This window comes from Apodemus sylvaticus, chromosome 17 (genome assembly GCF_947179515.1).
Source record: "Apodemus sylvaticus chromosome 17, mApoSyl1.1, whole genome shotgun sequence".
Lineage (NCBI taxonomy): Eukaryota > Metazoa > Chordata > Mammalia > Rodentia > Muridae > Apodemus > Apodemus sylvaticus.
Window position 1 is genome coordinate 68,173,929 of NC_067488.1, and position 69,644 is coordinate 68,243,572.

Below are 69,644 nucleotides of genomic sequence, written 5' to 3' on the forward strand. Positions count from 1 at the left end.
TGCTGCCTCTGTTTCTCTGTCTTGCACAGTGTCACAGCACCAGTCTCTGTCCTCTCCTTCCCCTCTTCCCAAACTATGATCATAGCCTCAGTCTGATTGGCTCTTTGATGCTGTGAGCCATCATTCACTACTGTGGCTCTGGGCTCCACACCTCTCCTGCTCTGTCCACTTAGGCCACCCCAGCACGGTCCCTCCCACCTGTGAGACTGGCCTTCTTTCCAGCCAAGGACTGACCTTCTGCCATGAGTTCAGATCTCCTGTGCTGCAGGAATGGGGGCTTGCAGGAGGTTGCTTTTTGTCCTGTCCCCCTTTCTGTGGCTCAGCAATACCTAGGGCAGCCAGCCTGCTTCCTGCTATCCTGCCCACCACTGCCTCAGAGCCTTGTCTTGGCTGTGGTATTCCTGGACAGGAACATCCCAGCTGGTGCAGCCCAGCATAGATGCTTGGCAACAGTTTTGAAATGGGTTCTAAGGGCATTTAGAGGAGAGATGGAAGGGCAGAGACCAAGGTTCCCCATGGCAAGGGTAGATTCTATGCCATGCTTACAAGCAATTCAACTCTGCCCCAGCTTGCACACCTTACCAGAAAAACATAGGCTGCACATCTCTCCAGCCCACTCTCCTTGGAAGGAAGCCTGGAGACTCTCTACAGTGTCAAGTGTGTCCTGTGACATCTCCTTGGGCAACACAACCACCTTATCAAGGAAGCCCTTTAGAGCTCTGGGGTGTCCCCGAGGTGCCCTTCGAACACACTGCTCCATCTCCCATGTTCCCATGGTGTCTGGTGGCTCCCGAAGCTTGTTCCCCCAGTAAGGTTGTCTGCTTGGACTTGCTCTGGTCCTGACCTTAGATGGCTCTCTGCTCCTTCCTCCTAAGTCTTGTCAAGTTTTCTTTCTCCTAGAAATCTTTTCTACTGTCCCAAGTCTGAGCTGCGCTCCTGTGCACAGCATATTCTGGTTGCTCTGTTGCAGCTCCTGGTTATACATTTGGTTCTGATGGGGGAGACCCTGTGTCTCTATTAGCCTGGCACCACTTGGCTATTTTCTGTTCCCCTGCATACAGGAAAGGGATCTCACGGGGATTTAAAATGATGTCCCTAGCCCCAGTGGATCCCTGAACCTATCTGAACTTGAGCCTAGAAACGTCTTTCTTCTCTTTCAGAAAGCTCTGAGGGAAGCCATTCATGCGGGAGTCAGGGTTGGGGCTAGGAGGTTCTGGGAGGATTGACTTCTCCATCCACTCTGCATGCTGTGTGGGTCTCTTTAATGTTTCTTTCCTGTTCCTTTCCTGTCTTGGGCCCTGGCGAGAGGCAGCTTGGCCATGCTGCCAGCTCTGTGGCTTGGGCTGAGGGATGTCTTGAAGTTCTGCTGCTGTACCAGGGAGAGGGCTGCAGGATTCCTCATTACTTATCTGGGAAGAAGCCATGCCTGCCTACCTGTGTGCAGGAGACACGGGAGGGAGGTGCTTGGGTCAAAGCACTAACACTCCTGGTGACGTGACTTTGACTCAGTACACACCTCTCCATACTTCAGTGTTCTTATCCATAAGAAGACTCTGAGAGCAACCCAGAGTGGTAGCTGGGTCTATAATCTCATATTTAAGAGGTACAGAAAGGAGGATTGTCATGGGTTCAAGGACAGCCTAGGCTACATGAGTTCCAGAAGCCTGGACTGCAAAGTGTCCTATCTCAGGACAAACAGACAGGCAAACACAACAGCAGCCACTGCTGCAGCAACAGCAACAATCACAACAACCACTACCAGACTGCCTCTCACTGCCTGGCATAACCCCAGAGAGAGTAATTCAACTGAGTTCTAGTGAAGTATACCTTCATTCTCCTTCTCCCTCCCCTCCCCACCCCTCCCCTCCCCCCTTTCCCTCTGCTCCACTCCCTTCCTCTCCTCTCTTCTCCAGGGCAATTTTACCACAAAGGACTCAGCTTTTAACATGTGATTTGGTGAGGGTCTTAGGGAGGGACCCACAGTCTAAATCAGCTGGGGGTGTTTGTTTGGGAGGTGAGTTCCTGAACACCCTCTGAGAAGTATACTTATCATCGAAGCCTGGGAATTTCCTTGAGTGCTGGGGCCTCCATTGTACTTCCAATGGGGGGGGGGAACTTTAAAAAATCTTTAATTAAACAATTAAATTTGAGCCCACAGAGTCTTACACTAAAAAGGCTATCTTGGAGCTGTATAAGCCAGGCTGTTCTCAAACTGATGATCAACCTACATTAGCCTCCCAACACTGTGATTACAGACATGAGGCATCACATCAACCAAATGGAGAGTTTTTTCTAAATTTTATTTTATTATCATTATTCTTACTCTTATTCATTTTGTGTGTGTGTGTGTGTGTGTGTGTGTGTGTGTGTGTGTGTGTTTTCCGAGACCGGGTTTATCTGTGGCTGTCCTGGAACTCACTCTGTAGACCAGGCTGGCCTTGAACTCAGAAATCTGCTTGCCTCTGTCTCCCAAGTGGTGGGATTAAAGGCGTGCGCCGCCACCACCATCACCACCCGGCTTCTTCTTCTTCTTCTTCTTCTTCTTCTTCTTCTTCTTCTTCTTCTTCTTCTTCTTCTTCTTCTTCTTCTTCTTCTTCTTCTTCTTTTCTTCTTCTTCTTCCTCTTCCTCCTCCTCCTCCTTCTTCTTCTTCCTCCTCCCCCTCCTCCTCCTCCTCCTCGTCCTCCTCCTCCTCGTCCTCCTCCTCCTCGTCCTCCTCCTCCTCGTCCTCCTCATCCTCCTTGTCCTCCTCGTCCTCCTCCTCGTCCTCCTCCTCGTCCTCATCCTCCTCGTCCTCATCCTCCTCGTCCTCCTCGTCCTCCTCCTCCTCTTCCTCCTCCTCCTCCTCCTTCTTCTTTCTTCTTCTTCTTCTTCTTCTTCTTCTTCTTCTTCTTCTTCTTCTTCTTCTTCTTCTTCTTCTTCTTCTTCTTCTTCTTCTTCTTCCTTCTTCTTCTTCTTCGTATGTGTGTGTGAGTATGTATGTATGTTAGGCCAGGGGACAATTTCTAGGACTTGATTTTCTCCTTCCCAGGTATGAGGGAAGGGGGTGAAACTTTGATCTCTAGGTTTATGCAGTAAAGTGCTATTATCCACTGAGCCATCTCCCTGTTCCCAGAGGAGGACCTTCTTAATGGCCTTGTCCTGGAGCACATAGTAGGCCCAGTACATGCAGTGAATTGTGCTCAATCCTCACCTCTTTTCACAACCCTGATTCCTTTATGTTTTGAGAGCTGAAATGACCTTATAGGAAGGATTACTTCCTGAGGCTTAACAAGGGCCAGGAGGCCAGGGACTGGAAACAGCAAGAAGCTGGGAAGCAGCCATCAACCACTCTAGTAAATGGGTCAACTGCCTCAGTTTACCTGAGACCAAGGAGGCTTTCAGTGTTAAACTAGGACAGGACAAGGAGGAGCAGGGCATCAGCTGTCCTGCGTAGAGTTGAGGAGACATGAGACTTGGCATGGAGCACAGAGTAGTTTCTCGAATAGTGGGGAGGGACCCCAGGGAGAAGTGTGACACAGGAGGGTATGAGTTAGCAAGATTTGCATTTCTCTTTCTTCTGATCTCCTCTTTGGAAGAAGGAAGTGGGAGGGCAGTGCCCAGCTGTAAGGAAGGTGGGGGTGGCTCTGAGGTAGGATGGAGACAAGGGAGCATAACCAGAGCTGGGGGAAGGCGTGCCAATCCTGCGTGTAAGGTGCTCAGGGCACACTGGGTCACACAGCTGGCTCTCAGAATGTCTTACTAGACTGGAAATTCCTACTTCTCTTGGGAGACACCTTTCCCTGTGTCTTACATGAGTTCAGCATCTAAGCTGTTAGGTGTTAGGGAAACAAGTCGCCATCATCCGCTGTTCTGACCCGTGCTTTGGCGGCAGTAGCATTAATCCCCCATGCTCTTGTCTCCTGCTGGTGGGGAATGCTGGCAGGCAAGAGTCTCCGGAGTTGGAGGCCCTTGGTAGCTGGCAGTTGAAGGAGTGGTCGGCTGTGGTTCTTCCTTTGGAAACTCCCTCCCTGGACCTTCCTCCACAGTGTTTGTGGGAGGCCACAGATCAAGCTTAGGCATTCACTGCCCATGGACCAAACCTTGGCAGGATGCTCACTTCCTTAATTAATGCACAGTAGCCATGAAATTGCCTCTTAACTGCTCTTGTGTTTCTCAGAGCTGCTGTGGCATCCTGGTCTTAGCAGGAGACTTCTGGTTGCTTGATTCATTAATCTTTATATTCTTTGCTGTTGTTCTGTTACAATTATTCCTATAAACTCCACTAGCTACAAAGTTACTAGTCACTAGTTTCCTCTGGAAAGACTCAAAAAGCCAGGTGTGTATGGGTGTCATGGGTGTCACTTCAGTGTTTGAAGTAGGAGGATCAGGAGTTTAATGTTATCTTTGGCTACACAGAGAGTTTAAGGTCAGTTTGATCTACATAAAATCAGGGTATGTGTGTGCTCAGGATAAAGACTTCCAAAGAACGATTGAGTTTGACGTCTAAACACAGCCACAGAGCTATAAGCTACAAAAGACAGAGAAGGCAAAGAGACCTCACAGGACTCCGCCTGAGGTGATCCGTCTGGTGGTAAGGGAAGGCTGTCTGTGAGTAACAACTGTGTCTCTCCCTAGAGTGCGCCTGGGCGCATAGGCACCTGCCACCAGCTCACCAGCTCCCGTGCAAAGCCTGGATCAGAGAGCATGCTCAGGAGATACACACATGAATGGCATGCCTGAATGCTAGCCTTTGAGGTGGGGTATGTTTATATTTACAGCTTGACTCCCACTCCCACCAGCCCAGCCACACAGTGACTCACAGCACTGCCTGACATCATCTTCCTGCCCGGAGGACCACAGAGCAGCCTGGAGGCTAACCCTCACTCACAGCTATCTCTTCTCCCACGCTGCCAGGCGGAGATAAGGGAGCCTGAGAAAGTGCTCTCAGCCTGGGGAAAGGAGACAGAGGTTGGTTAGTGGGAGACGATGGCTCATTCCAAGGGCCTTGTTTTCCCGAAGGACTTCTGTGGTGGGTTATGCTTAGATGAGGTTCAGAGGTGGAGTGTCCCAAAGGCACACAGGTCAGAGAGAACTGGTCTTTCAGCCTGGCTCTCCCAGATACCTGGTGTCCTTCACTCCAAGCAGGGCAGGCAGTCTTGTTGGTGGCATTAAGGGGCTGGCTCTGTGGTTCTTCATGACTGGTAGGAGCTGGGTGCAGCGATTCAAGTGAGTGGGAGACACTTGAATAGCCTAGTGGCCCTAGAGAAAGACTCCCCCCAACTTCCTTTGGAGCCTAGAGGCCAGCATCCTCACCAGGGACTTCTGCATCTCTGCTGGATCCCAGCTCTAGCCTGGCAGAGTCAATGCTGCCCCATCTTTGCCTTAACCCAGTCTCTGCCCTTTCTCTCTCTGCTTGCTGAATGATGGAAAGGTGAGGGGGGCCAGTCTCAAGGTCTGCTCCCACTGTCTGTGATCCCATATCTGAAGTCTCTCAAACTCTTCTTGGGCTGTGCTTGGTTCTAGAAGCCTGACTAGGAAGAGAGTGGAGACTTCCCAGTGTGAAGTGACCGGGAGTGTCCCGGTTACTCTGAACTGAGCAATTGGAGTCCTTGTGGTCAGGGGAGGAGAAGGTTGTAGGGGGTACAGTGTGAGACACTTGGGGATTCTTGGATGCGTGTGTATCTTCAGTTATTTCAAAATGTCTGGGCCCCACTGGGAAGGCTCCACCAAGGAAGAGCCAGGGGGCGAGGGGGACCACAGTTCCTTGCCTCACTCCAGCCCCAGGAAAGGCAGTTGGGGTCCTAAGCCTCAACACCCTGCCTGCAGAGACTGGGCATTTCTTTTCTTTCTTTTTTCTTTTCTTTTTTGGTTTTGAGACAGGGTAGCCTTGAACTTTTGACCCTCCTGCCTGGGATATAGTGTGCACTACCATGCCTGGTTAGAGTTAAAGCGATCCAACCCACATTGTGTGCCCGGCCAGACCTGTGGCTGGGCAGGGTCCCTTCTTTCGTCCTTGGATCCTCTTTGCCCCACACAGGGTTCCCACCCAGCAGACACCTGCCAGTGTAGACAGAAGAGCAGCTGCCCCACCCCTGCTCTGTCACCTGTGCCCCCCACGCTGGACCTGCCAAGAGACAGGAGGCTGTGGGCTGGGAGGGTGGGACTGGAGCAGGCCTGGGCACCCTCTCTACAACCCATTGCCCAATGCACCTTCCATTGCCACCTGCACACACTGGGCCCTGGGGCCTTGGCTTACCACAAGGCCCTGGGACAAACCCCACAAAACAGAGCCCCATTGACAGCAGGCCATTAGGGCTGCGTAGGAGGAGACCAAGCCAGCCACTGGGTGGTGAGGGTAACTGTAGGAGCCCTATCATCCTGTTCCAAGTGAGGAGAGCTTATGGGGTGGGGTGGGGTCTGGTGGGGGTGGGGAGACTGGGGGGTGGGGTGCTTCCCATTTCAAGTAGTCTCTGCTTCAGTCTCAGTGATGGCTGGGTGAGGTCCTCCCACATCCCGGGGGAGAGGGGTTCCCCCCAGGGCCCCTCCCTCTCACCTGTGGTAATCACAGCAGGAGTGTATGGAGCCCAGGGCCAACCCAGTTGGGAAAAGATAAAAAGGCCTTGGGTGGCTCAGCAGCTCACTACGGCTGGCTCTCCGGCTCTCAGCTGCGCTCTCACTGACAATCATGCGGTCCTCTTTGTCCAGGCAGACTTTCTCCACTAAAGGAGGGTTCAGCTCTAACTCAGCCAGCGGAGGTGGTGGGAGTCGGACGCGAACCAGCTACAGCTCAGTGACTATGTCCAGGAGCAGCGGTGGTGGTGGGGCCCGCTCTGGGGCCAGTTCCGGGGGCTTTGGCAGCCGGAGCCTCTACAACTTAGGAGGCAGGAATATCTCCGTCAGCGTGGCTGGTGGGGCCTCCTGTGGCCGGGCCCTAGGAGGCTTTGGCAGTGGAGCTTATGTGGGCCTAGGGGCTGGCAGGCAGACATTTGGGCCAGTCTGTCCTCCCGGGGGGATTCAGGAAGTCACTGTCAACCAGAGCCTGCTGACACCTCTCAATGTGGAGATCGACCCAGAGATCCATCGGGTGCGCACCCAGGAGCACGAGCAGATCAAGACCCTCAACAACAAGTTTGCCTCCTTTATTGATAAGGTGGGTGGGTAGAACCGGGGTGGGGTGGGATGGAAGCTGAACCTTTAAGGTGGGATGGTCTGGGCAAAGGCAGGTTTTACCATGTACTCTAGGTGGGCAGGGTGGGGTGACCGTGGTTTCTGCCTACCTGAGGTTGGGGCTAAAACCTAGTGGCTGGGGTCTCTTCTGTGAACGAGGGACCCCACACACCTGTGTGGGAGTCTTTCCTGTGGTGCTGTTCACACCGTTAAGCAGCAGCCTTACCCCATTATTAAGAGATGAGTGGTCCCCAGTGTTCCCGTTAGGAGGCTGGCCTTTAATGACTTGAGTCATTTTATAGCTGTGGGCAATTGGGCATGGCTCAGGAGTCCTACAAACCATCCAAGGTTGGAGCCTTGGAATTCTGTCTGTCCTCTCCAGCTGAAGAAGCCTCATGGTCAGACACGATGAGAACATGGAGGGCAAGAGGAAGCCCGATGCCCTCCCTTGCCTGGCTCCCTGTTCCAGCCAAGAAGCTCAGTTTGGGGGGACCACGAGGAGGGTGGCCACCACACATTTTGAATATTACACTCTAAGGGTGTTCTGGATCCTGTGTCACCTCCAGGATGACCACCGGGATCACTCTGGTGCCACTTCTGTCATTTCTTGCTCCATTCCTTTAGCTCTGTGTACCTTGGCTCTGAGCCTAGGCTGTGGGATTAGGCTGAGGGATAACTCCATGATTTGAACCTTTAACCCAGAAAGGCCCTATCCCCTTTCTCGAGTGTCACCTTCAGGGTTCCATGGGGAGCTTGGGTAGGTGATGCTTTGCCCATTTTTTCAGTATGAAAACTGAGGCTTGGAGTGGTCCAGAGACTTGCTCAGGATCATACGGCTATGTGAGGCAGGGGCATAACCGTGAAGAGGCTGCAGAGCTCCACAGTCCTGGGCACCAAGGTGTACTTGCTACAGGGCTCCTGGCCAAGTGACTAGGCCTGGGGTGCTGTAGAGGTGGCACCTGGAGGGACCGGGTGGCAGAGGGTAAGGGAAGTTGTGCCACCTGCTTTTTGCCCTTTTCCCCTGGTGACTTTTGGTTCTTTGGTGAGCTTCTGTGTGGGTGCTGGAAATTGAATCTGGATCCCATGGAAGAGCATCTGGTGCTCTTAACTAGTGACCCATCTCCAGCTCTGATTCCCTGATGCTGTTCATTTTATTTATTTATTTTTATTTTATTTGTTTTAGTTTTATTTATGTGTGCATATATGTTTGTGTGATGTTATTGAATCCTCGGGAGCTGGAATTACAAACAGTTGTGAACTGCTATGTGGGAGGTTGGATTTGATATATATATATTGATATATATATATATATACACACATTTATGTGTATGTGTGTATATATACATACATACATATACATGTGTCTATATACACACATATATGTATATATATTTATGATTTTTTTGAAGCAGGGTTTCTCTGTGCTGCCCTGGCTTTCCTGGAACTTGCTCTGTAGGCCAGGCTGTCTTCAGAGACTGACCTGCCTCTGCCTCCTGAGTGCTGGGATCAGAGGCGTATGGTATCACGGCCAGGCCTCTGTGATATTTTAAAAAGTTGACTGATGTGGAATTGGTCTCACAAACACTGGCCTCATCCAGTTTCATCTGGGCCAAGTGGGAAGAAAGTGAGGCAGAGAACAGAATGAGTAGCTCAGGTGACCAGCACACACATTTGTTAACTCTTTAGAGCCCTTTCCGTCTGTCTGAACTGTCCTTTGAGCAGGATCGCTCCCTCCCAGAGAGATGAAGGATGCTACCCCACCTCAGTGACGCTGGCCTGTGTGTGCTGGATGCTGCTCCCAGGTGATGACCACTCATTCTCCCTCCAGGTGCGCTTCCTGGAACAACAGAACAAGGTGCTGGAGACCAAGTGGGCACTGCTGCAGGAGCAGAGCCAGAACACAGGGGTCGCCAGGAGCCTGGAGCCTTTCTTTGAGAATTACTTGAGCACCCTGAGAAGGCAGCTGGATGCCAAGCAGAGCGAGCGGGGGCGGCTGGATATGGAGCTGAGGAACGTGCAGGATAACCTGGAGGACTTCAAGAACAAGTGAGGGGCAGAGTGTGACACCGTGGAAAAGACCACCCCACACGGGCAGAGCTGCCCCTGCTGGGGCTGGGGCAGGGGCATGTTCATGCGTGCATGTGTGTGTGTTTCATGTTTGTTCAGACAGGGTCTCATTCTTGGCGCTCCTCTCCTCTCGCTCAGCCCCAGGGATCACATGTGTGGTAACCTCACTCAGATTAGTAATTTTAAAGTGTCCCTTTTATAAGGTAGGGAGGGTTGTGTACTGAATTCCAAGCTCTTGCCGTCCACACTTGACTCAGCCAATCTCACTTTGTCCCCCGTCTCTTTCTACTGCCTCCCTTCATGTCTCCAAGCAAATCTAGTCACCTGTCGCTTTCTTCCTAAGTTTGTTTACTAGGTGCGCATGAAAGGTTGGCCAGATGGACCCTCCTGAGACGGAGGGACTAGGGACATGGCAGCCAAGCAGAGGCTTGTTTTTAATATCATGGCTTCTCTGATGGCAGTTCAGAGTTAATGGCTCACGGCCCAGTATGCTCAAGGTTTTACAGGGCACAGCAGTGTTATTTTTCTTCAGAAAAACATCTGAGGTACAGGAACAGTATATACCATGACTATTCTCCAGATGCTGAGGAAGGCCACAGGCACTCCTGTGCTCTTTCCCATATGCGCCGGCATTCCAGATTCCCTTCTTGAGAAACATCGACCTGGACATTCTTATGTCTGTGCCACAAATTCCTCAAATCCTCACATAATCTTGATCCAAATCCCAATAGTTATGTAAAAGAACTATTTATATAGTTCATTTGCCTAACTTGACAAAACTTATACAAAATACTACGATCATGTCTAAAATGTTCAGCGCAATAATTCTTCAGCCTCATGGGATACCTAAGGTGGGATTTTCAACTGGTCCATAAATATCATAAATTTAGAAAAATGAGTGTTTGAGTGGAGATTCAAATGACCTACCAACTATATGGTTGACAATACACATATTTATAACATTAAAGTGTAATTTTAAAATAACTTTCCCTGTAACTTGACATTGGCAGTTTGTAAACCTTAGTATTACAGATGCGGTTGGGAAGGAATTGGTTGTTTCAAATGACAGCATGCTATTGAAAGTGGAGACAGAGGTCAGTCTGGCATCCTTGTTTTGTCTGGAAGAGCTTTCAAAGGCTCTCATCCAAAGAGATGGCTTCCTACAGTTTGTGATAGTGTCTGAATTTGGTACCTCACAGAACTGGCCTGAGCTGGCCTGAGCCCTCCTTGTATTACAGGTACGAGGATGAAATCAACAAACGTACTGCCTTGGAGAATGAGTTTGTGTTGCTCAAGAAGGTGCGTGGGGTGGCTAGGCTCGGGGAGGTGGTCCTTCTGCTGCCAGGGTCTGCGTGGATCTGGGTGTGAGCACTTTTCTCGCTCTCCCCTCTCCTCAGGATGTAGATGCCGCATACATGGGCAGAATGGATCTGCATGGCAAAGCAGACACCTTGACACAAGAGATTGACTTCCTGCAACAGCTCTACGAGATGGTAAGGAGACAGAAGGGCAGACACGATCTGCTCACATTTGCCAGAGAGCCACCCCCGGAGGTGTGAAGGCACCAGTGTTACTTAATTGGTAAAAGTTTGGGGCCTACAGGATGGGACAGGGTGTGGTAGCACATGTTTTTAATCCTAACATTTGGAGGTAGAGGCAGGTGGTGTGAATTTGAGGCTAGCCTGGTCTTCATAGATGTTCTAGGCCAGCCAGAGTGAGACACTCTCAAAAAAAAAAAAAAATTGCGACCCCACCCTTTAATGATGAGTACGACCTCTCATATAATAGATGCTTTCAACAGGGCCAGGCCCTGAGCCAACTTTGTGCATATTTCTCTCAAAAGTCCCACAATGTAGGTGCTATTGTGCCCATTTGAGAGCCATTGGTACTGTGTGGTTCAGAGTAACTAGTCCTCCTTGGTCACAGAACTAGTCAGAGGGAGTAGCCCTCTTGGTTGCTCAGTTTGAAATGGGGCAGCAGGGACTGTGCTCCAGGTTGGTAAGGTAGAGTAGTGCGTGGTTCAGGAACTCCAGGATGGGTCTCAGGAGACAGGGAGTCTTGCGGACTGGGACAGTAGGGTCAAGCTTAGTGGGAATTCCCTAGAGAAGCAGATATTCCTGGCATCAGCAGGGACCGCCTAACTCATCTTCCACCCAGGGCAAAACCCCTTCTGTGCCAGCCATCCAGGGGCTCACGCAACCTCTACTTGACCCCCAGGAGCAGGGTGCTTGCTGCCTGTGGGGGCAGCTGTTGTTGCACTGAGGGCTCTGTTCAAGGTGACGTGAACGAATTTTGTGACAATGAAGAAAGGAGACATTGGAAGTCAGGGATAGGACTCGGTATTCAGGAGACAGATGGGTGGGGAAGGCAAGCAGATATTTATTCCTGCCCCTCAGCGGTCCTGTAGTTCGTGTAGTGTTTTTGAGAACACCTTATTATGCTGGCTGCTTAGACAATCTCTGGATATTTTCACATGAATGCTCTCAAGAGTGGTGTGCACATACTTTTCTCCAGTAATTAGGTAGTTGAAAGAAGTGTGTGTGTGTATACCTGCATGCTTGCATATGTGTGTGCATGTGTGCATGCATGTATATGTGTGTGTATGTGGTACCTGCATACTTCCATGTGTGTGTTCGTGTGTGTGTGTGTGTGTGTGTGTGTGTATGTGAGTGGATGTATGTGTGTATGTATGTATGTGTGGGTGTGTGTATATATGTACATACCTGCTTGCATGTGTGTGCGTGCGTGCATGTGTGCATGTATGTATGTGTATATGCATGCTGTGAATGGAACCAAGAAACAGGCAAGTGCTGTATCACTGAGTAGTATCTCCAGCTATTAGTTTTTGAAACAAGGCCTTGCTATATAATCTATCCTGGTCTGGAACTCACTGTACAGTACAGGCTGATCTGAAACTCACAGCAGCTCTCCTGCCTCAGCTTGCTCCCCAAGTGCTGATTATATGCCTGTTCTACCACACCTGGTGATAGTAGGGTTTTTATGCAAAATGAAGGAGTTAGTGTCCCCTTCCTTCTCTGTAATTCTGCTGAGGTGTACACCATCACGCAACACCATGGTGCTCGGGCACTGGACCAGCCTCTCCCATGTGTTGGTGGCACCATGCTCTGTCCTGTTTGTTTGTTTGTTTGTTTGTTTTTGTCCAAATCGGGTAAATGTTCTGTTTAGACTTTTAAATTAAAAATTTTTTATGATTACTAGTTTTTGTGGAGCTCATGTAGCCCAGGCTAGTTTCAAACTTGCTATGTAGCTGAGAGTGACTGAAATTTTGATCTTCCTGGGCTGAGATTACAGGTGCTGGGGATTGGACCTGGGGCTCTGTGCTTGCTAGAAAAGCACTCTATGAACTAAGACAAGGCTAGCCCTTCTTGTTGAAGTGTTTGATGACACTTCCGTGTAAGAGACTGGTTGAAGTGATAAGGGGATCAGGGTTAAGAACAGAGCCCTAAGGGCCTCCATTGATGATTTCCCAACACAGTATTGTTTTCTTCATTCAGATTGTGCGGTTAAAGGGGCCAGGTTACTTCAGCATCCACTTAGACAAGCTAGTGTGGTTCTTGATGCCTGTAATATCAGTACTTGGGCGGCTGAGGCAAGAGGACCCAGCCGGGTTCAAGGCCAGCTTGGAACAATGCATGTGGGGGCCTGTCACCTGACTCCCGATCTATTTAATATGCCATCTTTTGGAGTACATTACCCTGTTGTATTTTTTAAATTAAGGTATATTTATTTGTAATGAGTGTGTGTGTGTGTGTTTCTGTGTGTCTGTGTGTCTGTGTGCTCACACAGAAGTCAAAGGTTGACTTTAGGTATCTTCTTTCAGAATGCTCTACTTTTTTTTTTTTTTTTTGAGGCAAGGTCTCTCTCACTGAGACTGTACCTCACTGTTTTGACAAGACAGGTTGGGGCAATGAGCCTGGCTGGGGACCCATCTGTCTCTCTTCATTCCAATGGTGTTACAAGGCACATTTCAAGATGCCTAGCTTTTGACCTAGTTGCTCAGGACCCTAACTCATGTTTACATAACCAATGTTTACTTCCTGAGTGATCCCCCCAGCACGTCTTGTCATTTTTGGGATTTCTGGGAAGGAGTGGTGGGATAATGCCCATGGTAAGTTTCTGGCCATCCAGCAGTAGACTCATGTGTGAAAAGTGAAACCTATTTGGTTTCTTTCTTTCTTTCTTTCTTTTTTTTTTTTTGGTTTTGGTTTTGGTTTTTTTTCAGACTTAATTCATTTATTTTTCTTGTATAAAAACCCTTATGTGGTAGCCACAGCTGGAGCCTGGGTGCTCTGAACAGAGACTCTGGTGTGGGTTTTCACAAGATGATCAGTGAATTCCTGATAAGGAGACTTGGTGAACAGTCTCTTTCCAGAGGTCGGGGGTCAGGTAGCTGTAGATCTTGACATCAAAGGTGGCCTTGGCAAAGCTGCCCAGGGTGGCAGCGCAACCTCTGCAATGTGCAGCAGGCATCTATACTGGCCGTCATCAGGAGCTTCTTGGGCACAGGGGCAGAGGCAATGCCAGTGCCTCTGGGGGCAGGAACGGGACGCACCAGCACAGAGCTACAGCGGCCTGTTGCCTTGATGGAACAATGTGGGTCTTGCCAAGGTGACTCTTGGTGGCTCCGTGCTTCCTCCCGTGTTTTATAATTCCGTAACTTGCAGGATCCTGATTCCTTTCCTGAGAGGAGCAGGGCTTTGCTGTTGGGCTCTGGACTCCTCATCCTTGTTCCTTTGGGATGGCTCAGTGTTCATCTCCTCAGCCTTCCCTGGGCCTCCTAGGATGGCCCCTCCAGGCTAGACTCTGAGGTTGCTTAGGTAAAGGCCCCCTTTGGGCTTCTGTTTCCTGTATTTCCAGTTTGAGGACTGTTCTCTGTGAAGGATCCGAGGCAGATGACACAGTAGTTGAGTTGTTGGCTTCTTGGTCTTCTGCAGGCTCTAGCCCGGTGTCACTCCTGTCTCCTTGCATTCTCTGCTCTTCTGCTGTCTTCTGTCTGCTTAGTCAGGTGGAGCTCACCCTAAAGGATTCTGGGTGTTTCCCATTTCTCTTTGCTGGGATTTGTGGTGGTCTCTCACGAGTTAGAGAGAGACCTGTCCACCCTCACGTTGTCTGCTCTCATGTTTCATGTTTGGCTCTGCTCTGCCCAAAGCACGGAGCTGGCTTACCCAGCAGCCTCTTCTTTCATTCTACCTGGCTTACTTAACAAGCGTTTATGGGGTTCCTCCCACATAACCAGTAAGTTCCTGCCCTTGGGGTCAAGTTCTTCGGTTAAGAGGGCCCTGTTGCGACAGGCTTAAGGTGCTGAGGCACACCTGGAGGCTGTGGAGGGGGGTTTGGAGGGCAGGAGAGGGGAGGTCCTTTGAGGACATATCTGCAATGGATCTTAAGGAAGAACTGGCATTCAGAAGCGGGCACAGGAAGGGCTCAGCTTGGCAGGGCTTTGCCATCAAAGGGCACAGTGTCTGTGGTGGCAAGAAATTGGCAAGTTGGGAGATTTAGGTGAAGATGTAGAGAGGAAAGGTAACTGTGGACCATGCTGGGGGATCATTTCCTGTCAAAGGGCTTCTTCATCCATCAGGGTCTCCTTTCAGGGCAAGAGAAGGGCCAGGCTGACAGTTCTTTTGCCATTCTCGATGACCAACCTAGGACTCAGGATTCAATTCCATGCTCTGGGTTTGGCCATGACACCTCTGGAGGGTGGCCTCAGAACCCTGTCCCCTGACTTCTGCCCTTCAGTGACACATTTCTTCCCACCCTTGTACTTAGAACATAGCCAGTATCTCAAGCTGTTAGATATGGTTTTGGACTCTCTCTCTCTCTCAACTCTTTTTGGTCTGAGCTATTTCAGGTTCTGAGGTCAGGTACTCAAGGGTTAAAAAGGGCTATTCTTACTGCTTTTTGATTTGGGACAAGTGACTTACTCTCTCTGTGGAACTAGAACAAGAAATGTCCTGAAATCTAACACACCATGCTTACTGAATGGCCAAGCTGGTGCCTAAACCACAGTAACTACCTAGAAAGTGAAGGGTGTTGATCTCTCTCCCTCTCTCTCTCTCTCTCTCTCTCTCTCTCTCTCTCTCTCTCTCTGTCTCTCATATTCTCTTGCACTCTCTGTGTGCATGTGTGTATGCTTGCCTGTGTATTTACGTGTGTATGTGTGTGTGTTTGTGACATGCTAGCATCACAGGGAGAGTATGGGAGGTGGCTTGTCAGCTGGAGTTGAGGGCCATCTGGTAGAAGCACAGGGAGCGAAGGGATGAGAGAGGCAGAGCCCCCTGGGAGCCAATGTTGTAACCCAGTGAACGAATTACAGATCCTCAACTTCCTGTTACCTGTACATCACCTTCCTGGTCACTGATGCATCTTTAAAAAAGGAAGTGGCCATAGAAATGCATGGAGGTCTTGAGAACTCCGTGGTTTAGTGCATCGATTGTCAGAAGCCATCGGGGCTTTGCCAGCGTCTGGTTCCTGTGTATTCCCCTTTCCCTTGTACCTGGTACTCTGGTAGGAATCTCTTTCCTGCCAAGCCTCTCTTCTCCCTTATCATCAAAGTCACAAGAGATGGTGGAACAGGTAGGTTCCTGAACATGCCATCTTCCCTGAGGGCCCAGAAGTAGCCTTCAGGCTAGCTGGGGAGTGCCTGTCTCCAGGGGATGTGACGATCACAGAAACCAGTGAAAGTGTACCCAGAGCCAGGGTGGCACAGGGCAGAGAGGCACTCTCCCCTCGTTCCTCTGATCTCTTAGCAGAAGACCTGAGGATCAACGGGGAGGATGTATGCCCACCTCACATGGGGAGATGGAGGCTCTTCTTTCCAGTGGTAGATTCTTTCTAGGGAGGATACTGAGGAGGCTTAGGATACCCCTCTGAAGCCATGCAAGGGTCCCATTCTGCATCCTTTGCTTCTGCCCAAGGCACAGGGCAGGACTTTGGTGGCAGCTGCTCTTATTTCTACAGGAGCTGAGCCAAGTGCAGACCAATGTGTCTGACACCAACGTGATCCTCTCCATGGACAACAACCGCAGACTGGACCTGGACAGCATCATCGCTGAGGTCAAAGCCCAGTATGAACTGATTGCCCAGAAGAGCCGGGCTGAGGCTGAGTCCTGGTACCAGAGCAAGGTGAGCAGACGGCCAGCTTGGGTGTACAGGCTGCACGTGGACCTCCTCCCCTGGAGAGGGCTGGCCCACTGGGCCCTCAGATCTCTGGGACCCGGCATACTCAGCCTCATGGGACTCCCAGCAGAGGGTAGGTTCTGAGACCAGCAGTTACCAAGCAGGTCAGGGCGCTCAATATTCACTGACACCTTTTTTTTGGCTTCCAGTATGAAGAGCTGCAAGTGACAGCTGGGAAGCACGGGGACAGCCTGAGAGACACTAAAAACGAGATCGCAGAACTCACTCGCACCATTCAGAGACTGCGGGGCGAGGTGGATGCAGCCAAGAAGCAGGTGGGCCATGGGGTTAGCCTGGAACACTCAAAGTCTGGCTCACCAAGATCAACCTTTTCCTTTTGGGTAGGAGCTCCCAAGAGAAGTTACTGGGGTTCAGAGGGGACCCCCCTATTCAGACTTGCTGCAGGTCACACAGCAGTATGGTAGAGCATGTGGTATGACCTCTTTCCAAGGGACAAATCTATGCTATCCTACTCCAGGATGTCAGTGTAGGGGGCAGGCAGAGGGCAGAGGGCAGAGGGCAGAGGGCAGAGGGCAGAGGGCTGAGGGCTGAGGGCTGAGGGCTGAGGGCTGAGGGCTGAGGGCTGAGGGCTGAGGGCTGAGGGCAGAGGATGCTGACTCTGTGTATGTATGACCAAACCGTGTGGCTTCTTCTATAGATAGAATAAGGCTTTTGCCTGGCAGTAAGGCTGTATTGTCCATTTTACTTCTTCCAAAGTCTTGGGCAAATCTGCGGGAAGAATTGAGTTTACATCTTTGTGTTTCCTTACTGCTTCTGTTAAATTCCCTTTCAGTTACATTGTTTCAGTTTTTCCCAGATTGGGTAGGGCGTGGGGCTCCTGGCTTGAGAGCAAAGGGGTGAATGGGATGATCCTGGACAGTATTCCCAATTCCATTTTCCTGTGGGCAGTGCCAGCAGCTGCAGACAGCCATCGCAGAAGCAGAGCAGAATGGGGAGATGGCGCTCAAGGATGCTAAGAAGAAGCTTGGAGATCTAGACACAGCCCTGCACCAGGCCAAGGAGGACCTGGCCCGGATGCTGCGTGAATACCAGGAACTCGTGAGCGTCAAGCTGGCCTTGGACATGGAGATCGCCACCTACCGCAAGCTGCTGGAGAGCGAGGAGAGCCGGTGAGCCCCTCTGCACACCTTTCAGAGACCTTGAGAAAGACAGGAGGCTCTGTCCTTAGGGATACCAGGGTCTGTCAGTGGTCCCACAGGAAGCAGGGAGAGAGGGGAGGCTTTAAAGTCTCCGCAGAATGGCCTTTAGGCTCTGCTGGATGACCTTGAATTCTGGATTGCCCCACACTCCCACTACTTATTACTCGGTCTTGCCCTCAGGCCGTGGCACCGAGCTGTAGAGGCAAGGGAGGGAGGGAAGATTTTCACATGGGGTTTCCAGATCTCTAACTGCTCTGGGCCCTGTTTCCCCTAGGATGTCTGGAGATTGTCCCAGCGCAATCAGCATCTGTAAGTATCCACTGTCCGACACTGCTCCACACCAATCGCTTCTGCCCCGCTCCTTCCATGCCTCCTCCAGGCCCTGCGGGGCCCTTCTATTAGGCTCAGGGTTCAAAGGGCCTGGCAGAGTGAGCTGCCAGTGGTTTGCCACACTACCCTACTCCAGTCCTTCCCGGGTTTCTGGGCTCCCCGCCTGCTCCTTCCTGGCTCTATAGTTCCTCAATTCCTGAGTCTTTACTTTGTTTGCAGCTGTGACCGGCAACTCTACCTCCGTGTGTGCGGGAGGCGCGACTGGCTTCGGGAGCGGCGTCTCTCTGGGCGGGGCTGGCGGGGCCAGCAAGGGCAGCATCGGTGCTAGTGTGAGCTATGGCGCTGCCAAAGGCGGTCAGGTCTCTGGAGGAACCTCCATCCTACGGAAGACCACCACAGTCAAGACCTCTAGCCGGAGATACTAGCAGCAAGGCTTTTCAAGTTGGGCCTTGGTCCTCGCACTGGCCATGGCTTCTCAGGACCACAAAGGCTGAGTAATTGTAGTGCACAATTTACATATAATTTGCATTTGGGAAAGGGCTCAAATTTATTCAGGTTTTTCTCCTTGGTTATGCAGTGGAATGGGAGGGAAGTTAGGGCCACCGGCTGGTTGGTTTGAGGGTGACCTGACCATTTAGAGGGGGCAGGACATCCCGTTCTACTTTTTCACCTCAGCAGATCTGCTCTGAGTTCAGGGCAAGCCAGAGGAGGCAGAAGGGGTTGCCAGAGACCAGCAGCTCCTCATCCTGTCACCAGAACAGCTGTGTCACCTCATGGTCAAGTCCCTGTCTGTGCCTGTGTTGTGTCTCAATAAACAGCAACTTCTGCAAGCTGTGTGTATCTCCAGTCTGTCCCCCGGGGAAACAGGAGTGCCCCAGCTGGGCAGCACTAATGTCTGGGGTGCTGACCTAACGCAGTTGGCAGACTCCTACACTGCCGCCTTCAGAACCAGGCGGACTTTGGGTCGATCTCACCTTTGGCCTCTATTGGCTGTGTGAACTTGGGCAGAGTCCTGACCTTTTCCAAGCCTAGTTCCTTCCTGTGAAGAAGAAACTGTGAGGTGGACACAGAAAGCCAGTGACTTAGGAAGCCTCCCTTCCCTTCCCTTCCCTAGACCTCAGGATTCTCTGCAGACTTCAGGTGCTTTCTCCCTAGCCCTCACATCTAGTCACCAACACAAACATACTTTTAGTCAGATCGTGCGCTTTATAGATACATTGATTTGCTCCAGGGTTCAACAGGGACACAGGGTTCTCCATTTTCCAACTTAGAAAATGGAGACTTTTATGTTAAGAGGTTTAGCATAATCTAATAATATCATAAGGATAGCATACAATTCTGATGTTTAAATTGATGTATACAGACTTTTGGCTGCCTTATTTATTTTATCTGACTTACTGACCTGCCATCCCCATCTTGTTTGCATTAGTATAAAAAGTTGGTACTTCTGGAAAAAGGAAAAAAAGAAAGAAAGAAAATGGAGGCCTCCAGGAGTTAGCTTGCGCATCTGTAGCGACAGATGATGCCTGGTGGCTAGGGCTTTGGCTTCAAGCCCCGTTCCTTTCCTGCTGTAGTGCCCTCCACCCTCTCTGCGTCCTGTCTCCCAGATCACGTCCTTTCCTCAGCTCCCGGCATCTCCTCCCCAGCCTGTGTTCCATTCCTCCCTGGCATGCAAAAGGCTGAGGCCCAGCTGCCCCCCCCCCCATTCCACTTTGCCTGCAGCTCAGCCAGAGCCTCCCCTCCCGCCTGAATGCTGACGAGTATGCTGGGGACACAGGTCATTGACTTAGCAAACGGTACCCCCTAAACCCCCAACATCGCTGAGCATATTCTCCAGGGGCTTTTCAGGATGAGAGCTTGGGTTCTCTGACACGTCTCTTCAACAGTCCATGATTTAAACACTGTTAACCCCATTTGCAGATGGGTATAACAAGGCACAGAGTGGTTAGGTAACCTTTTAGGAACACAGAGCTGCATGTAAAGTCCAAAAAAAATGTTACCCCAAAGTCCAGGCCCATCACTGGGTTACGCTGCCCACAGAGAAAAAGAAGTCAGTAGGCAGTCTAAACTGTTAGTTTGTAGGATCGAAACCAGGCTGCTGGTGGGGGGAGACTGACTGGAGAGAGCAGGCGTTTCCGAAAGCCATAATACGTTAGCAGCAGAGTCAAGACCAGCCCTTTGACGGTAAGATAGGGTCTAGAAGCTGAGCCATGCAGTTTTACCTAGCTTGTCCAAGCTCAGAAGTGACTTTACCGACCTGGAACCTTCCCACAGGGAACTCCCAGTTGAGGGATTCAGGGGGTGCGGGATGGAAGGCCACCTGCAAGGGTGGGGCTGGTGTGCTACAGCCTGTTTCCCATCTCCATTGCCTGGAAGCTTTGGCAGTGGGAAGTGTTGAAAGCCCCTGCTGGCGCACGCCAGGGGCAGGAGAGAGAACAACTGATCCATAGACTTTTCTGGCCTCGCCTTCCTCCCAGCTCCCTGGGTCTCCTGAGCATCTCTGAAGCCTTGGTTGGCTCTGGTTCCCTTAGAGTGACTCAGGCCATGGGGCAATTGGGTTAGGTGACCCAGTGGGGCAAGGACACCCATCTGACCAGGGAGAGCAAGACATTTTCCCACACTGTTCCCCAGGTTAGGGCTGACAGTGACAGAGGCCTCAGCATCCGTAATCCCTAGCTGAATGCGAAGGCTTCGCCTGCTGCACTCAGAAAGCTCCGAGCAAACACACCCTCCCACTCCCGTTCCATGCCTGACAGCACCCGGCTTACTCCTCAGAGCCGGGCTTGGGCAGGTGGCCAAAGGAAGCAGGGTCACCAAGGTCAGAAGCAGAAGCAAGAGTGTGTGTGTACAGGGCTGCAGTGGGAGTGAGAGACTGGCTTTCAGTTGTCACCTCCTGGTGGACAGTTGTTTTGCTTGTGCCCTGTGTAGAAAGGAAACATTTCTTCTTTGCCCCTCTTCCTGCAGGGACTAAAAATGATCTCAACCGGGAAGTTCTTGCTTGTGTCTACCTGCAGTTTCTTATCTCCAGGGTGAGGATTCTGTGATGCACGGGCAATTGTGATTTAATAAACTCATAGGATGTGGCTTGAGACCAGAACATTCTTTGATCTGGGTTTATCATAAGATTTGTGACTATATCAATTTGAAATTAGCTAATTGTAGGGCACAAGACTGGCCGTTGAAGGCCCTGCTGTGACTTATTGAGGACCTGTTAGGACAGGGTCACACACAAATGAAGTCAGCAATCACAGAGGCAGAAGGGAGCTGAGCTGGAGCATGCCGTGCTCCCACCAGACTCTGCTGCTGTTCTGGGGGACCATCAGCTGTGCATGGCTGAGAATTCTGCATGGGGGAGGTAGACGCCTGTATAAAACAGTGTCTACTCAAAGGTTAAGGTCATGAGTTTGAGGTTACGCCTATAGCACTGGCTTCCTAAACCCATTTTTTTTGAGCTGTTGCACCTCGACCTTTCTGAGCCTCAACATCTCTTTGCTAGAATGGCTTAGAAGAATAAAACTGTCCCAAGAAGAGCCATCGTTGTCATCCAGCATACGGCAGGGCAGGCATTCTAAGGGTCACTTCTACCTAGAATGCACCTGGCTTCCCTCTCCCGCCCTTTGTCTGAAGGGACGGGCACATTCTTCACATAACCATCAGGGAGGTCTTCAGTCATGGCTTTGTCGTTTGGATGACCCCAGGCACAAAATGAGGGTGCTGGTGTCATTTCTCTGAAGATGCACACGTCTAGTCCTGGAGTCTTTTTTTGTTCAGTCCTTGGCATGACCATTGACCGTGTCATTTCTCCCAAGTTTGGAGTATCACAGTGTCAGATACAAGACTCAGAGAAATGGCGCGAGTCCTCTAAGGCTTCATCCTGCAAATCCCTGTCAGGGCCTCTACCTGTGGAGGACAGAGATAAGATGGGTGCAGAGGGAAGTGCAGAATGGGGGTGGCTCTCAGAATGCCCCTTCAGGTGGCCCTTGACATCTAAAGCTGTTGTTACCTTCCTGACAAGACATGCCTACTCCCAGACTAGGGTAGACACTCGAAGGCCTGATTGCCAGTGACCCACAGTCCCCTAGTCCTTTGAATCACAGAGATTGGCTGAAAACCAGAGCTCAGCAGACACTGGGGCAGAGGGGCAGCACTTCTGCACTCTGCAGGCTTACCTGCTCCAGCATTTTCTGCATATGTCAAGGGTCTAGGCTCTAGCATCCCCAGTCCTCAAGTAGGTTTACAGCTGGTCAGTGGCAGGACAGAGGTGGAGACCTGGAGGGCTGTTGGTCGGGCTCTTGGCCTGTCTTCTGGCCTTCGCTGTAGCTCCATCCCTAGGTCTTCACCTGTGCTCACCGCACCGAGTTCTCTGTGTATCAAGGAAGCTTTTGGGGGGCTTGGTGTGGTTCAGGCAGGGGGGAATACCCATGGTATTATCTCTTTCTCACATCTGGGTCATTTGCTCAATGATGGATGGAGGAGGGAACACAGATGTATTGGATTCCCTAGTTCCTGGATAGGAAGCGAGCGGATGCCTGTGGGTCTCCTATGGATGAGGCCCCTTGGTTATACTGTCTTATCAATTACGCATGGGCGCATGTCTTGTTTTATATATGAGGTGAGTTGGCAGGTCTCAGAGGGGTCAGATGACACACGCCAGACTGCACAGCTAGCTCGAGATGAGTAGACTCTGTGTAGGCCAGTGGCACTCAGTTAGGAGGGACCCAAGCTCTAGGAGTAAAACTATGATTTTGCATCTCCCACACGGCCCTGAATCACCACCAGTCTGCCAAAGCAGTCCTCAGCATCAAGAATGTTAGAAACCCTAAGGATTTAATGAATTCATTGTTTTTAATAGCCTAGTAGCATTCCATTGTGTAAATGTGCCACATTTTCTGTATCCATTCCTCTGGTGAGGGACATCTGGGTTCTTTCCAACTTCTGGCTATTATAAATAAGACAGCTATGAACATAGTGGAGTGTGTGTCCTTACTACATGTTGGAACATCTTCTGGGTATATGCCCAGGAATGGACCCATGGCTCCAGCTGCATATGTAGTAGAGGATGGCCTTGTCAGTCATCAAAGGGAGGAGAGGTCCTTGGTATTGAGAAGGCTTGATGCCCCAGTGTAGGGGAATGTCAGGCCAGGGAAGTGGGTGGTTAGTGAGCAGCGGGTAGGAGGGATAGGATAGGGGGTTTTTGGAGGGGAAACCAGGAAAGGGGATAACATTTGAAATGTAAATAAAGAAAATATCTAATAAAAAAATAAGGAATGTTAGGAGCTGTTTTCCAGAATTCTGGGGTCACATCAGAAAAAACAGAAATGCTGTGTTCTGGGGAAGCCTTGTAAGCCCCAGGGTGGCTCGGGCCACACGGTGGAGTCCCATCCAGGAGATCCTTTGGGTCTTGGTTGGAAAGGCTACCAGGCTGGAACTGGAAGAGAGGAGCCTTGTTTCGTAGGTGAACTAAGGGCCCAGAACACATGGAGGATAGGAATGAAGGCTACAGGCGTAAGAGTTGATTCTGACAGCTTACCAAGCGCACATCCATGATTACAATCTCTCTTGTCTTGAGAGGAAAGGTAAATATTTGCATTCTTTCCAATTTATGAGTCCCTGGGCAGAGCTCAGGGAACAGCCTGCTCAGGTCAGGGAGTGTACAGCCTGGCAATGGTAGGCTGTGCCCTGGACCCAGGTTCTTACGTTCCAGGGTCTGTGGCAGGAGGGGTGGTCAGACTTGGTGTCTGTAGCAGGAGCCCCATGAGGCTAGGAAGGAAGGAGCAAGGGCAGTGGGGCCTGAAAGGCCTGAGTCAGGTGGGCCGTGATACAGGAGGCCCTGGGGCACTGGCTCAGGGAGGGATGAGACCGTAAGCTGTGCCCTCCCGGTGACTTTTCTAGGTGTGCTTAGTGACATGTTCAGCAGGTGCAAGAGAGATGGACCATTGCCAAAGGCCCAGCCCAGAGATACTTCGGATTTTTTCCTTTATGCCCCTGCAACCAAGCCCTACTGCTCCAGCCCATATAAGCTACCAGGGCTGAGGGTTCTGGCATTCAGGACCTAGCCCTCGCTTCGCTTCTGTTCTACGCCTGTTGCAGCTGCCTCCTCTCTCAGCCATGATCGCCAGACAGTCAAGCGTCCGTGGAGCTTCCAGGGGCTTTAGCAGTGGCTCAGCTATTGCTGGTGGAGCCAAGCGGGTGGCCTTCAGCTCAGCCTCCATGTCTGGGGGTGCAGGGCGCTGCTCCTCTGGGGGCTTTGGCAGCAGGAGTCTTTACAACCTCGGGGGCCACAAGAGTATCTCCATGAGCGTGGCTGGGTCCTGCCAAGGAGGTGGCTATGGGGGTGCCGGAGGCTTCGGTGTTGGAGGATATGGTGCTGGGTTTGGTGCCGGTGGTTTTGGCGGTGGCTTTGGAGGCTCCTTCAATGGTCGTGGCGGTCCTGGCTTCTCCGTCTGTCCTGCTGGAGGTATTCAGGAAGTCACCATCAACCAGAGCCTGCTGACACCTCTTCAGATGGAGATTGACCCAGAGATCCAGAAAATCCGCACGGAGGAACGTGAGCAGATCAAGACCCTCAACAACAAATTTGCTTCCTTCATTGACAAGGCGAGTGAGCCTGACCTTTAAAGGTTTCTAAGCCCTGGGCCCTGGGCCTTAGCCAGGAGGCCACTTCATACCTACCTCTGACTCTGAGTGAAACCCCTTGTCTCTGGGGCTGCTTGAAGAGCACAGGAGATGCTCTTTCCTTTTTCTAGCCCAGCTTCCTTTTTTTTTTTTTCTAAGGCGAGACCGGGAGATCTTTCCCATGTAGCTCAATTGTAGCCATGCATCATAGAGTCTTGTAACTCAGAGATCGATGACTAGGGGCCAATGTGGTGCTCCAGCCCAGGCTGCTCTGGGTTGCTGGGCATCAAGGGTTTGGTTCCTTTAGGTGTCTGAGGCAAGAGTGAACGGCTTAGAGGAGGATGAGGGGGTAAACTGGCTTGAGTGAACCTGTAGTAGCTCGTAGAGGCTTTACCATGCACCCGGGAGTACAGACTTGAGCACCAGACTGAGTTCTGTGCTTCTGTGCTTCCTGGCTTCCTGGCTGCATTTCCTTTCACCTCAGCTTCTGAGTTCAGAAGGTGGGAGTCTTGTTGATTGTATGTAACATGGAGATGCTCTGCCAGACCACTCCTTTGACTGGCCTGGCTAGGTGCATTAGAGAATGAATGCTCCAGGAAGTCCTTGCAGGACGGGTTCCAGCTGAGTCTTAGAACATGTCTGGGCCATTAAGTTAGACTTAATCGTATACAGGTTCAGGAGACAAGGTTTTCCTATGTAGCTCCTATTGGCTTCAAACTTATCACCTTCTTGCCTCAGCCTCCTGAGTGCTGGACCACACATGTGCAGCTTGTTTTGAAAGTCTTTAGGGAATGGTCTGTTCTTCTCCGTGGGTCCGTATCCCTTGAATGCAAGCACCTGCCAACTTTGTTGGTTGTATCTTGTGGTCTTACTTAATTTGATTATTCCACAGATGCTTTGTTCTCTAGCCCTGCATCTGGGCCTTTGGTCTGCTGTGGTTAGAAAGCTGTTGCTGCCACACTGTCAACCCTATACTGTGTTCCCCAAGCTATGTGTCCCATAGACCACTATGGGCCCAGGAACATGCTTGCTATGATGGTGTACCAGGCTTGCTCTGAGGTGGCCCAAGCTGTGTGATTCTTAGGTGGCCTGGCTGACTGTCCCACCTAGGCTGGTGCTGGCCTCAGACACACTCCTGCTGAAGCATCCGGGTCTTACTAGGGGCCTGTGCCTTTTTTCAACACAGGTGAGGTTTTTGGAGCAACAGAACAAGGTCCTGGAGACCAAATGGAACCTCCTCCAGCAGCAGACAACTGTAACATCCCCCAGAAACCTGGACCCTTTCTTTGAGACTTACATCAACGCCTTGAGGAAGAACCTGGACACTCTGAGCAATGACAAAGGTCGCCTACAGTCAGAGCTGAAGATCATGCAGGACAGTGTGGAGGACTTCAAGACCAAGTACGTGGAGAGGGAGGGCTGGCCCATGCCCAGGCTCCTCTCCAGCAACTGGGGACCTCGGGCTCTCAGGAATCCAAAGCTGGGGTAGAAAGCTCCTCTAAGTCGGCTTCCATATTCAAATGGCCACAATTTTATAGGTGGAGGCCAAATAACTACTAGTTGTCTTAATCAGTGATAGTTTTAAGTTCCTGGGGTGGCTGTGTACAAAGAGGCTCAGAAATATAATGGATCAATAGTAGCGTTAGCCTTGTCATAGATTGGAATATAGACTGGTAAATAGCTTGGAAAGAGCCAACCGAATATTATTGTGGCTTTCATAATCTTTAATAGGGGTAGTAGTCTTACCTTATGGTTTGTGAGAATTTAGTGGAATGATAAGTAGATAGGACACACAGGGAACACACAGGGGCACACAATATGCAGTAGCTTTTCTTTTGTCCTCTGTAGGATGAGGCTGAGAAAGTGACCACACTCACACACCAAGAAAAGGGAACAGACCCGGGATTTAAAATCAGGGCATTGAATCTACCACAGCCTGAATGACAGTCTTTCCAATGATGTAATCTGATGAGGTTTCTCCTTACATCTTGTCCCCTCAACACAGTCTTTTCTTATTTTATGTCTCTGAATAAACAGGGCTGAGGCTGTTAGCCTCATGGGTAGTATGTTAGATGAGTATCTATGAGCACTTGAGTGCTGCTCATGATCTGGGCATTTCCAAACTCCCAGAGTTTGAGAAGAAATAGTGGACCTGGGAGAAATATCTCACGGTGGTCTTCTGTCTTCCTATCCCCACCCCAGGTACGAAGAAGAGATCAACAAGCGTACAGCTGCAGAGAATGACTTTGTGGTCCTCAAGAAAGTAAGCCAGGCTCTATTTGGAATCGTGGTATCAAAGGAGGGGGGGGCGAGATCTGAAAGAAAGTAATTGTGTGAAGACAACCCTTCTGGACTGTGCTTTGTCTGTGTAGTCTGATGGCTTCAGAGGCGGAACACAGCAAGTGTGCATAGTGATTTTGCACAGCCTTTTAGAATGTGGAAGGGAACCTAGAGGTGTTGATTGACATTCCTGTCCCCACTGTGATTTCCGGTTCCCTGTTTCTTTTCCTGTGCCCCTTCATCCTCCTCCCGTTTCTCCTCCTCTGCCCCCATAGGATGTGGATGCTGCCTACATGATCAAGGTGGAGTTAGAGGCCAAGATGGAAAGTCTTAAGGATGAGATCAACTTCACCAGAGTCCTCTATGAAGCGGTGAGGCCTCTGTTCTCTGTGTAGAGGGAGATAATCCATATCTGTTAGGCTGTGGGTTGGAAGTCATGGTTCTTAATAGATTCCAACAATTTCAGAGAAGGCAGTGGGTTCTTGGCAAGGTCTTGGCAAGGTCACGGGTAGAAAAGACTAGAGTATAGTGAGAGATTCAGTGGAGAGTTTCTCAGAACTACATGCCCTAGGGGAGAGGTTTGGAGCTGGAGGTTGCATGGGGGAGAACTCATATTGCCCTAAATGTTTCCATTCCATTGCCTTCCACACAACATGTAGTGTACCTGGCTCATTACACATAGAACTTTTATGGTCTTGAAGATCAGTAGACTAGAACCATGCTTTTCTGGTGACAGCAATGCCACCAACCTTTCATTTCTCTCCTTCCCCTCCCCATAAGCACTGAGAACATCACCTCTGCCTCCATCAGACTCAATTCTCAGTCACTTCCATGGTGGTAGGAGGCTGGTGTCAGAGGTCAGGGGAAATGACTCTGCTAGGGTCTGATGTGAGACATGTGCCTTGTAGGAGCTGTCTCAGATGCAGACACATGTCTCAGACACATCTGTGGTGCTGTCCATGGACAACAACCGGAACCTGGACCTGGACGGCATCATCGCGGAGGTCCGAGCTCAGTATGAGGAGATTGCTCGGAAGAGCAAGGCTGAGGTTGAGTCCTGGTACCAGATCAAGGTAGGCGTGCGAGATGAGTCCATCCTCCTGATGCCACTGACCCTCACTTCACCCGGATTTCATGGCTTCTGGTGCTACCCTTTCATCTCTGTTTACCCTCACTGGCTCTGCACTACAACCTTAGAGCCCTGTTCCCTTGGTATCAGGTCCAGCAGCTCCAGATGTCAGCTGACCAACATGGAGATAGCCTGAAGAACACCAAGAATGAGATTTCAGAACTCAACAGGATGATCCAGAGGCTGCGGGCAGAGATTGAGAACATCAAGAAGCAGGTGGGTGTGGGTGCCTTTATGGAGGGATGAGCAGACAAAGCACTGGAAAATTCTAGGCTCAGCTGTCCGGCCTGTGCACATCACGATACCGATCTCACAGCGTGCCTTGTTTAAGGTGGTGTGGCAGCCCAAGCACAGGGCTCCTGGCTAGTCTTTCCTAGCTTGTGCAATCTTTATTGTTGATATGGTGAGGTTATGAGTGGGCTTGGCACTCTTGCAGGGACATGGATATGTTCTGTTTGGAAGGAATGGGACTTCTCCCCCAACCTCCCAGACACAGGGTTTCTCTGTGTAGCCCTGACTATCCTGAAATTCATTGTAGACCAGCCTGGCCTCTCACAGAGATCCACCTCTGCATCCTGAGTGCTGGGATTAAAGGCTTGCACCACCATTAAAGGCAGGCTAGGAATGGGACTCTTGAGTCAGAAAAGATGGGAAGAAGGGCAGACAGGATTCTAACATCTTAACCAAAGGAAGCTGGCTTGGTGTGAAGTTCTCTAAAAAAGGGCACTGATGTTGCCCATTAATGTCCCTGTCTACAGTGCCAGACTCTGCAAGCATCTGTGGCTGATGCAGAGCAGCGTGGAGAGCTGGCCCTCAAAGATGCCTACAGCAAGCGCACTGACCTGGAGGCTGCACTGCAGAAGGCCAAGGAGGACCTGGCCCGGCTGCTGCGGGACTACCAGGAGCTGATGAACGTCAAGCTGGCCCTGGACGTGGAGATCGCCACCTACCGCAAGCTGCTGGAGGGCGAGGAGTGCAGGTGAGGGAGGTTGGGTATTAGGGTCAGGACTCTGCTGGACTTCTCTCTTCAGGCTTCAGTGCTGTGCTGGAACATTCTGACCAGGCCCAGCAGGTTCACAGTTAGCTGTTATGGCATGGCTGGTCAAGGTTGAGATAGTATCACATACTGTCTGTGTGTTGAAAGAGATGGGGTTCTGTTCTGCGTGGCTCATGGCTCTCTCTTCCCCACAGGATGTCTGGAGAATGCAAGAGTGCTGTGAGCATCTGTAAGTACCTTCCCCACCTGCCGTCTGTCTGGCCTCCAGGGTCTGGGTTGGGGACTGCTGGCACTGAGAATAACTGTGGGCTTTGTGTCTCCTTCCAGCGGTAGTTGGTGGCAGCGCCAGCATTGGCGGCAGAGCTGGTATTGGCGGCAGTGTTGGCATCGGTGGCAGTGCTGGCATCGGCCTTGGCCTGGGTAGCAGTTTTGGCTCTGGTTCTGGTTCTGGAAGTGGCTTTGGATTTGGTGGTGGTGTTTATGGCAGTTCTGGTTCCAAGATCACCTCTTCCGCCACCATCACCAAGAAGTCCCCACGATAGGCGAGACAGGATCCCAAGGGCCCTGAGCCCACAGGGTCAGCCGTTGCTAATATCTCCTGTGCGACCTTCACTTCACCTCCAGTCTTCCTTCCTGGTGCTCATCATGTCAGTCCCCCCAGACCCCCACCTTGGTCCCTCAGTTCCAGGATGATGTTCTTGGCCACGGTGTGACCTCTGCCCGCTTGGAGCCTGGTAACTTCTTCTCAACTTGGGCCAAGTGACCCCCCTGCATGGGAGGGGTGTCTGATTTCACCCCAATGGACAGAGGGGATGAAGAGCTGGAACTCCTTCTGCAGACATACAGGGTCACTCTCGGTCACTTTAGTCACACCGGCCTCCACCTGATCCTCATTCTCCATCACTTGGCAGCAACAGGCTCTGCCAGGTTAAGACAAGGACTGCTTGATGTCCCGTGCAACCCCGCTCCTCTCTCTACTCATCCCCAATAAAATGCTTTTGTCATTCATCTCGAGTACTTGGCTTTGTCTCCTGGGAAGAAGGCTCTAGAAATCCATCTACTCAGATAATTTAGGTAAAGGTCTGAGGATCTGTCTGTATGGATCAAAGTCATCTACCCTTTCCTCAGGTTCCTGTTTCCAAGGTGCAGAAAGTATGGCTGCCGGAGAGGCAGGATAGGAACCTAAAGGCTGCCCAGAGGTCAGGGGAATGGATTCACCAAAACCCCAACCATCTAAACGATGCTTGTTGTAGGAGAGCCTGCTGCAGGATGTCTCAATGTTGAACCTGGGATCAGCATGGAGGAAGAGGCTGAGTCTGGACATATGCAGGGCATCGGATAGTCTAGTGCCTTAATGTGTATAGAGCACGAAGCTTATAGAATCTGTAACTGCATGGCCTCAGTGTCTAGTAAGCACTCTTTAGTTCATCTTTGCTGGTGCTTCAAGTCTAACCCAAGGCTCTGCACATGTATGCTCTTTGAGCTATATATCCTGGCCAGAGGCCTTCCTATTTTGTGCAGTTCCATGTTTCTGGATAAATCCCAATGGGTTTCTGAGAGGCTTTCAGAAACCTATCCCGAGAACCAACGAGGTCCTGGGTGCTGGGTCGAGGAGAGCAGCACTCTTTTTCAGGCCTGGGAGGCTTTGCTCGCTTCTCCACCTCCTTGAGCTAACCAGGCTTCAGCTTGCTGCTGTCCCTGAGGAGGAGGAGGAGGAGGAGAAGGAAGAAGGGTGGAGGAGAGGGAAGTGGGAAGCTTCTTGATTTGAGGCGCCCCTGGAGACTCTGCTTGGGGCAGTGCTGCAGGGGAGAGGACAGTTTGAGGAGAGGGCTTTGGTGAAACCTTTGAGACCTCCCTATTTCAGTCCTGGATCTGGAACACCGCTACCTTCTCCTTCCCCAGAACAGATGGGTGACACAGCTCCCATCTGCAGCCTGACCCAACCTCCTTCTGCAGGTGAAGACTTCCTTTGAACTCTGGCTTGATGGTGCCAGTGAGTCCTGCCCAAGCCAGGACTTACCCATGGGGGCCGTAGGTGGACCCTGAGGCCATATGGGGTTTCTCCTCCCCTGGGACAGAACAGAGAGCTTTAATCTGGGGCTATGTTCTTGGGAGAGGTTCCTGGCCCAGAGAGATCTGTCTTTCTGGGGCCCAGCCCTGATCTCTCCATTGTCTGTCCTGGGCTTGTTGCCCTGTGTGTCATGTGTGAGCAGGAAGCAGTTGTAGCCTGCGAGCCTGTCAAGTGGATTGCATTTCTTCTCCCTTTGTACCCTGCCCCTGGGAAAAGGTCTATTCAGCTTTTTTTGAGTTTCTGGGGTGCGGAAGAGGACTTAAGGGTTGAAAGAGAGGGCAAATCTTCTGACTCTCCTACCAGAAGACCAAAGACTGCCCTCGTCCCTTTCCTCATGTTTCTGTTTAAGAGGAGTGTGGAGTAACCAGCCCACGGGACACTAGGGTCTGCCTGGCCTCTGCAGAGGCAGTTAATGATCTCGTCTACCAAGGCAGCTACAGATGAGATGCATGCAGGTGTGTCGTAGAGTCAATGTTCATGAAGAGGCAAGTGGCTGTAGTTTGTTTATATAAGATTCCTGTATTTAGTAAAAGAGGATAGCCAAGCTGGAGTCGTGTGGGACACACTGTAGCCTCTGTGCTGAGGCAGAAGCATTGCTGAAAGTTCCAGGCCTGTCTCGGCTTCATGGAGAGACCTGGTGGCAAAAGCCAACAAACAGACAAACCCAGCACACAAATAAACAAGTAACAACAACAAAAGCAGGAATAAAAGGAAGGAAGAAGAGAAACATTTATTTGACTCTTTCTGAGCAGTCTGGTAGCCTGCCCAGGGAAAGGAGATGCAGAGGGGAAGAAGCCCTCTCAATCTGATTGTAGCCTTTGGCACATTAAGGTTGGGAGTGAACTCTATTTATGAAGGGAAGCATGTGAGAACAGGAGTGTGGCCAAGAAGCCTTGGTGGGGCTAGAAGCCAGGGACCCAGGCTCACTGCTGCCTGATTCAAAGGAGAAGTCAGATAAAGATAGGTACACTAGGCAGAAACTCTCCAAAAAAGGTTTTTCCAAGACAGGGCTTCTCTGTGTACTGGAACTTGATCTGTCACCTGAGTTGACCTTAAACTCAAAGTTCTGCCTGCCTCTGCCTCTTGACTGTTGGGATTAAAGGTGCATACTTAATTGACAACCAACCAAATTACCCATCAATCATCTATCTATCCATGCACCCATCCACCCATTCATTATTTCAACAAAGGCCAAAATTATGAATCCTTTCAGCCCAGAAGCTCTGGCTGGATTCATCCTGATGTTCAGGACTGCATGCTTGCCCTTTGGTGGCGGTTAATAAATGTTGACGGGATGAACCAACGAACTGCCACTGGGTGAATGTCTAGCCTGTGCTAAGCAGGGGTGAATGCCTAACCTGTGCTAAGCAGGGGTGAATGCCTAGCCTGTGCTAAGCAGGGGTGAATGCCTAACCTGTGCTAAGCAGGGGTGAATGCCTAGCCTGTGTTAAGCAATGGGGATCCTAATACAAAAGGAATTAGACTAGTCTTTGGGGAGATTTTGGTATAGATGGCCATGTCTTTTTCTTAGTGACTTGGTAGCCAAATAAATGGATGTTATTGGGAGCTACAATCCAAAGCAATGGTTTCCAGGGAGGTGACGTGACTTCCGGTCTCAGGAGAGGGCTTGGCAATATTAGAAAGCTTCACACAGGAGATGGTATTTAAGGACTTCAGTGTAGGGGGTGGGGTGAGAGCTCCCAGCAGGACTCTGTTCTCTGAGAGGAAGCCTCTTCTTCAGGAAGTCTGTTGGATGAGCTGCACTGTGCTGAACTCCTTCAGGCCTGTTTGGATAGATTTTGAGAGCATTCCTTTCTCTGAGTGGAGCCCTGGCAGGTGACAGCATTTCTCTCCTCTCCTAGCATCCTGCTTCGTTTGAATACAGCGCACATGACCTCCAGGGAGCAGGACTTCCCTTGGATGCTCATTCTCTGTTGGCTCTGTGGGAGGTCACAGGGACATCATGAAGATGGGGCTGACCTGATGGAGGGTATAGCTGACCCTGAGTATGGAGCATGACTTTGGGAATGCTGGGGACGGACATGTTACTCAGTAACTTTTTCTCCTCCAGGTTAAATGATTGCTTCAGGCTCTTTCTCTTTCCCTTCCTTTTTTTTGGGGGGGGGTGTTCAACAACATAGCTAATAAATTCCTAAGGTCTTTCTGGAACTTCTCCATAGGGCAAGGTTGTGGTTTGTGCTGTTGAGAAATTCTCCAGGGGCAAGGTCTGGTGGGATCCCAGGAGTCTCACCAGGGCAGTCTGCAACTCAGGTCCTCACTGCAGAGGCATTGACAGGGGAACCTCCGCTGCTTTCCTGTAGCTCTATTAGCTTATCCCTGCAGGAGGCAGTGGAAGCCAGTTTTGCAAAGATAAGACAAAAGGAAGGAGGGTGGAGTGACTGTAACCTGTTCCCCCTTGATCCCCACAGTCTGTCTTCTCCACAGTAGCTAGAGGGAGTCAACGCCAGCTCATGCCTTACTCATGTCTCTGGTTTGACCTCAGTGGCTCCCCTCTCAGTGAGAGAGGCAGCTTCATGTGGCTCTTGTGACCTATCTCCCAGATACTCTCGTTGGCTCCCCAGATACTCCCCCACAGTTCTACCTCGGGGCACCCATGGACCTCTATGTTTTGGGACCCCTTTCTTCCTAATGCCCACATGCTCTCTCCTCAGTGTTTACTGGACAGGTGCACAACACCACCCCATGAGATAGTTTTCTCTCCATGCTTCTCCTCTTTTCTTTATAGATTTATTTCGTGTATGAATGTTGTGCCTACATGTATATATGGCTACCTTGTGCATGCCTGGTACCCACGAGGATCAGAAGATGGGGGTAGGATCCTCTGAACTGGAGTTATAGATGGTTATGAGCTACTATATGCATCCTGGAAACTGAACTTGGGTCCTCTGCAAGGGCAACAGGTACTCTTTACCATTTCTCCAGCAGCACCCTCTTTTATTGCTACACTTCTTCCATAACTACTTCTTCTTCTTCTTCTTCTTCTTCTTCTTCTTCTTCTTCTTCTTCTTCTTCTTCTTCTTCTTCTTCTTCTTCTTCTTCTTCTTCTTCTTCTTCCTCTTCCTCTTCCTCTTCCTCTTCCTCTTCTTCTTTTCTTCTTCTTCTTCTTCTTCTTCTTCTTCTTCTTCTTCTTCTTCTTCTTCTTCTTCTTCTTCTTCTTCTTCTTCTCCTTCTCCTTCTCCTTCTCCTTCTCCTTCTCCTTCTCCTTCTCCTTCTCCTTCTCCTTCTCCTTCTCCTTCTCCTTCTCCTTCTCCTTCTCCTTCTCCTTCTCCTTCTCCTTCTCCTTCTCCTCCTCCTTCTTCTTCCTCCTCCTCTTTCTCTTCCTCCTCCTCTTCTTCCTCTTCCTCTCTTCCTATTCTTCCTCTTCTTTCTTTCGCTGGTCTTTCTTCTCTTCCCTTCTCACAGTCACCTTTTCCATCTCCTCTTCCTCTTCTTTCTTTCACTGTTCTTCCTTTTTCTCTTTCTCTCTCACAGTCATATTTTCCACCTCTTCTTCTTGCTCTTCTTCCCCCTCCTCTTCCTCTTCTTTCACCAGTCTTCCTTCTTCTCTTTCTCTCTCACAGTCATCTTTTCCGCTTCTTCTTCCTCTTCCCCTTCTTCCCCTTCCCTTCCTCTTCCTCTTCTTTCTTTCACTCACTGATCTTACTTCTCCTCTTTCTCAGTCATCTTTTCCACCTTCCTTCTTTTTTTTTCAGGCAAAATTTTGTTATGTATCCATACTGACATAGAACTCACGATCCTCTTGATTCCGCCTCTCAAGTATGGCTCCACACTCTGCCCTTCCATAACATCTCTACTTCTTGCTGGACGTGTGACATGTATTTCTCTACCGTCTTTCCCCTGCTGGTGTGTAAACTTACACAAGCAGGGTTTTCCTATGTTTTTCCAGAATTTTGTTGTTGAATTGATGTTTCCTGCCGACAGAGGGGAAATAGCAAATGCAGGGAACAAGAAAGGACACCTTGGAGAAACCCCAAGATGATGTATGTAACCACATATGGTTTACATGTATGAAGTATGAAACACAGATGTTTGGAGTGGTAGGTTTTGCTAAGGTCTGATAAATGCAGAAACCTATGAATTTCACATTATCTTGTTTCCAGAAGATGGCCACAAGCCACACGGCCACTGCCTCCTGCAGGCTGAGACGAGGGGGAACCCTAGAGGCATATGGCGCTGGCTCCTGGCTTTGATGTTAGGAAAATGGCAGGGTCACTATTTTGTCTCCAAGTGCAGCACAAATCCAGGAACACTGTGGACACAGGATAATCTTGTTCTGTTAGGAGAAGGCTGTGTCACTATTCATGGACACCACTCTCTGGGGTAGTGAGTGAGCTCTCTCATCTCTCCCACTCAGGAAGCCAGAGCATTCACCCCCTGCCTTTCATTCCAGAGCTGAGCTCTGCTCTGGCAGGGCCCAGGACTACTGGTAGGTAGACAGACCAAAGCCAATTCCCTGGTTGAGGGCCAAATGCTTCCTGTCTCCTGTCTTATTAAACTGAGAGGTATCGTGCATGGGGCGGGGGCACTGCCAGGGTTCCTGCCAGGCAAGTCTGCCATTTGAACGTTTGGCTTATCCTCAAGGTGTGTTTGGGGCCTCGGAACAAAATTACTGCCTTTTGGGGAAGCTCAACCCACAAGCTTTTGGGATTAATGATCTGTTCTTCCCTTGAGCCCTGCAGATTGGTCAAATGCACATGAAGGGAACTTCAATCCTCCGCACACTTCTGCTGACTCTCAGTCCCTGTGTGCTTCACTCAGTTTGTGTCACCAAGCTCTTTGCTGTGAGCAAAGAGCTACAGGACTACAAGACACCTGGTGGTGGAGGCCAAGGCTTCTCTAGCTGGTCAACTGCAGAGTTCAGTAGCACCAGGAAGAACTATTTAGCCCATTCTGGGGGTAGCCAGTGGAAGAGCTTATGGAATCTGGAGTGGAGCACAAGTCTTTGGCAATAGAATCCTCTATAGCCTAGGTAGCAGCAGGCCCATCTCCATCAGGGATGGCTTTTGTGGTAGCAGAGGAATGGGAGGTGGTATTGGGAGAACAGGTGGCTTTGGATTGGCTGGTGTCTTTAATAGGTCTAGAGTCTATGGCCCTGGGGCAACCAGGAAGTGAGCATCAACCAGAATCCTGCATCCCCTTAATGTGGAGACCGACTCTCAGATTGTGAAAAGGAAGGTCAAAGAGTGTGAACAGATTGAGGCCTTCAACAGCAAGCTGCCATGTTCCTTTGATGAGGTAATCAAATGCTGACTCCCATTCCTGCACAAGAGGCTAACTTTGACATTTAGACACTGTTTAAATGTGTTTAAATGAGCCGGACCAAAGGGTGAGGACCTAGGCAGGGCTATGAGGTCTGGGTCTTCAGGGCTGATGTTCTTGCTGCTTTAGTCAGGTAGGATGTACATATGTATGGAAAGACCCACACACCACGTGACATGCTGCTTGACTGAACCTCTGCTCAAGTCTCTCACCTGAAGCCTCCTGTAGGTCTGGGCTTGCAGAAGTAGAGTCCAAGGCTTGGCAGTGAACACTGGCCAGGAATGGGTGTAACCTAGAGCCAGAGCACTGGATTGGAAGCTACCCTGAGGCTCTCATGATGCCTTTTCTCTCTATACTGTCATGCCAGCAAAGCAGGCTGATGTCCAAGAGGATTTAGAGAGTTCTAAGTTGACCCCTAGTCTCAGGGGATTGTGGGAAGTTGCTGCCATTTGTATCTCTACTTAACCTAGTATAGAGGAGGGGGGCCCTTTGTGGCTCGTTCTAGCCTGAGATGGCTTCCTTGGGACTGTTTCTCCTCTAGACTCAAGAGAATGTTGTGCTGACATGCATGCTAACTAGGGGGAATTCTCAGTGACTGAGGGCTGCTGTGGCTGTGGCTAGTGGCCCGGAGGGCTGCTGTGGCTGTGGCTAGTGGCCCGGAGGGCTGCTGTGGCTATGGATTCTGTGATGGAAGCATTGTCGCTGAGTACACTGTGTTTTGGGGGCGTTGGGATCATGTTAAAGTTCTAAGAACACCAAGGAGTCCTTGTTTTAGTCAGGGTTTCTTTTCCTGCACAAAACATCATGACCAAAAAAGCAAGTTGAGGAGGAAAGGGTTTATTCCGCTTACACTTCCACATTGCTGTTTGTTACCAATGGAAGTCAGGACTGGAACTCAAGCAGGTCAGGAAGCAGGAGCTGATGCAGAGGCCATGGAGAGATGTTACTTCCTGGCTTGCTTCCCATGGCTTGCTCAGCTTGCTTTCTTATAGAACCCAGGACTATCAGCCCAGGGATGGCACCACCCACAATGGGCCTGCCCTCCTTGATCACTGATTGGGAAAATGCCTTACAGCTGGATCTCATGGAGGTGTTTCCTCAAGGGAGGCTTCTTTCTCTGTGGTAACTCCAGCCTGTGTCAAGTTGACACACAGAACCAGCCAGTATGGCCCCCTTACAGATCTGTGTCTTGTGTGGGGACACTCTTCTTCCTCTATGACTTTTAAAATTGTGTTTTATCTTCAGTGCTCTGGCTGGCGAACTCCCTGACCATATTTTGTACAGGTACAGGAAGAGTCCCACTTCATACCTGACTTTCTGCTCACCACGAGTGAGTGAGATACCCATACCTACCTGCACTGACTAATGAAGGCCCTCCATGGCTCTGAAACATTGCCTAGTGTTGCTGCCCTGTTGTCCTGTAGGTACGCTTCCTGGAACAACAGGAGGAAGCCCTGGAGACGGTATGGGAGCTGCTTCAGCTGCAGGGTCCCAATTCCATCACTAACACCAACAGCCTTGACTCTTTTTTTTTGAGAGCTTCATCAACTCTCAGCTTGGCAACTTGGATGACATCACTTTAAAGAGAAGCCAACTGGATTCAGAACTGAGGAATGTACAGGGCACAGTGGTGTGTGACAAGCAGGAGTGGGAAGATGTGGTAGTCTACCCCTTCCAGAGTCTTTCTGACCACTGTGCAATGGTGTTGCTTATCCTGTTTCCCTTCCCTTTATTCCATGGGGACAGTTGGAGTCATCAGGTCCCTCTCCCCTTCCTTCTCCAAGCATAGATGCCATCTAGACATAGAGCTTGTTGCAAGAGAAATGGGCTTATTAGAGCGGAGGCACTTCCTCATGAGCCAGATGGAGGAAGATCCTGGGTCTAGGATGTGAAAGACTCTGAGGCAGCTCTTGGGATGGTAACTTGTAGATCTGAAGTTTTTTTCTGGGATGTCGGGTGAGCATTTCCTGGAATGTGGGACTAAAACAGGTACAGTTTTTTCTGGGCAGACTAGGTTCCCTTACTACTACAGAAGCAGTGAAGAGGAGGCAGTCTCCTGAAAGGTTAGGCTGGGTTTTTGACTTAGGGTTATACTGCTGTGAACAGACACCATGACCAAGACATGGTCCATATAAGGACAACATTTAATTGGGGCTAGCTCACAGGTTCAGAGGTTCAGTCCATAATCATCAAAGCAGGAACCTGGTGGCATCCAGGCAGTCAGGGTGCAGGAGGAGCTGAGAGTTTTGCATCTTCATCTGAAGGCTGCTATCAGAATATTGCTTCCAGGCAGCTAGGATGAGGGTCTTAAAGCCCACACCCATAGTAACACACCTACTCCAACAGGGCCATACCTTCCTGGAACAAGCATATACAAACCATCATAGTGGGGTACAGAGAATAAGGTGCTTGTGATTACCTCAGAACTAAGCCAGGGAAAATAGAGTTGACGGCAGGGTGTGGTGATACACACCTTCAAACCCAGCACTTAGGGGGCACAGACAGATGGATCTCTCTCAGCTGAAGGTCAACCTGGGCAATACGGTAAGATCCTATCTCAAAAACAAATGAACAAACAAACAAACAAACATAGAAACAACAGAATTGTTGACATTGGAGGAACCATTTTGTGATTTGAACTGACTTGCTGTGTGGAGTTAACAGCTTACGTCACTAGAATGGCTCATAGTTTACTCACATGCACAGCTGTCATGGTGACTGCTGATCTCCCTAGGCTTGGTGGCTCTTTAGTTATAGTTCAGTGAAGTAGATGCCACGGTGTGACTGCTGTGCTGTCTTTCCCACTGCTTCCTTTGGCCATCATCATCATCATCATCGTCGTTGTCATCATCATCATCATCAGTGCCTTGGCCTTGGTGAGGGATTATGGAAGTAGCTTTGGTGTTGGACGTGGCACAGGAAGTGATGTTTGCCTGACAAGCAGCAGTGACAGTAGATTTGGCAGTGGGTTTGGTGGTGGTGATTTTTAGTGGTGACAGCAGCACCGCCCACGGCTCTGAGGGTGGACATGGAGTCTGTGGTGAATGCCTCAGCTCAGGCAGCAAAGGAGGTGGTAGTAACAGTCTCTACCAGTCCTCCAGAGTCGGCTCCAAATAAAAAGCTTCCAGCATCCCAGCCACTTCAGAGTACCCCTCTTCGTTTGCTCTCCCTGAAAATCTGCATCACCCCCCAGTAGTCTGTGCTCTTCCCAAGAGAGAACTTCCTTGGGGCTGGAAGACTGGCAGCCCTAGCTCTTCCAGTGGATTCCAGGGGAGCCCCATGTGAGGATTAGAAGTCTCTTTCCCTGGTGCCAGCCTGTGCCTGTGAGTGCTCTGGTGTGATGTCAGCTGCCGTGTTTCCCTTACATTGCCCCTCTCTAGGTGGAAGTGTCCTCCCTCAGTGGAAGTGGTGGATGTTTCTACACAGTTCCTGGCCCATCTGTTCTGCTGCCAATAAAGAGCATAGTGGTTGGAGACTCAGTTGTGTCATGTGATGTTTTTCTGGAAACTGTCCTATGAGAGGATGTTTTGCTGAGAACAGACACATGGTTTTTCTAGAGGCAGCCTGGGAAAATGGCATGTGATGTTTTGCTAGAGCGGATGCTTGAGGGAACACATGATATTGGAAAGGGTATAAATATAGCCCAACAGACAGTGGATGACGCTGGGTGGCATTGGTGCACCGTGCCATTCTTTGTTGTTCATCTTCTGTCGTGACTTCACAGCAAAAAGTTTCTGGTGGTGCTCTGGTGGCTTCTCATGCCACTAGTGTGGACTTGGGCAGTTGGCAGAGCCTTGTGTTTTTTTCTGGATTGACTTGTAAATAGTGTTTGTGAGTGGACCAAGTTGCCACTGCTGAACTGAACTGCTGATATCCTGACAACCCAGATTGGATTTGCGCCAAAGGACTATTTCTAAACAGATCCACACCCTCCTTTGCCTTACTAACTTTTCCTTTCCGCTACCTCTGGTGGGCGATGGGGTAGAAGGGCTGTTAAAGCATTTAAGAACCCTTATTAAAGCAGGTTTTGGAAAAAATCTAAGCCAGGCCAGGAGAGATGACTCAGCAGTTACGAGCACTGACTGCTCTTCTAGAGGTCCTGAGTTCAAATCCCAGCAACCACAGGGTGGTTCACAATCATCTGTAATGAGATCTGGTGTGTCTGAAGACAGTGACAGTGTACTTACATATAATAATAAATAATTCTTTGAAAAAATAAAAAAAGAAAAAGAAAAATCTAAGCCAATATCCTTCTCCCCAGGGACCCATCTAGTCCCCTCTTTGGGCTCCCCACTTTTGTCTCTCCTGTCAGGCTCTGTGGTATCAGGCAACTATAGAACGCTAGCTTTGAACCAAGGCGTTGACTCACCATCCACTGAATGCCACGATATGGCCAGGAGCTGGCTAATTTACCCCTGGAGCCCTGCTGGGGAGGGGTTGTGAGATCTCACGTGCTTCTCAGAGGAAAGCTGGGTCACACAGACATCCTGTTTCCACTGCTGCTTTCTTTTCCCGGACCTGAGAAGTTCTTGGAGAAAGCATTTCTTCACAGGATGCTGGTCCTCCTTGCAGCTGACATCCTGAAGGTTTGTCCCGCATAGAGATGCACAGGGGTGGACAGAAAACAGCTAAGTCCCCAGGGCTGCAGATTCCCCTAGCTACAAGCTTCACCGTGAGCATAGGCACGGACACACCCTGGAATAAAGAGTTCCATGCCTGGGAAGGGTTCTCTTGGGAGAACATGTTGGAAGACCAGAAGAGTCTTGTGGCAAAGAAAACCTGCTAGCACTCCTCAGCCCAAATGCCTGCCCCAGAGACACTTCCTGGGACCTTGCTCAGGACGCCCCACAGAGCACCTTTCTGAGTGTGGACTGAGTGGAATCAGGGATTAAGGAGAACACAGCTGTGAGGGTCCTACCATCCAGACCTCTGCCCTGTACCAAGACGCCCTGGTCAAGTTTCACTTGGTCTCTGAATTTCCGTCTGGAAGGTCATGTGCACATTGGGAGGGACTTAGAAGCAAGGATTCCAAAGCCTTCAGTCTTTTAAGCTGACAGGTAGAACAGCTCACGTAGGAGTCCAGGCTCCTGCTTCTACCAGATGATCGGACCAGAGAGCACTGTCCCCGAGATTTCACTGGCTCGATCTGGTCTTGGCCTGCTGCCTGGGCACTCAGAGCACAGAGACTACAGACAGAAATACTTAGTGAAGCTGGTCCAGGGGACTGATACGTCCTCCTTAAGAAGCAGAGAGTATCTCAGGGATGAAAAATGTCAATTAAACGAAGAAAACCTGGAACAGAGAGCTGGAGGGTTCCAGCTTCCGGCTCTACTTCATCCACCTTCTGGAAAGATGGGAGTGCTCACCTCTGGAAAAATAGGGAGATGCTATTTCTCTGCATGATGTTCCTCTGTGGAAGGGGCAGGAGACAAGTGAGATGTCCCAGTGTCTCACGTAGTAAAGGGCTGGCCCTGTGGGCACATGGCAGGCTGGTGATGACAGCAGCTTCAGGGTGACAAGGTTATGACCTGTAAATCCCCTGCTTCCTATGCCTGGTACTTAGGTGTTTACTCTGTCAGGTGCTGGGAGGAATTCTCAAGCTGTGTTGGTGAGCAATGGTCAGATAAAACCTTCTCTAATTTTGGTAGTTCAATAACAAAATGGTAGACAGATACACGAGTGAGATAATCTCAGGTTGTGATAAGGATTCTGAGAAAAGGAACGAGGGCCCAGTGGAAGAAATGACAGGATTGCTAATGGATTGAGTGGGTCAGAGAGCAGTTGATCTGTCAGATGATGATATTTGCTCAGGCAAGTGTGGGAGGGTAGGGTTGGTATGGGGGTGAGTTCCTGCATAGACAGCCTAGAGCTGGTCATGAGATAGAGAGAGGAAGTGTCCAGGTGGTAGTTGGAGATGTGTGTCCTGAGAGAGGTCCACCAGATCAGAGAGACTCATGTGGGTGTCATTGATATTTGAAAGACAAGGGTATTTTGACAGCCACAGGGACTGATGGGCTCACCCAGAGAAGAAGGAAAAAGGGGCTCAGGTGAGACTTACAGAGCCTGACATGTAGAGTCTCGGTGAGGAGGACCGCCAACCAGGTTACAGAAGTCCTGGTTTCCTGGAATAATGCTTCTACACGAGATGTTAAGCAACCTCTGAAGTGGCTCTAAGAAAAACTCAGAATCAGCTTAGCCTTCCTCACGATAATGTCCAGGGCAAGTCTCATACCCAGAGAGCAGCCTCTGCCCACTGCTGGTCCTTCCTGGACTCTAGCCTATGCTCCCTGCCCTTGCTTCTCTTGATGGTGTTTATAAGAAGCCCGATTTTATAGGTAGCACCTAGGAGTGGTGTAGGAAATCCAGGAAGTGTGGCAGATAGGACTGTTTCTTAGAGGTGTCATTGTCCCAGCGGAAAGGCCATGTGCAGCAGGTGACTTTGATACCAGGACATGAGACCAGGGGAGCAAATGCCACAATTGTCTGTGGATTAGCAGCTTCATCTGTCTTCTCTCACCCAGGCTGCAGGCACTAACAGGGACCTGCCGACTTTAGCTTTCCTTCCTTCTTTGCCTTTCTTTCCTTTAAAGAGTGGCCATTCTATGCTGACTTTTCAAGCATTCTTAGGCTGCAGGGCTTCTGCTTGCTCTCTGTGTATGAGACTTGCCTGGACATTATCCGGAGGAAGGCTAAGCTGGTTCCGAGTTTTTTCTTGGAGCCATTTTAGAACCCCCTTGACATCTCATATAGAAGCATCCCAGAAAACCTGGACCTCTCTTTAACCCGGTTGACGGTCCTCCTCACCCTTACTACCAGAATTTTCATTCTTCAAATAGGCGGGGCCAAGGCTTCCTTGTGCGCAGTGAGTGGATGACTGGACTCTCACCAGGGGCTTGGAGCCACTAGGCAGTGGTCACACATCTCTTGGGTCTCTGCTTTGTGCCCTACCTCTCTTCCTCATCTGTGGAGTGTATATTCTCTTGTAATAACAAGCGGGATCAATTCTACCCATGATTCCCTCTGTCTGATAGCTCCCCCTTCACCACACTCTGGGTGAGTGTGCACCAATGAGTTTTTATGTTCTAGGAACTGGTGACTCACTGGTCCACTCCTCCCTTGACACCGAGGTGTTTGTAGATTCCCTTCTCTCTTGCTGGGATGCAGGCCTCAGGGGCCAGAGCAAACATCAATAGTGTGGACCCCCCCCTCTCTGTCTCTGTCTCTGTCTCTGTCTCTGTCTCTGTCTCTCTCTCTCTCTCTCTCACACACACACACACACATACACACACACACTCAGCCTCCTGGTGCTCATGAGGGTGTGTGTGTCAAGTCTGGTGATTTGGAGTAGATCTCTGCATCCCTGCTTGGCTGAAGCTAGGTAGGATTTCTGTCAGCCAGCTATCAGAATCTCACCTGGTGGGGTTTAGGCCATTCCTCTCTGCCTCCTTAGCCCAGTGTTTCTCTCTCTGCTGACAGAGGCCACCCATGGGGACACCTTGTGGCAACAATGTGATGGCAGAGAAGATTCAGTTCTGAAAACACATTTTCATGTGTATTTTTTATCTCTACCTCTTACAAGCCCTTCCAACACACACACTAGCTAAGGGCAAGCTAATCACCTGAACTGGAAGCCAGAGGCAGGTTGCAGCTCCTAGGAAGCTGTGTTTGAGCATCAGATACACTTGGAAGCCTGTCCCAGCTGAATGGTTATAGCTTCATCAAGGAGGCAGGGAAAGATGGCTCTGCATGTCACTAATGCTGTGGTTTGCAAGGGATATGAGTCCCCCTCCCCCACAAAAGGTGATGTCTGGTGGCGTTTCGATTGCTATAAATGGTATCTAAGAGGTTTAGGTGTTATTAGCATCCCGCAGTCGGCAGGTCTGCCTCTGTAGAGATAACAGGAGAGGGCAGTGGCTTCACTGCTGGGGAGCCTGCACAGGAACAAGAACTCACCTCAGCTCCCCCCACGCCCCTCCAGTGAAGGGACAGTGCTACAGCTGAGCTGAATAGAGACCTTTCTGCGCTTGAGAGGACTTTTTTTTTGTTTATTTTGTCCGCATGTATTTGCCTTGACTGAATTTCGCTTATATGTCTCTTACTGGCCCAAAACTTACTATGTAGCCCAGGTTGTTCTCAGAATCACTGCAGAGCCCAGGGACCCCTAAATTTGCAGGCAGTCTTCTTGCCTCTGACTCCTGATTGCTGGGATTACACAGGTGTGAGCCCTTACATCCAGCTCTCGAAAACCGCTGTAAAATGGAAATTCTCGTGAAAAAATTGTTATTAATTAACTAACTAATTAATTAATTAACTTAATGTGTGCTCCTCTGTGGCTTTATGTGTACTACATGCATGCAGGCCAGAAGAAGGTGTTGGATCCCTTGGAAATGGATTTATAGGTAGTCGTGAGTTACCTGATTTGAACGTTGTGCATATGTGTGTGTGTGTGTGTGTGCGCGCGTGCGGGGACTGGAGTTACAGATGGTTGATGTGGGTGCTGGGAACTAAACCTGGCACTCTTTTTTAAAAAAATTAATTTATTTATTTATTTTGAATTTATTTACATTTCAAGTGTTATCCCCTTACCTGGTTTTCTCCCCTAAACCTGACACTCTTAACCCTGGAGCCAACTCTTCAGCCTCCTTATATGGGGACATTTAAAGCTTTACAAACAAGTTAGGAGGTCTTTGCACTGGTACAAAACACACTTTCGTGCCACCATCTTTTAACAGGATTTTCTCTCTACCCTTACTCATTTCCATAACCTTGGAGAGCTTCTAGCTTGGTGCCTAAAAGTGCCCCTCTACCTCATGTGGGGCTGAATGATGTCTATCTGTCAATATTCTTACAGCATGTATGTTCGCCACACTAGAGTGGAGGGTGTTATATTTATAAAAAGATAAAGGAGAGAGGGAATACGTTTGGTGGATGTGTAGTCAGGTGTGGGGGGAGGGGTGCCTCAGTGGGCCCATGCTGAGGCATCCCTTCTCCCTGAGGGACCAGCCACACAAAGGTATAGTATAGAATAGAGTTTATTCAGGCATGGGAGGGGAGTTGAGAGGGGAGTAGAGAGAGAGAATGGCAAAGAGAAGAGAAGAGAAGAGAAGAGAGAGAGAGAGAGAGAGAGAGAGAGAGAGAGAGAGAGAAAGTAGAGGGGGGGCCATAGCACATGGGGGGAGGGGAATGGGAAGAGAGGGGGGAAGGAGTGAGAGGACAGAGCAGGAGCAAGAAGGCAAGAGCAAGAGAGAGGGAGGGGCCAAGTGTCAAACTGTTGCCAGGTAACTGTGGGGAGGAGTTTAGACAATGTTCCTCACTAGCTGGTATAGTACCAGACCTCACAAACCAGTGAGAGAAAGGGAAGGAGGATTCTTCAAGGCAGCTGTCGTCCAGATGTTTAACAGAAACAGTGGATGCAGTGACTGACCTTTGTGGGCTTGTAAACAACACACTGGACATTGCTTTTGCAGGCAGTAATTATGGTGCTTATGGAGACAGAGCCTGACAGGAAGTGACAGATGTGGGCCTTAAATCCTACCCTCGTAACCACTGTGCTATGCTGTCTGACAGGCTGGCTGAATCCTTACGGGGTCACCTGGTGTGTTCTGTAACTCTGGAATGTGGGGTTGACACGCATTGAGGAGCCATAAATCAAACCTGAGGTTCATCTGTCCAAGGAGAGGGGGGCACCTTCAACTTCAGAGATCTGATCTCAGGCAGGAGAGATTAAAGCGTGTGTGTGTGTGTGTGTGTGTGTGTGTGTGTCTACCTTGACGATGATGGATGGCTTTCTGTATTACCACAGAGGCACCCATGAGTTTTAAAACCATTTTCATGAACACAGGTTGATGCTTCAAGACAAATGCAGCTGTCATGTTCTATGGGTGCATTCTTTAGATGTCAAAGTGGGTTTTTCACACAGATGCTATATTTGGGCTTGCTGAAGTCTGTGTAGACATCAAAGACTCCATGAATTTACCTCTGGCTGTGGAACTGAATAATTTGATTAAAATTTTGGATTAAGGAGCTAATTGGTTCATCAACCTAATTAACCTCCTGTCTTTTTCTGTAGGATGAGATTGAAGTTCTGACCTCGCAGAGTTTTATGATAAGTAGAAATGATTTTTGTAAATAATCTAAGGCAATACGTTGTACACAGCAAGTACTTGATCCACATTAGCCACTTTTATATTATTTTAGAAATTATTCTATTTTTACTTTGTGTATGAGTGTCCCCCCTGCATATATGTAAATGCACCATGGGTGTCCAGAGTTCTTGGAGACCAGATGAGGGCATCGGATCCCCTGAACTGGAGTCAGAGATGGTTGTGGTCACCACATAGGGGCTGGGAACTGAACTTGGGTCCTCTGCAAAGGCAACAAGTGCTCTTAACTACTGAGCCACGTCTCCAGCCATCTTTTACATATTCTTTCCACAGATATATAATAGGAATAAAGATTTGATTTTTTTTTCCTTTTGGGACAGTCTCATGTAGCCTAGACTGGTCTGGCAATCACCACGTATCTGAGGATGACTAGAACTCTGAATCTCCCACCTTTCTACCTCCCCAGTGCTGGGGTCATATAGGTGTGTGGCATCTGTCATAACTGGTTTTAGGCAGCTCTGGGATTCAACTCATGCAAGCTTCTACTATAAGTTATACCTCCAGCTCCAGCTCCAGGAGTGAAGATTTGAAAAGGAAATTACTTTTTACTAAAACATTATCTTTTTATCTCTGGGAAGTATGCAGTGCTCAATAAATCTCCATCAATCAATGGATTACTTTGGAGACCTGTGATGGGAAGCTAGGTTGGCTGGACATGGAATAATGTCCCTTCCATTAAAGACACCATGATTTCTTACACTTTATTGTGAAAAAATTATAATTCTGTCTGTCTGTCTGCTCATCTGTCCACCTGTCTGTGTGTCTCTCCTTGAGACCAGGTATCTAGCTATCTGGGCATTGCACTGTAGCTGCAGGCTTTCCCAGAGCATGTTGAATCCCATGCTGACTTTGAACCCCTGACTCTCCTATCTCTGTCTTCCCAGTGCTGGGCTTAAAGGTTCATTCTGCCATGTCCAGCTCACAGATTTCATTGTTTCCCTGCCCTGAAGCTGGGCTGCTCTCAGACTCTTCCTTCCTCTTTGGCCTGAGACCTGACAGTTTCTAGGCGGGCTTCTTATTGAGCTCATGGTCACATAAGTCTGCTATGTTTTGAGCACCTGCCCTGTGTAAAGGTTTTCTGCTTTTGCCTTGAGAGTTTCCCTGTAATCTATGAGAATGCCATGCCAACTCCAATTTGGTAGATGGAAAATTGAGGTCCAGGGGGCAAAATAACTTGTCACATGCCACACTGTCAGAGACTAGAAAGGCTGAGACTGTAGCTCAGACCTCTCCACTCATAAGACGTCTTTGTTTCTCACTCCTTTGAGGAGTGAGGAGATGGAGGAGAAGCAGCCAGCCTGCTGTGGCTTTTGGGAAGACCCAACAAGATGTCAGCTGGACAGAGATGAACAAGAACAGGACCTGGGCTCAGAACCACACCCATTTTTCACACCCCAGTGTCTTTCTGCCTGCTTTGTACAGCCAACCCTTGGTGGCTCTCAGCTTCCTTCCTGTTCTTGAAGCAAGCCCTTCTCTCCTGGGACACGGTGTCACTGTCTTTATCCCCTTGCCTGGTGCAGGTCTGCCAGAGTTAATCATCTTGGATGGGTGGCTGACTGGTGTTTCCTTAGTACACAGAATATCATGCTAAGATGACTCGTGACCAGGGATTCATTGAGGAGCTCTGATTAATTAAAGGTCAAAGGTTTGTTTCCTGATGAACCTCTGAGGGTGGCATAATAGGTGAACGAGTTTGAGGGCATTATTATAACTCCAAGGAGCTACAGAATTTTCATTCCTCAAATTTGCTTGGCCGTAGAACCTCTTAACAAAGTCCATCTTAGGGATCAGTTCTGTCCTAGATGAGCCCTGGGAGAGATCCAAGAATCAGACAAAGATTCGGGGTGAGTTCAAGTATGTAGCCCTAATTAATAGAAATTATAAGCACTACCAGCTGAGGCTTAGTAACGAGGGATTAACTGTGGTTGGGCCTGCGCTTCTTCTTAAAGCTCTAGCCATGAAGCTCACGTGAGCTCTGAGCTCGCTCTGCATTGGTGTACCTTCTTACTAGTTGTTGGCTAAATAATCTCAGCAGTGATACATTTTTATTTCAACAAAGTATCAAGAAGGGGAAAAATGTTAATTTTAATTCAGAGGTATTGTTCTCAGAGCAACAGTTCCATCCTTTCTTCCCTTTCCTGGCCCCCACCCTTTTCTTCTCCTCCTCTTCTGAAACGGATCCATGGCTCTCACATGTAAAGATAATGCTGTCCCCCTAAGCCCCCTTTCAGCAGTCCCTGGGTGGAGAGGTCTGCCTGCTCACCTTGACCTAGAGGTAATAACTACCTTCGTATTCCTCCACCCTCAATTATCCTGACACCTCTTAAGCCTCCTCAGGGCAGGGGACAATACCAGAGAACAATTTGGTTAAAAATAATAATACCCAGGAATAATTTGCCCCTGTTTTATGGGTGGGGAGAAAGATTCCAGTGAGCTCAGCTGCATCATAATCTTCTTATGGAAGATGTAGGCATGCGAGGGATTAGAACTCAGGCTGCCGGCAGTAGTGAAGCCATTCAGACACACCCCCACCAGATCCCACAGCAAATAAGGAAACCAGTGTCAAGCGTGGCAATCAGGATAGTCTTGGCAACTTCTCTGAGCTATTGGAAAAACAATCCTAGCTTGTCAGGCAAGGCGATGATGCACTGGCAGGCTAGAGTAGCACGTATTGGGAGATCCCAGTTCATCAGGGCTCCTGTGATCTACCCTTTGCCTCCCTCCATCACTCCTTTGGCACACATCCTGGTGGCTGCAATGGCCACACTTAGAGGGCTGACACCCGTTCCTTCTGTGCTGGATCCCCGGGAGGGAGAGGGCATATTCTTTCAGTGTGAAGAAAAACCTCACTGGAGAGGTAGAGGTTGGCATTCAATGGGTAGGTGAAATAAGTATCTCAGAGAGGAACCACACAATCCCCTTATGTTTCTGTGGGTGACAGGTGCAGGTGCAGGTGTAGGTGCAGGTGCAGGTGCAGGTGCAGGTGCAGACCTGTAAGGCAACTACTTGGGAGGCTGAGGAAGGAGGATGGAACTTCAAAGGCTGCCTGGCCTATAGAGTGAGTTCAGTTGTAGAGAGAATATCTTGTGTATCGTGTGGATGCATCGCCTGTCAATTAAAAAGCCTACAGCCTATGGCTTAGGCAGGAAATAGAGGTGGGACCTTGGGAGGCAGAAAGAATTCTAGGATAGAGCTGGGTGTGGGAAGATTCTCCAGGAATATGTGAGGAGACGAGGCATGGTACCTAAGCACAGGTAACCAGCTACGTGGCAGAATGTAGGTAAAAATAAATGGGTTATCGTAAGTTACGATTCTAGTCAGAGAAGAGCCTAGCTACATGGCCAAGGTATTATAAATGTATTTTGAATCTGTGTCTGAGAGCATCATCCCTCATCCAAAGATATTTGGATATTATAATTGGTCTGGTTCTTTGGGCTTCAGGTGTATGTTAATGATCTCTCTCTGGACATCTTCCTCGTGTCTCCAAATCCTCCCTCTTTCTTGATGATCGGAATCTCCTCTCTCCTTCCTCTAGTTGGCAGACATCCTGCCCTATTTATCCTCTATTCTGGCCAGCCATTGTGTGATCAGAGAATAAGTGGCAGGAATTGTTTACACAAACCTCAGACAGGAGATTTTTGGTGTAAGCATTACAATGCCAATTGAAACAATATGGGAGGGCAAAGAGATCAGCATCTGAGTAACACAAGGGTAGACTTCAGACAGCACACAGAACATTACACCTGTACATAGTCACCTTGGGTAATCCGATGAGACGCTGTCTTAAGATTCTCACTAACCCCTTAGTAGTTTAGTTGTCTGACATGTATCTGCAATACTCTAGGTTCTGTTCCCAGGTCCCATCCTGCTAAACCTGAATATTTATTACTGGAAACCATGCATTATAAATTACAGAAAAATCTCATAATTGTGGTAAGTGTTTCTTTTAAAATAAGGAAAGAAATGTCAATTACTCTGTCAAGGTAATTACATAGTTAGAGGTATAGGCAGGATTTGAACTCTGTTCTTCCAAATTCCATGATTTCAGACAGGCTTTCTGTTTTTGTCAGACTGCTTGGGTGGCATTTTATCGTGACCGAAGGATTTTTAGTTTTGTCACATGCTGTGGGACTCACCACCGATCCGGGAGGCAGACAAGTGTTTGACAGATCAGAACAGACTTCTGGTGTTGAATTGTGGTCCAGGGTTACCCAGGCCAGCTGCACTGGTGTAGGTCTCCTGAATTCCAGCCGGCTTTCTGCTCATTCTTGGTTTTCTTTCCTGTTCTCATCCTTTGATGAGATAACTTCGTTAGAGCACAAAGTTATCTTAACAGCCAGGGAAGAAAACAACAAATTCCTTCCATGTTCCTGGAGGATCCTAATAGCAGCAAATCCTACACTGTTTATTATGTGTCCAGCTCTACACAAAACCTTTAAACATGATTACATTTACTCACTTAATGTTTGTGTACATGCAGGCGTGTGGGGATGTCAGAAGATCACTTGTAGAAGCTGGTTGGCCCAGGGCTTGAACTCAGATCATCAAGCTTGACAGCAAGCTCCTTTAGATGCTGAGCCACCTTGTTGGCCTCCACATCAAACAGTTTGTATTTTACTTGTTTAATGCTCACAATGGCCCTGTGAAGTTGCTACCATTATTAGCCTCATTTTATAGTAGACAGAACTAGACACTGAGCAAATTTCCTTAGATTAAGAAGTCAATAAGAAGCAAAGCTGGAACCCAGCCAGGCAGATGGCCACGTGTGAGCTGCGGAGCACAGGAGTGAGGATTGTTGTCAGGGTCCTTGACTTCTGCCCTTCTGCCTTCCATCAGTCTTCTGCTTGTTATCAAACCATCTTGCAGGCAGTCCAGACAGCTCTTTTATGGTGAGTCTAGAGTCTGACTTTCCTTCTGTAAGAAAGCCTGGATGTACCACGTGTGTGGTGGCTGGGTGTGAAGGTGAGCTGGCTTGTGTGTGTGTGTGGAGACAGTGGAGCTCCTGGAAGTAAGAGAAACCATTCATTCATGTCCCTGTTCTGCCCCCGAGGGTCTTCCAACCGCCCCCCCCCCCCAGATGGAACTAGATCTCAGTTTAGATTTTTAAGCTGGAGATTGCCACCTCACATGGAGTTCAGTGACTGAATATGAGGGTCATGAAAAATTTGTCAATAAAAGGTTTCCGAGCTGGGCAGTGGTGGTGCACACCTGTAATCCCAGCACTTGGGAGGCAGAGGCAGGTGGATTTCTGAGTTTGAGGCCAGCCTGGTCTACAGAGTGAGTCCCGGGACACCCAGGACTACACAGAGAAACCCTATCTCAATAATAATAATAATAAAAAAGGTTTCTGAAAGCACAATGACAAAAAAATTAGCTAGAAACCAAACCCTAAATGAGTCTGAGCTGTTTCTTGCAGTGTCCCCTGTGCTGCATGGTGGCCTTCACTGCAGTCTCACTTCTGAACGTATTGAATATGTTGTGCTTTGAATGCTGTCACGCCACACCACACCAAAGGATGCAGCCCAAAGCCCTTTGGTTCAGACTCAGGACACTTGTCCATCACAGTTTGCCACATTTTGCTCTACACACAAGGTTTTCTGCCTTTATGGGAACATAAGTGCCGCATCATGGAAAGCAAACACTTCACGTATTTCCTCACTGCCGTCCCTCAGCATGCCTGTATCAGCTGAGTTATCTTCAGGTTGTGTTATGTCAAAATGTTTGATTTTAAGAACTCATGTTTGAGCCAGGTGGTGGTGGAGCACACCTTTAATTCCAGCACTTGGGAGGCAGAGGCAGGCGGATTTCTGAGTTCGAGGCCAGCCTGATCTACAGAGTGAGGACAGCCAGGGCTACACAGAGAAACCCTGTCTCTAAAAAACAAAACAAAACAAAACAAAACAAAACAAAACAAAACAAAACAAAAAACCCCCTCATGTTTGAGTTGCTGAATTGGGCTTCATTAAGTATGTTCATTGGCGTTTGGCTTTAGATGAGGGCAGACTTGCCAACAGTTTCTGAAATGGTTCTAAATATCCTTCTTCCATTTTGTACCATGTATTTATGTGAAGAGGTGGTCTCAGCATTGATGATTATAAAAACCAAAATACCACTTAATTCTGAAAAATTCTGAAGATCTCTGTGCCCTGCCATGTCAAATGTTTAGCTAAGATTTCTCTCTCTCTCTCTCTCTCTCTATATATATATATATATATATATATATGTATTTGAATATATATTTGTATATACTCACACATATATAAAAACATGTCTGTCTCATTAACATGCAAATTTTCTTCTATCTTTAACATATGATAAAATTATATGTATATTAAATTATTGTTTTAAAAATAAATTTCTTCAAGATTTATCAGTAAAGGGTTGATTTGTGTTTCTACCTTTATACCTTGGGTCATGTAAAAAAAATGTCTCTAGTACAAAACAGCCTGCAAGTAGAAAAGGTTCAAGATATTCCAGCCCAAATAAAAGCCTCCTAAATGGACTATATCCAAAGGATTCCCTGGGGTGCTTTCTATAGGGACAGACACCCAAACTCTTTTGCATATTTTTATCCAAAGACTGGTGTGGGAATAGGTCTAGGTGTATGTAATCTTAGACCTCTAGTCGTGAATCAGTTGACACTTTTGTGGTGTGTTACCCTGGTATGCTAGGAGCTGGAGAGCCAGAATCGTTGCAGCCAAGCCCTTCCACAGAGAAGCACAGAGCCTAGAGGGTGTGGGCATAGGAACAGAAGGGGGTGCTCACTAGACCAGACCGCAGAGTGGGAAGGAGATCCTAATACTTTGTTGCCACTAAATTGTACTGTAGCAAGTCTTTTGCTACTTTGTGAGTTCTTCTTTTGTCTATCTTTCTCCATATTTCCCCACCCTTCTCCTAGGCTTTCAACCCCCTAACACTAGATAGGAGAGAAAAAAGGACAGAGGGGAAAGGAGGGGCAATGTTATTCTTAGAATATTGCCTTCTGATTAGGGGCCTCAAGTTTCTTGGGGGCAAGTTTGATCTTTGCCATCAGGATATTTAACTTCTTGTTGTTATTTCTTTGTGCACAATAACTTAACTGTGACCAACAGCCATTAACAGCAACTAGCCACCAACCCACCCACAGCAACCAACAAACTACCTCTTGGAGCCCTAGCATTTATGTATCCTCCAAGAACTCCCCAGAATTTCCAACATCACACAATCACAGAAACTATCTGCTGATGGCAAAATTGTACTCCTGCTAGAGCGTGAGTCGAATCATAGTCACCTGCTGTGAACAATCCGAAGCAGCCCCATATACTGCACCTGGGATTAAAAACAAAAACACATTCTTATAATATTTCTGTATTTCTTAAAGAAACCAAAATGACAAAATTGCCACTACAGTGTATGCATAATTCTTATCTCAGGAGGAGACAGGTCCTTGAACTGACTCTGCTACCCAGGGGAACTCTGTATTCTGTCCTGTCATGCTTCTGGATTTAGGAACCACATGCTATTAGGATGGTGGGGGTGGGCCTACGCTGAGACCTTCTGTCTCCAAGCCTCACACTTCTTGGCTTTGAATTGTGAGCTTGCATTCCCCAGGGTCTAGACACTTGGGCTCTATTTAGTTTCTCACAATGAACACATCTTGCCTTAAACTCTGGGTCTGCTTAGATGGAAACCCTTGACCACAGAGGTAGCAGACTAGACCCCCATGTCAATGCATTTCTCATGGTCAACTCCTCTCTGAGTGCTCTCTGAAACACAGGGCACAGGTGACATGCTATGAGAAGGCAGTGTCTGGCAATGAGAGACACTTGGGCACTATGGGAGTGCCATGGGACCTAGCTCATAACAAATCGTTCAATGAATTTAGGCCTGGGATTCAGTTCCCTGGAAGAGGCTGACCAGTGCCAATGGCCCTTGTCATGAAGATCAAGGACCTCTAATCCTTTAGGGTCTATAGTCAGCTCATCTTGCTATAATGGGTTTTGCTTAACTTTCAAAAATTCTTGAGGAAATCACATGTTGGGAGGAGAGAGCTCGGCCTTCTGTCAACTGAGGCAGGTTTGTGTGGTTAAGCTAAGAAAGCAAAGCCATTTTGGCCCAGAGGATTATCTTTGAGGTGTGCTAAGAACCAAGAAGTAACTTGTTGCCTGTGAGGCAAACCAAACCCAAGATGACTCCCAGGTAATTGCTTACCTCTCCTTTTGCCAAGTCAAGCAGCCTGGAATATAAAGGCTAGCTTCCCCTGTAATCCCCATCCTCTCCTCAGCCCTTTGCTGTGCTAAGTCATTGCTAGCTCACTGCCACACTCCTCACTATGAGCAGACAAGCCTGCAAGAAATACTTCAGCTGTGGGAGCCAGGGCTTCTCTGGCCACTCAGCTGTGGTATCTGGCAGCAGCAGGAGCAGCTGTGTGGCTCGCTCTGGGGCAGCCAGTGGAGGGGCTCGTGGGTTCCGGAGCGGAGCAGGTAGCTTTGGCAGTCACAGCCTTTACAGCCTGGGTGGCAGCAAGAGTATATCTATCAGTGTGGCGGCTGGTGGCTCCCGGGCTGGTGGCTTCAGTGGAGGGCGTGGCAGCTGTGGCAGTGGCTTTGGAAGCGGCTATGGAGGTAGCTTTGGTGGTAGCAGAGGAATGGGAGGTGGCTTTGGGGGAGCTTCTGGATTTGGTGCTGGTGGCCTTAGTAGGCCTGGTGGCTTTGGCCCCGGTGGCTGCCCTGGGGGAATCCAGGAAGTGACCATCAACCAGAGCCTCCTGCAGCCCCTCAATGTGGAGATTGACCCCCAGATTGGGCAAGTGAAGGCCCAGGAGCGTGAACAGATCAAGACTCTCAACAACAAATTTGCCTCCTTCATCGACAAGGTGAGGGCAAGGCCCAGAGGCATTGTGGGTGTTTGGGCTCCTAGGGGTTGGTATATGAAATGGCCAGGGGATGTCTGGTCCTTTGTCTGTCCTGTGACAGTCTGTTTCTGGGACATTGAGAACACCTTTCTTGTTCTTTCTGCCCTGTCTTTCCAGCTGTGGAAGGAGGGAAGGGTTCTGGTCTTAATTTCCCTGTAGTGTTGAGATGAGGGGCCTAAGTCTGCTTTAGTTCTGAAGAATTTAGCTACAAGCCCAGAAACAGCTTACTTGCTCTTTGACAAGTATTACTAGATACTTTCAGCTAGCAACCAAATGACCTTGCACAAATCTTGAGATGGCTTCTCTGTGTCTTCACCAGCTCCTTACCTAGCCAGGGATATTATGCCTCTGCCAGTGGTGAGTTGAACTGTCCATGATGGGGCAGAGCACGCTGGGTCCAAGGCAGAGATGAGCCCGGGGTTTGGTGTGAACCTTGTCAGCTGCAATCTCTGAGGATTCACTGGCTATTTTTACCACCTTCATGGAGGCAGAAGAAGCTTGTATGTAAAGACCAGCTGAAAGCCATTGTAGTCACACTGAACCACTCTGGCTTTATTTTGAAGAATCCCAGCAGACATAGGTAGTCCTGGGTTTGGCTGTTCATTTTGCCACTCTGTATGCACCTCACTTTTGGTGACTTCATGCTGTCCAGGTGGTTGAAATGGTTAAGGGACACAGAATATATGAAATCAGGAGTTATACAAAGTACCCTCCACACACACACACCAGCTCTCTCTTTTCTAATCTACACCTTCTCCAAATTCTGAAGCACAGAATCAAAGAACTGGGCCTGCTCCCTACCTTTCTACCCTTTGCCAGGTGCCAGGTGGAGAGCTGTACCATTCCTCCCTTGATGCAGGTGCGCTTCCTGGAGCAGCAGAACAAGGTCCTGGAGACCAAGTGGGAGTTGCTGCAGCAACAGACCACAGGCTCTGGCTCAGGGCCCCAGAACCTGGAACCTTTCTTTGAATCTTACATCAGCTGCTTGCACAAGCAGTTAGATTCACTTCTGGGGGCTAAGGGGAGCCTGGAGGGAGAGCTGAAGAGCATGCAAGACCTGGTTGAAGACTTCAAAAAGAAGTAAGGATCCCAATTGGGGTGGGGCGGGGGAGTTTTTGTCATTTGAATTTTCAAACAGATCTTTGGTTAATATTTTCTGATAGGTTTATTGAGTGAAGTCTGGCCAAGTAGAAGCTGGGCAAGTGGGGAATCATGCTTCTGGGGCTGATCTTTACACATTTTTTAGTGTCTGGCAGGTTCCCTTCCTACATCAGCCCAGATGAGCAAGAGGGTTTCCTGAGAACTCCATAGGAATCACCTAGAAGGTTATCAAAAGGGGCACACTCCCGTGTTCCAGTTGCTGCTATTTTGAAACAGTGGGTTTGGGTCAGAGCTGGGTCTGAATGCTCCTTGGCCCTGGTCTAGGGCTGTAACGTGCGAATGCATTCAGTGTGCCTGGTCTCTTGATTCTGTAGCTTCACTCTGCCTCCTTCTTATGGTTCCAAGTTTGAGCTTACACTTTAGATCTGTGAGAAGTTAACAGGGCCTTCTGAGGTTGGGTGAAGCTCTAGACATCCCCAGGAGTCAGGACTCACATAGAGGGGTAACCAGCTCCTGGGAGTTCTTTCTTCCACCAATGTACAAGTGGGTGTCACCTGCTTGGTGACAGGCTCCAGGCAGGGCTGTGGGAATTCAGGAGCTAGAATAGAGTTTGCTGTCCAGCTTGTGTAAGTGAAACTATGGCAGGACACCTGAACTTTTCCTATAGGTCCGTCTGTCTGTATGTCTATCTGTGTGGTAAGGGCAAGGGGCACATGTGCCACAATTTGGTGTGCAGAAGACAGGGGGTCCCCATGGGAGTCCCCATGACTCCCAAGATAGAGTCTCACTATGTAGCTCTGGATGTCCTGAAACTCCCACTCTATAAACCAGGCTGTGCTCGAACTCACAGAGATCCACCTGTTCCTGAGAGCTGGGATTAAAAGTGTGCACCACCATGGCCAGTCCAGGGGGCAACTTTGGAGAGCTCTCTTCTACTGTGTGGATTCTGAGGATCTATCTTGGTGGCACATTTTTAACAGAGAAGAATCCCATAGCCATGATACAGTCAGAAGGCTTGAGTTCCATCCTTACTTTACCCCAAATTCCTCTACAATTCCACTGTAGTAAAGGGAAGCTGAAAAAGAAACACCAGGTGGGGACACTGGCTTCTTCATTCTCCTGTGAGTGCACTGACTCTGTGAAGCTGGTCAAAGAACTCAACCAAGCAGACAGACTCCTGACTCAGCCACAGTGTGCACTCTTCAGCCTCTCACCAAACTTGGAGAAGGGAGCACCAGCCCCTGAGTGCTAAGACGTCTCCAGGCAGCATGTGTTTTTGAGGTTTCAGCAAAGCAACTGTGTGTAGCATCCTTGTTAAAAAATTTTGAAGGATTTCAAGATGATGGATGGTAGGAGAGCATTGACCCCAGTGTGGTGACACTATGGGCTCTGTGAGACTACATGGTCATGTGCCAATGGAGCTGATGTCACACGTCTGGTCAGAGATTCTGCAGGAACATGTGGGGCCCTCATCTTTTCCACTTCTGTATTTTATATGTGGGTATTTTGTCTGCATTGACATCTGCACACCAGAAGAGGGCATCAGATTGCACGAGCCTACAATTATAGCCACTTTTGAGCTGCCTCATGGGTGCTGGAAATTGACCCCAGGACCCCAAGAAGATCAGCCAGAATGTTTAATTGTTGAGCCATCTGTCTATTTCTGAAACTACTGTCTCAAACTGTGGCTCTGTCTGTTCAGGTATGAAGAGGAGATCAACAGGCGTACTGCTGCAGAGAATGAATTTGTAGGACTTAAGAAGGTGAGCAGGAGGTGGGGTAGACCCAGAATCCCATTGCTTCCCACAGAGGAAGCAGAGTACTGCTGTGGATGGGGCTTACTTCTTACATTCTTAGGAAATTTTGAGGGAAGCAGTTCATCTTTAAACCCTCCTGTAACTAGCAAGCTAGTTAGTAACGTGAACTAATGAATATTTACATGTAGCACTAATCAAGTGTTTTTTAGCCTACACTATACCCTACTTTGTTTCTGTTCTCTTTAAAAGGTAAAGTGAGAAGTTACATTTAGGAGGGTCGGGGAGGGACGAGAGAGAGAGAGAGAGAGAGAGAGAGAGAGAGAGAGAGAGAGAGAGAGAGAGAGAGAGAGAGAGAGAGACTTGGGGGGAGGGAGCAGGGGTAATTAATTCTCTAGTCTCTCTTGCAGGATGTGGATGGAGCTTACATGAGCAAAGTGGAGCTGCAGGCTAAAGTGGACAGTCTGACAGATGACATCAACTTTCTGAGGACTCTCTATGACATGGTGACTCTTTAGTTTGCTGCTAGAGATTGCCCGCTAGCAACTTTACAAGCATGCTAGGAAACAGGCAGCATACCCACAAAGAGACCTGCAGGATCTGGACCCCTCTTCTCCCTGAGCTCCACAGTTCCCAATCACAGTCAGCTACTAAATAATAGCCCTCTGTCCTGTGTTCCAAGGAGAAGTCACACTTGGGCTCATGAGCTGGTGTTTACAGGCAGATACACCGCTCAGTTTTGCAATTTGATCTTTTTTTTTAGAGCCTTTGCTGGCATGCCTTAGTCTGTAGCCTGACCTGAAATAAAAGCTTAATTTTCTACTGCCCCATTATTTAGCTCCATTTTCAGGCATCTCTGCTACTGGAGAAGCCCCGGCATCATTTGGGATCATGTTTCCTGTAGGAGCTGTCCCAGATGCAGAGCCATGTCAGCGACACATCTGTGGTCCTGTCCATGGACAACAACCGCTGCCTGGATCTGGACAGCATCATCGCTGAGGTCAAAGCCCAGTATGAGGACATTGCCCAGAGGAGTAAGGCTGAGGCTGAGGCCCTGTACCAGACCAAGGTGGGACCCTTCCATTCATCCCTAAGCCTTATCAGAAATTTGCCCACACTTTACAAGGCTGTGCTGATCCTTCATCTCTCCCCTGACAGCTTGGGGAGTTACAGACCACAGCCGGCAGGCACGGTGATGACCTCAAGAGCACCAAGAGCGAGATTATGGATCTCAACAGGATGATCCAGAGACTTCGAGCAGAGATTGAGAATGTCAAGAAGCAGGTGTGGTTAGGCTCCATGGAGTGAAGGCTTGGGGCCTGGGAGAGAGGAGGCAGCAGCTGAACTCCTCTGCACAGGGTTTTCTCCATTCTTTGGTGCAGTCAGAGCTTCCAGGAGCCTCTACTTTCTAGCTGTTTCTCCTACAGCCTTGGGTGCTTGGAATGTCAGTACCTAGGGGAGAGGGTTGCCCATTCTGATCTGCACAGCTGATCTGACAGCTGCAGGGTTGGTCTTAGGCACTCAGCTGCACTGTGTAGCGAGGTTTTTGTTTGTTTGTTTTTTGTTTTAAACATTTTACACAAACCCAGTGGCTTCCTTGTATCACTGGAATGAGGTATAACTCTAGTGTCTACTTTGTATCACTGCAATGAGATAGTCAGGGAAGGGAGTTTTTGTTTTAAACAGTCTTGCAAAAGAGATAAAAGGCTAAAGAGACCACTGAGATTGTTCCAGCTTAGGAAAGCAGATGTGTTTCTTTTCTTAATGAGTCATGAGTTGGTTTTAATGGACTCAGGATGAATTAGTCAAATTGTGACATTAGCTTGACTTGTGATCTCATGCCTTGAGGAGAGGGAAGGAGAAGTGATGGGTGAAGAGATTGCTTCCTGGGAACTATCCAGTGTGTGTGTAGTAGACCTATACTAACTTTGTCTTTTATTTTCTGTCTCAGAACACCAACCTGCAGACGTCCATTGCAGAGGCTGAGCAGCGTGGTGAGCGGGCCCTCAAAGATGCAGATACCAAACTCCAAGACTTGCAGGTTGCTCTGCAGAAGGCCAAGGAGGACATGGCCCGGCTGCTGCGGGAGTACCAGGAGCTCCTGAACACCAAGCTGGCCCTGGATGTGGAGATCGCCACCTACCGCAAGCTGCTGGAGGGCGAGGAGTGCAGGTGGGGGCCCTTGGGGGCCAGTATACTCCAAGTGTGGTTTTATAGTGACCTGTAACATCAAAGAAAGAGAGAAATAATAGGAGAGGACAAGTTGAAGAGACAACAGCAGAGGAAGTGATTAAGTCCACTAGTTACATCACTTATATTGTCTAATTATCAAAATGATCATGGACATGGTATCAAATCACATACTTCTATTCATAAATGTGGTAGGAAAAGCACTTTGAGGTTGTGACAAAAGTTATAGATTACGACTGTCACCTGGAACTTTCCAAGAGGAAAATAGTCTATGCCAGGGTGTCTCAGTAGCCATTAGTCTCTCCAGCCCTCACTTCTGTCCCCCCTCCTTCCCTCCCTCCCTTAACCGTCCTTCCTTCTCTTCTTCCCATCTCCCACTATTTTTTTTGTTTGTTTTTTGTTTTTTTGAGATGGGGCCTCACTGTATAGGCCCAGCTGATCTTGAACTCCTGATCCTTCTGCCTCAGCCTCCTGAGTGCCTGGATTATTGGCTAAGCTTCAGTGCCTGGCTCCTTCCAGGGTTTGAAATGGGCGTAGTGTAACTGAGGACCAGAGTTTTACACATTGAATCTACTTTCCATAGCTTCATGTGGCTGGTGGCCACCCTACTGGAAATTTGGTATGGATAGCTTTTCAAACCCAATTGCTAGGGCTGAGTGTGTATGGGGAAGTGTGTGACACTTACATACCCCTGAAAAATGACACAGCATAAAGTGGCAACTAAAGGCTTAATGAGGGCACTCCACATGTGAGGGTAGTGTCAAGAGACAAGGGTCATTCTACTGACCTCATGCATCTTTGTTCAGAACCTTTGCCCTCAGTCAGATCCCAGTGTGATTGAGGAAGGAGAGACTGAGCATGGGAAGAAGGGTCTCTGCTGAGTCTCTGTGGGGAACAGTGAAGATGAGTCAACTGAGAGTCATGTGATGTGAGGAGTGGTCAGCACAGCGGGCACTGTGACTTGGGGCACATGGGCATTCCATGTCTGCTCAGCTACACGTGCTCCATGATCAAGCCTAAGGCCCAGGGAGGTGGTCATTGTGAGTGGGGAAATTTCAAATACAGCATACACCGTGCATGGGTCCGCATCTCATATTTTCTCCACGATCACTACTATTACTGCCTCCCCAAGCCCCATGTCACCCCAAGCCTCACTGGGGAGGCTTCCTGGAAGAGGAAAGTTGAGTAAACAAAGGCAGGGCTAGGAATAAGGAGAGGGAAAGGGCATACAAGATGGATGTCATCAAAGGAGCCGGCAAGAGGTGAGGAAAGCTAATCCTGTGAGGGGGGACAGTTTGCTTGGAACAGATCTTCAGGGTGAAGTCTGGGAAGAGGAGGACATAGAGTGTGGTGGCCAGAGTGCTGAGAGTTGTAATTGCAATCAGTCTCCTTCTCTGGGGGTCATAGAGGTGGGAACAACCTTGGACCAATCTTTCCCTTCTCAGGGGCTGGGCCCTAGGAGGGCAGATGGGAGGATGTGGTGCCCAAGGTTATGAGCCCTCAGTTCTTTGTCTGGTGATGCACTAGAGAAGTAATTCTCTCCCTCTGTCTTTCCAGGTTGTCTGGAGAGTTTCAGAATGCTGTGAGCATTTGTAAGTAGCACATTTGACAACCTTCCCTGGGGGCTGGAGATGGTTCAGTGGGCACAATCTCTTGCTGTGCAAGCATGAGGATCTGAGTTTGAATTCTCCACCATGGACTTAAAAATTGGGTGTGGCCATCATGCCTGTACCCAAGTATTGAGACTGAGAGGCTGGATCCTGGGAATGGTCCAAGCAACCATCCTTGCTAAAATGATAAGCTTCAGGTTCGGTGGGAGTTTCCATTTCAAGGGAATGAGTTGGAGACTGACATGTTTTTTTACATGTATGTGCATGGGCACATGCATTTGGCCCAGTTCACTCAAGGCATTCCTGTGATATCAGCCACTTCCCAGTTATAGCTCCGTGCTGCACCCTTCATGTAAGCTGTGTGTGATGCAGCTCTCTAATCCTTCTGCTTGTGGAGCGTGCCCTAGGTTGGACAACCAGAAATTTTGTGAACACTCCAGTACCTGTTCTTCGTTAGGACACTAAAGAGCCAAATTTGCTTGTTATCTGCAAGCTAATACCTCAGAGCAGGGCATGGCTGAGACAGTCAGCCTCCAGCTACCCAAGCCTTTCTCCTGAACTTTCTGTTCCCCTGTAGCGGTGGTCAGCAATGTTTCCAGCACAAGCAGCAGTGGAGGCTTCAGAGGGGCCGGTGGCATCAGCTATGGAGGGGACAGCAGTGGCAGAAGCAGCATCAGTGGCAGCAGCATCAGGGGCAGCAGCAGCAGCAGAGGCAGCAGCGAGAGCAGGCTTGGCAGTGGGGGCAGCATCTCTGTGAACCAGCAGAGAATGGGCTTAAACTCTGGTGGCAGCCAGACCTCGGTAGGCAGCAGCTACAAGTCCGGCAGAGGAGGCACCAGCAGTGTTCACTTCTCTCAGACCACCAGTTCCAGCCAGCAACGCTCCAAGTGATCCAGGAACCAACCATTCCCACCTTCCTGCCTCCCCTGCCTCAACCTGCAACAGCGTCCGCACTCCCATCTTCTTGCACAGTTCCACCCTGCTTTAACTCAGGTTCCTTGGAGAAGGGGCTGAACTCTTTGCTCCTATATCTTTAAGTCTTCTCTTAAGTCGGGGATGGTCCAGCTACTAGTCTAGGATGATGGCACTCCTGGAGAAGAGCCTGTGATGAATCTGAAATGTGGTCAGCAACACCAGAGGCTAAGCCTTCCTGAGCTTTCTGGTCTAGCCTAGTCCATTCTGGCCATCTGTCACTCACAGGTGAAAGGGTCAAGGCTTCCAAACTGTTGGTTTTCATAGCACTCTCCTCACATCTGGCTCATCTATTCCCTTAAAACCTTCTGAGCACTGGGTCTTTCTCTTATGGAAAGTTGTACTCCCTCTTCTCAATAAATCGCAGTGTGCTTCACAGATCGGTGTTTGCCTTTTATTCAAGGACTCATGGAACAGATAAGGTTCAAGAGTAGAGCAAAATTAGGTCTTCTAGAAAACCAGAAGTAGGTATAAAAAACACTGAGTTGATATGGTTTCATCTCTGTTCATCTACTTGGGCTCTTGGGGATAGGTCTATACAAGAGCATTCATTGTGTTAAAGTGGGGAATCTCCCGACCTCCAGGAAGCTCATCCCACTACCCCCCTAGCCTCTGGGCAGGAATCCATGCTCCTGGCTTGCACACAAAGGAACAAGAGTGCACTGGGATCTTGTTCCATCCCCACTACAGTAGACACAGTAAATTCTGTCTGTAAACAGAACTCCTTGGGCCTCAAGCAGCTGACACACAACATCCTCTACCCTGAGTGGGTTTTGAGTTACAAGGTTAAACAGGGCAAAGAGCCTACTGTGGGCTGGGGGGTGAAGTTAGGTGACAGAACACTTCATTCACTCACCCACTGGGCTCATTTGAGAGTGTCCCCCAGGGTCCTGCACAGGAGTCTGGCGATCCCCGGAAGGTCTGGTGACCAATTAAAGGAATACATAGAAATAAATTCATAGAACAAGATCCATTTCCCCAACCTAAAAGAAGATGTGGTAGGGTCACATTCCCAGTAGGACAGACTTGAAAATTGATTCCTTTGTGAACTGTTGTGAGGAGAGATGGTGGAGGGAGGTACTGAAAGGTTGAAGGATGCTGGAAAATGGCTGTGTATATGTGTGTGTGTGTGTGTGTGTGTGTGTTACTAGGGGAAGTCTGGATAAGACAAACCCCAGGAGGCAGAGCTGATTACATGCCCATGGAGCAATACCACAGGGGCTTCCAGAGTGATGGTTCTGTGTCTGAGGCTGAGCTAGGTGTTGGTCATTCTAAGTCTGGGGAGGCTGACAGTCCATGCTGAGCTTCTTTGGACTTGTAGAACCTCTCAGATCCATTTTCCCCACCTCCGGATTGAACTGGGGCAGCTTTTTATCAGTGATGGTAGTAAGGGTCTGTCAGTCTTTCTGTATTTATGTGGCATGGGCAGAGAGTGAGAAGGAACCTTTCTTGGTGACATAGGGAACCTTATCAGTTGTCTTCAGCCCTTAGTGGTAACTGGCCTCTTTATTTTCCAGTTACCAGTCTTCTCCATCTCCTCTGAAAGTTTTCTAGACAATGAAAAACATGAACAGTGAACAACAAAATGCCCAGTATTTCACCAAGTAAAAAGCAAATGTCTTTTTGTACTACTCTAGTGACCTTCTTCCGCATTTATCCCATGTGCTATGCAGTTAGGGGCAATGAAGTGAAATGTTTTTTTTCTGCAGGCAAGGGAGACACTCGTAAGATGCAGGCAGCTCGTGAAACTTAGGCAAAGGAAGCTAAGAATGATGCCAGAGAGACCCCTAAATTTATAAAACCCACAAGCCGTCCTTGGAGAGGATGCCTTTTCCAGTTGGAGCTGTCTACAAGTGGCACAGGGAGATTCAGAGATGTAGATTTAGGAGTTGCCAGCCATCCTGGGTGGCCTTCTTGGTGATACAGCTGCCTCTGAGTCACCATGTTGATGTAAGTAGCCCCGGTAAACTTGCCGACTTTCCAAACTAGAGCCAAGTAGCATCATTTCTTTGCAGTATAGTCAGTGTCCTATCAGAGATGGGCAGATGCTTGCTCCCATGCCTCTAGGAAAAGGCACACAGCAACATACATGCACACATACATAATACGTCAAAGTATGAACATGTACATATACATTCCACAGAGTCGAGGCTTATCATATGAACTGCTTCCTACCCTGATTCTTACGAGGTATATCTTACCGTCACTACTGCCCATTCACATGGTCAACAGCTAGAGTCCTATCACATCCTTGGCTCTGTGCTAGGTCCAAAGGAGAGGACAGTTCCTGTCTTTATGGAATTTACTGTTTAGCTTAGAAGAGATTTGCCCAAAGACATCTTTACATAACAATTTTATCTCTATCCTCCCTCTCTCTTATTTGAAGCATTTCCCCATTGGCAGGACCAAGGGCGGCTCACTCTCCATGGTATTAGCTGGGACCTTTGCTGTGATAAACCCAGTCACATGACAGCCTAGCTCTTTCATTCCAATCCTGCTTCATCCATTACCCCCTCCGTGTTGATCCCAATAGCATCATCCACACATATCTGTATCTCAGAGTGTGTTCTAGGAACCTAGCCTGAGACATGAGAGGCCAGCAAAAATGGCGGGTGGCCTGACTGGGGCTGGAGGTGTGGCTCTCTCTCTTCTGGTAGGACATGTGGTCTGGAGAGAGTGGAGACTCTGGAATCCTTGAAAACTGCCCAGGTAAAGGACCAGAGATGACAGGTAAGTCACTATTCAGAGAGAAAATCTTGTTAAGTAGGAATCTACAAATACTCTGATTAAGCAGTGAACACTTGTCTGAGACATTCAGGGAAGCCAACCAGGGGTGAGCAATCCAGTCGGTCCTCCCAGCCCACCTACAGTCTCTAATTATCCAGGGCATTTTATTTTTCTCGGTGGACCCTCTGAGGACCTAGCTGGAGTCCCAGTACACTAGTGTAATCAATTAGCTTATCCTCGGCGGACAGAGAACCTGTCTTCTCTGCCTCCAGATGGCCCTGTTCACCCCTCCCATCTCTCCAATATTAAGTTGGAGCCCCAGAATTCTGTCCTCATCCCCGCTGATCCCCATCTGTGGATGCTTTACTAAGTGCATGATCATAGTTAAGGCCAAATAGTCTTCACTAGGATGCCCATAAATTTAATTTATTGCCACTTTGCAAGTTGCAGCATCTTAGCGGGTCACCTCTGTAATGGATGCACACAGACAACTTGGAACTTGAGAGATTTCTTCCAACAGTTCTGCCCAGTTTTCTATAGTCATTGATGGTTAGATAGAATTAGGCATGGTTTTTAATGCACAGCTGAGTCTGCCAGATTTTTCTCTGTACATGTGTCTGAATCCCTGAGTCTTCTGTTTGGGATTCCTGCTTTTCCTGACCTACCTAGATACTAGATATCTACCTATACACACACACACACACACACACACTCCTGTTTTTAATCACAAAACCCTAAGTAACGTCTACATGTGAACTGGAGAATAAGGACTGTGCCAACAAGGGGGTACTACATTTGTTTGATTCTCTTGAGATGATTTTCCTGCTGTAGTTCTTAAGGATATCACAACTAGACAAGCACCAATATGTGCTGAGAGCTTGGTGTGCATCTCGGCACCCCTTAAAACAAGTGAGCTCTAAAGCAAGTCTGGGATGGGGATGCTATTGTCATCTTTGTCTTGTTGGTAGAATCCAAGACACAAGGCTGAGATGGCTTCCCCAGGGTTGAGTAACTAGGAGGAGGGGAACCAGGGTTGAACTCTGCCAACCTCTGTGTGAAGTAAGTCACTTTTACATGGCGACTCGCAATGTCAAGTGGGTGTTCCAAGGTCTTCTTGGTTGTTCTAATCCTTAAATCCTAAAGAAGAAATTACATTTACATGTTTGGGGGAGCACGCACAGTCCAGTTTACAATCTGTGGGTGTCAATTCCCTCCTACCATGTGGGCTCAAACTTAATTGCCAGACTTGGAACATGTGTCTTAACTTACTGGACCATCTCTCTGGCTTTCTTCTCTAGTCTTTCCATGAACTGGATGAGTAAAAGCAGACACACTCTACAGGGACATGCCTTGGCCATGGTCAATAGCTTTCATGACATAGAAAGAGCTTGCTTCTGTGGGGGCACAGCCCATGTGTAACGCTCAGCTTGATGGTGGAGTGTATGAGCTGCCTTCAGTTCCTATTTCACTTTGCCCTGAGTAGACCATGGCTGTCCTGAAAACCAAGATCTGGGGACAAAGGAAACTACCTCCAATCCACTGCTGAATCCCTGTTGTCCCCAGTCTCCCAAGCTGGCCTGACTCCTCACTGCTTAAAACATTGTCAAGACCACTGCTCAAGGCAGGGTTGGGTATGTCTTTCTACAATGATAATCACACCATACCTTCTCGGTGTCTGCTCTCTAGTGGTCCAGGGTCCCACAGGATTTAACAGCTTTAGGTTTCCTTTAGCCTGCAGAGCTGGTGAGATGGCCCCCCGCTGAGGGAGCGCTGGTGTTCTGTCCTTGGTGCTGAAATGGCTCCTGTGCAAGCTAATTTAAGCTCTCTCCCTCTCCCTCTTCCCCTCCCCCTCTCCCCCTCCTTCCTCTCCCCCTCCTTCCTCTCCCCCTCCTTCCTCCCTCTCTCTTCCCCTCCCCTCCCCATTTCTCCCTCCCTACCTTCTCCCCACCCCCCTGTGTGTGTTTCTCTTTCAGGAGTCTTACATCTGATACTCCCAGAGCTCCCTCTAACTCACCTTCAACCCTGCTTCTGCAGCTTTTGCCCCTGTTGTTTTACCTGGGCTAGCAGATTTCTTGTCTAAAATTAAACAAACATTTGATGCAGAGAACAACCCTAAAACTCTAGAATTAATTCTACTTATGTTTTCTATAAAATAAAGACGTCAATTCATGTGTCTCTTTAAGTTGTTAAGAATAAGACTTCTGAGTCTTGTGTTTTCCCCTCTGCCTTGTGTGCTGGAGAGTCTCTGTAGCTGTGACTGGAACATGCACTTCCCTTTCTGACCTGTATTATTACTTCTAATTTCATTGTCTTATGTATATGAGAAGGATGGGGGGAAAAAGATCTCTTTAAGGACATATAGTGATGAGTGACAGAAACTAGGAGCTCCTGGAGAAAGCAAACAAGTTCATTAAAGCCTTAAAAATTACAATTATTTATTTATATGTGTGAGTATGTTGGGAGTGCCACAGAATTCAAGTGGAAGTCAGAGGCCAACTTGGAGGAGTATGTGGGCCCGGGGATTGAACTCGGGTCAACTTGCTTGACGGCAAGCACCTTTACGCTCTGAGCCATATTGCAGGTACAAGTAAGTGATTTTAAAATGTCAATGATATTATTCATTAATTTGATAATGAAATAGTAGCTTTCTACAGTGATGTTTCAGGGGATAAATTGAATAATCAATATAAAAATTACTTTATAAAATGAGAGGTGATCTTATATATGTTTGCAAATTTAGATGAGCAACCTTGTTACATACTCTTTAAATAAAAGGGCTATATCAGGTAATGTCGTCTGTGTTCTGTAAGCACTTGTTGACCAACAGAACAGCCAAACAGTGCAGAGACTCAGAACTTTGCACGGCTTGTCCTTGCATACAAGTGTGAGACTTGGCCAACATCATTTCCAGAGTTGCTATTGCTAATTCATTTCTGAGCAATTAGCTAGAAAGAACTTCAGAAACCATCAAGAGAAACCTCCTTTTAGACAATTATATTCCGCCTTCCACAGTGGCGGCCATTCTCCTGCAGTGGGGCATCCTCATTCCCACCATACAGTCTTTATAAATTTCACTCACGAGTTCTGACTTCTCCCTTGGTGTGAGACAGTGGACCACATCAGAAAACTCAGTAAGGCAGAGCGGGTCTCAGACCCCAGCACTTGGGTACACATCTGAGACGGTAGGTGCCTCCCCGCTCCCTGCCAGATTCCTGGTCTAGAACACATGCCATACTCCCCACATCATGTCATGTCATGTAGCCAAAAACAGAGTTCTCCATGCTAATGAGGTACCTAGAGGCTTTGGTGGGAGGTCTTAGGGAGGCACAGCCGGGACCCTTGTGTGTGAGCTTACAAATGTGAGGGTGGTTTTCTCCTCATAAGTTTTATATCACAAGGGGTAATTTCAACTTGCTTTGGGACCCCCCCCCCCCTTGCATCTTGAGTATGATCCCACAGGATCCTAAGTGCCAGAGTCTAGCCCTCTAGGTGAGGTCCAGCTAGCCCAGGAAAGCTGTGAGCAGCCCTCCCCCACCCGGCCTGTGCTGTTGACAACCCCTTCCTGTGCTGATTCACCGGCGCTGGAACACTTTCCAGGACATTGCAACACTGTACCTCTCAGGCTGAGTTGTACAGCTGTTTTTGTTTGCATGCATGTGTAGGGTGTTTAATTAATCTCTGTTAAGTCTTTCTTTGTGGGAGTTTGAGCTCCAGACTGCCAAATTGTTTTTGCGTTCTGCTCCAACTATACCTCTAACTTGTTATGTGTATTAGGCTCTCATTAGTTATACACTCCTCTTCCTGCCAATTCCCTGATCAGCCTCCATTCATGCATTTTCATATCTCAGTAAAGCTGACTCTTCTGTCTCTCCTATTTAACAGTGAGGGCACTAGAAGCAATGTCCAGGTCTCCTGATGCCCAGCTATGAAGATCAGAGAGTATGTGGGGAGTGTGTGTTGG

At 48.9% G+C, this 69,644-nt stretch overlaps 3 protein-coding genes across 3 annotated transcripts; all 3 read left to right on the forward strand.

Annotated features, from left to right (window-relative positions):
* The first annotated feature begins 6,665 nt into the window (after positions 1 to 6,665).
* Positions 6,666 to 18,386, forward strand: Krt79 (keratin 79). The gene is made up of 9 exons (XM_052160603.1): positions 6,666 to 7,130; positions 8,976 to 9,193; positions 10,453 to 10,513; positions 10,612 to 10,707; positions 16,193 to 16,357; positions 16,561 to 16,686; positions 17,321 to 17,541; positions 17,846 to 17,880; positions 18,121 to 18,386. Exons 1-9 carry the CDS (start codon positions 6,666 to 6,668, stop codon positions 18,324 to 18,326), a joined length of 1,593 nt encoding a protein of 530 aa, XP_052016563.1. The 3' UTR covers positions 18,327 to 18,386.
* A 5,584-nt stretch (positions 18,387 to 23,970) lies between these two features.
* On the forward strand, positions 23,971 to 29,464 carry Krt4 (keratin 4). The gene is made up of 9 exons (XM_052160604.1): positions 23,971 to 24,498; positions 25,703 to 25,917; positions 26,719 to 26,779; positions 27,072 to 27,167; positions 27,705 to 27,869; positions 28,016 to 28,141; positions 28,684 to 28,904; positions 29,117 to 29,151; positions 29,286 to 29,464. The coding sequence occupies exons 1-9, from the start codon at positions 24,010 to 24,012 to the stop codon at positions 29,462 to 29,464; spliced, it is 1,587 nt and encodes a 528-aa protein (XP_052016564.1). The 5' UTR covers positions 23,971 to 24,009.
* A 25,283-nt stretch (positions 29,465 to 54,747) lies between these two features.
* On the forward strand, positions 54,748 to 62,875 carry LOC127667536 (keratin, type II cytoskeletal 2 oral). Its single transcript, XM_052160599.1, has 9 exons — positions 54,748 to 55,290; positions 56,189 to 56,409; positions 58,133 to 58,193; positions 58,595 to 58,690; positions 59,089 to 59,253; positions 59,343 to 59,468; positions 60,136 to 60,356; positions 61,932 to 61,966; positions 62,562 to 62,875. Exons 1-9 carry the CDS (start codon positions 54,748 to 54,750, stop codon positions 62,873 to 62,875), a joined length of 1,782 nt encoding a protein of 593 aa, XP_052016559.1.
* Positions 62,876 to 69,644: the final 6,769 nt, after the last annotated feature.

Coding starts and splice junctions, on each gene's coding strand:
- Krt79 (XM_052160603.1), top strand. CDS start 6,666: ATGCGGTCCTCTTTGTCCAGGCAGACTTTCTCCACTAAAGGAGGGTTC. Junction 10,514..10,611: donor AGTTTGTGTTGCTCAAGAAG/GTGCGTGGGGTG, acceptor CCCTCTCCTCAG/GATGTAGATGCCGCATACAT. Junction 10,708..16,192: donor TGCAACAGCTCTACGAGATG/GTAAGGAGACAG, acceptor TTATTTCTACAG/GAGCTGAGCCAAGTGCAGAC.
- Krt4 (XM_052160604.1), top strand. CDS start 24,010: ATGATCGCCAGACAGTCAAGCGTCCGTGGAGCTTCCAGGGGCTTTAGC. Junction 27,870..28,015: donor AGTCCTGGTACCAGATCAAG/GTAGGCGTGCGA, acceptor CCTTGGTATCAG/GTCCAGCAGCTCCAGATGTC. Junction 28,142..28,683: donor TTGAGAACATCAAGAAGCAG/GTGGGTGTGGGT, acceptor CCCTGTCTACAG/TGCCAGACTCTGCAAGCATC.
- LOC127667536 (XM_052160599.1), top strand. CDS start 54,748: ATGAGCAGACAAGCCTGCAAGAAATACTTCAGCTGTGGGAGCCAGGGC. Junction 55,291..56,188: donor TTGCCTCCTTCATCGACAAG/GTGAGGGCAAGG, acceptor CCCTTGATGCAG/GTGCGCTTCCTGGAGCAGCA. Junction 59,469..60,135: donor TTGAGAATGTCAAGAAGCAG/GTGTGGTTAGGC, acceptor TTTCTGTCTCAG/AACACCAACCTGCAGACGTC.